The sequence below is a fragment of the Emydura macquarii genome, unplaced genomic scaffold, assembly GCF_026122565.2.
Source record: "Emydura macquarii macquarii isolate MOO-44397 ecotype Brisbane River unplaced genomic scaffold, CSIRO-AGI_Emac_v2 contig_1876, whole genome shotgun sequence".
NCBI lineage: Eukaryota > Metazoa > Chordata > Testudines > Chelidae > Emydura > Emydura macquarii.
Window position 1 is genome coordinate 2,336,507 of NW_027132013.1, and position 60,948 is coordinate 2,397,454.

A 60,948-nucleotide genomic window follows, 5' to 3' on the forward strand; every position below is an offset into this window, starting at 1 on the left:
AATCCTTGGGAAAGGAGGCAAAAAGGAATTAACAATGTTAAATCACTAATAGAAAAGGGGAGTAGCATTTTAAACCAGATTAGGGGGGCTGTAGTTAGTCCATTTGACTGGTTGAAAGGGAAGGAGCAAAAGAACACATTTATCTAAAATCATGCAACACAAACCAAAGAAAGTAACTTCTCTCCAAATGATGCTGGAGGTATAGACAGAACTTGCTGACAACTAAGAGATGGAGTGGTAATGTGAAATGAAGACGTTCAAAACTATTTACAAAAATCCAGTATATAGGGAAAAAATCCACTTATTTTATTAGCATGGTAAATTAGGATAATGAACACAATGTGTATCCTGATGAAAATAAGATGCACAGAGCACTTGATCAACAAATGATCAGTAACGGGATCCTGAATTCATAATAGTCACATGAGATAGAGATACATAGGATGCTCCATATTCCTGCAGCCATATGAACATATGGTAGGTAATGCATGTGAATATTTGCACATCTTTAAACTGAATAGTTATTCTATCCACTCCCTCACCAATTCCATAAGACAGAAACCAGGTTACAGAACAGGCTTCATCTTCTGTCCCTCTAGATCATCATCATTTATCACAACACAATACATATTCCAAATACATTTAGAGTGTGATTGATTATATTAACTTCAAAACCTTATTACTAGAAAGAGGATGAAATGTTTACTATCCAACAAGACTACAGGTTTAACAATGGCCTTTAAATCATTACAGAGCTAACTCCAGAACAAAGAGTACCCAATTTTTTAAGTTAACTATCCAGCTCAAAACTGACATGTAGTCAGATCACACCTGGGAGCACCCACATTAAATTCATCACAGCTGATCTATCTACACACAAGGGGAAACATCCCATTTTTGCTCATAATTTGCCTCCTAAAACAGCCAGTTGAACATGCTCACAGCCTATTAGTGTCAAGGATCATGTTTCATGATGACCTTGAAAATGTGATTCAAGGTTTTTTTGGCAGTGAATATGTTTTAACTTCCTCTGGTGCCGATTCATTACAAACAACACCTATCAAAATGTAAGCCAAGAAATACTGAAACCTGGGAGAAAGAAAATCAATTCTCAGAAAAGAAGTTCAAATGAAAAAACAACAAAACTTCAGTGCTCAACAAAAGGCTTTCTACCAACATTTTTAGGATGACAGGAAACTACTAGTTGACAACAAATTGTGTTAACACAGGTTGTAAACTTACAATCTAGCACTTTCCTTTTGAAAGACATTGACCTTCACATTTTAACAGCACCTATTTAATGAACAATATTTTTATACAATACTCTTCACAGATATATTTCTGACAGGCTAAATAATATATCATAACACATAATTTACACAGTAATTTTAATGGACAAAGTACAGGAGTTTCTAACAAGCAAAGAGTAAGTTTAAATGCTTTATATAAAAGCAAAAATCTTATAGTTCCTTTACAAGTAGAAATAGTTGCTATACGTCATTGGGAGGCATTTCTAGAACTTGTAATTCAGAAGGTCTCATCTCCCAAGTACATGTCGTGGCTCCTGCTCCTAATGATAAAGACAGGAGAAAATTCTCTCCCTGACATCAATAACTGGAAACTCCCGCTTTCCATAAAATGCTCACACAACCTCTGCATTCTCTAAATAAAGTATCTCTAGGAGAACTGGACAGCTCAGAGAACACAGAGAAGTCTACCTCTAACACACTGCCTTGAATGTGCACCAGGTCTGTAGTCACCAAGAGATGTTAGCATCTCACACCCGTTTGGTAGCCTATGAGAAAGGAGTTTGGTATTCTAAGTTGACTTCATAATGGGCTTCACCTCAATTCCTGTAAAAATCATGGAGCAGGTCCTCAAGGAATCCATTTTAAGACACTTGGAAGAGAGGAAGGTGATCAGGAACAGTCAACATGGATTCACCAAGGGCAAGGCATGCCTGACCAACCTGATTGCCTTCTACGAGCCACTGGCTCTGTGGATGTTGGGAAAGCAGTGGACGGGATATACCTTGACTTTAGCAAAGCTTTTGATACAGTCTCCCACAGTATTTTTATCAGCAAGTTAAAGAATTATGGGTTCAATGAATGGACTATAAAATGGATAGAGAGCTGGTTCAACGGGAAGTGATCAATGTTCAGGTAGTGATCAATCTAGGTTCAACGGGCTGGTTCAACCCCTTCATTCAAGGGGAAGGAGCTTTGTTTTGTTTTTTGCTGTGTACACAGCTAAGGGGTACTCAGAAGCCCTGAGTATCCAAAATACTTAGCATTCCCATCACCTCTGTGTAAAACTCTAAAGATCATAGTTTTGTAAGATCTGCTAATTCAGAGAGCTTCCTACTTTGAAAAACCACAGATAAAGAAATACAGAGAAAGATTTGTACTAAAGAAGAGAAGGGAAAGTATGTAGATCATCTAATCAGCTGGCATCTTGGGAGAAATGAAAGAGGGACTGGGGAGCACATTTAATACATCAGATCAGTGACAAATAGCTAGGAGCTGTTTAATTTGACCCACAAGTGGTGGTACCAGAGGGGGGGGCGCTTAAAAAGCCAGTGAGAGAAAGAGCAAGTGAGATTCCTGAGAAGCCAAGTAGACTTGCTCTTTTTTCTAGTTCTATCAACATAATGAATGTAAATTTGAGACATTAAGTGAATCATTCTAATTCTCTAAATGTGAGGAGAGTAGGAGCCTACTGCTCAGAGCAGGAGTGCTTCCCCAGAGTTCCTGCCAAGCTGTTCAAGAGCAGCCAATTTTAGTGCTTTATAAACATTTCTGTGGGACTGTAAATATCTGGTTCAGAGGGGAGCACCAATGCACACTGCTGGAATACAGAACCAAAATCAGCAATAACTAGGGCAAACATCTACTTCTTTTGTCCATGTGCCTCTACCTCTCAAATTCTAGAATAGATTTCCTCTCATCCAACATGCAGTGGAATTATCTCACTCATGCCAACACAGTGGATTTTCTAGCAGTAATGGAATTGCTTCAGCAAAATGCAGGCCACTCTGACCTCCATGGATGGAAAGATTAAACACTCCTCTCAGAGATGGACAGGTTTGATGGCAGTGTGATAGAAAAGCCATCTGGAAAGGGAGACGAAAATCTCAGAACTGTGGAGAACGACTAGCCTAAACAAAACCTGTCCCTAAAGAAATCCTCAACAGCTGTGATGCTGTGGAGATGAAATCACAGACAGTGGTGACTCAGGGCTGCCTGGTGGATTGGAAAATTGTGGGATTGCCAACAAGCTACCATATGCACAAGTGAAGAGAAGGGAGGAAGTAGTTAAACACAGCAGCAGAACAGAAGAGCCAAATAATGACATCTGAACTCCAACTTCCTATAGTTCCAGTGACTCCAGTAGCCCTATAGAAATGCTAACTTCTCAGTACACCCCCACCTCCAGAATGGCTGCAAAACTTCTCCTGGGTCTGGCCAACCCTGCAACTGATTTGTTTTAAATTTAACCTTAGCCTTGAATTTCCTGCAGTTTTTGGTGGCTCTTAAAGACTTTACTGGAATGTTGTAGCATTAAGCTACTGTTATGCACCTTCAATATTATTTCCAGCTTTAAAAGTTTTTCCCTGGGAATTTTATATTTCAGATGCGACATACTGTATTTAACATAAAACAAAATCATTATTCTAGTTAAAAGATATTGCAAATATAAGTTTATGAGCCTCTAAAAAGTTATTTATCTCACATTTAAGATCCAAAATATAGAAAAACTATTGCTGCATAGCTACAACTGGGAAAAGCTAAATAAAAAGCCTTGTGAATACCAATTATACTGCTTTTAATTCACAATCTTTAACTTGCAAAAGCCACTTTTTAACTCCCGGAATGGAAAATAATTATTTAAATCTGACAAAGTGACTGCAACTGCAAAAATGTAAGTCAGTTTGTTTCTGAACTGTATATATTTGATGAAAGTATCTATGCCAAACAAACAACTACCATGAACAGACAAAAGGTACAGCTCCTTCTTTCAGTAGATGAAGTGAGGATTGAAGGTATTTTAGATTCATGGTTCAGTCCACTTCAGTAAAGACTGAAACAAGCAAAAATCCTTCACTCCAGCTTTTGATTTAAGATTCATTCTTTGGAAGGGAAAAATGACTTAGTGGTTAAAATACACAGATCTTCCACCTTTGCTCAAGGCCATCCTAACGTCCTGAGCAAAATTAGATTGATGGCCTCTATTTATCAATAGAGTGGCAGTTTCAGCTAAGAGGAGATCCAGGAAGGAATGCATAAAAAGAATTTTTTCCCCTAGGAACAGCAAAAATTTTATGACAGGGATAAGGAAAAGGAGTGCTTATATTGCAGTCTAGATATTTAATCAGTTGATAAGATATAAAATAAGTAAGATGAGGGATTATAGAGAGTTGTGCGTTTGTTTGTTTTTTAAAAACAGCCATGGAAGCAGGACCATAGGAAAAATCACAAATCACCCTATCACAAATTCCACAATCTGAAAGAAAACAATGTTTCTGTTTCTTCTTCAGCAATAAAAATTATAATCTTGTAAAGCAGCCTAGCCAGTAACAGGGAGTGTAGTGTTCTAATACAGACACATATAATGTAACATACAAACCCTTAATTCAGGAAAAACACTGGCAATATAGAATAATTTTGTAGAAGAAGGGAATAATATATTATAATTGAAGGTACATTTCCATTGTTTTCCCAAAAGCAAACCTCTAATAAAGAAGGATGGCTTTGTCATTAAGGCCCTACACGGATACTCAGAAAATCTGGGTTCAATTCCTGGCTCTGCTACAGGTTTCCCAGGGTAAATCTCAATCTTGGTCTTGGTCCCCATCTGTAAAATAAGGGTAATAGGCAAAGGGTGAGAGGAAAAGAAATTCTGTTTTGTCTATTAAATTGTAAACTCCTTGGGGCATGGACTATCTCTTACTATGGATATGTAGAGTGCCTAGCACTATGGAGCCTCAATCTCTGTTGGGTCCTCTAAATACTACCAGAACACAAATACATAATAGTAACAAAAATCCAGCCATCATCTGTGCGCCTTAGTAATTAAATGTCCTAAGTTACACAATGTAATATTGCAACATTATTGTACAAGGAAATCCATATAAAAAACAAGGCAAACACAAGTTTCCCCATATTTTCAAATGCACAACCACATCTTTTTCTAATCCTGGAAAGAGCATTTACATCAATGAAACTTTGTCAAACTGTATCAAGAATCACACAGGCAAAACACTTGAACGTGCACATTATGCAATGTTTGTTCCCACTCTCTGCTGTGATACTCTGTGCAAAGGTGACACATTAAATGACCATCCAGGAGTAAGGGAACAACAATTTTTGACACTATTAATCTACTGTTGTTTTCATCTGCAACAATTCATAGTATAATATGAAAACACCGAATGTATTTCACATTTACTAATATTTCTATTCCCTCCCCCCCCCCATAGATATTTGATAATGAGCTTTTGAAATTTAAGTAAAGAACTGGGAATAACCTGCATCACAAAACCCACGATTACAATTAGCATGTGTGTTGGCAGTCTCAGAGAGACTAAAGGCTGAATGAGTATGGATGAACTATCCTCTCTGTTCCAGAGGTGGTACCTCTGAGTCAGCTTGAAGAGCAGCATGGAGAAGTTTGCACTGTCTGATGCACTGGTTCTGTACAATTCAGTCTTCAGGGCTCCAATATCACAAATATTTATGAACTTGGTTAACTTATTCATGTGTTTAAAAGTTAACAGCATGTTTATGCGATTGCAGGATGAGGGCCCCAGCAGAGCTGTCAATCTGGCACTGCTTTCAGTTTAGGGGAATCAATTGTGCCCGGCAACAGAAAGAGCAAGCTTCTCAGAACACAGAATAATCCTGCTTTATACTTTTGTTAACATACGTAGCTAGAAGCTCCAAACATCAAAGAAAGTATTGATGAAGAGCACTCCTGAAAACACCAGAATGCTTCAGAGCAAGCTCCAAACCACTCTGAGACAGAGTGGCATCAGCAGGACCAGGGGAGAACTTGGCCCTGACCACTTAAAAAGAAAATAAATAACTGAAATAACATTCTGTCTTGAATGGCATATATTGAGAATTTCCAGTTCTACACAAAATTCCCTAAGTGAGAGTGTTAACCTACACTTTTAAAAGCATGGCCAATTTAAATGTAATTCTTCTGACAAGCTTACAGGATTCATCATGCAAACTTTTATATACAAGATAGGGACTATTCACATGAGTAAGGAGTGTGCACAAGAGTTTGCAGGGTCAGGCTCTTAACCCCTTAACCTCTCAACCACTGTGTTTGTGCCCAAGCTTAGATACTAAATTCCAGTGTATCACCTTTGTTACTTTTATAATGGTTGCATGTACTGTTTTAGGGCTGATCTTGCTCTGTTTGAAGTCAGTTGCAAAATTCTAATCAATTATCCTGCAAGGTGCTTAGCACCCTCAAGGCATGTTGAAGTCAGGGGAAAGTGAGGGTATGTCTACACTACAATGTAAGCCCTAGGTTAGCGGAACTTGAGATGGGAGTACCTGGACTTGTCAACCTAAGGCTTGAGCATCTACATTCATTTGTAACCCTAGGTTAGGAACTGTTGAACCCTTGGTCCCTCTAGGGCTCCAGTGTCTACACTACATTATGTGGGCCTGAGTCCAACCACCCATAGCACAGACTTTCTACTGCCCTCCCTAAATGTGGCCGCTTTAGCTCTTTGTTTGTGGTGCAGTGTAGGAAAACCTGAATCTCTCTCAAGCTTGACTGTCCAGAGGACAAATCAAATCAATCCATGGGCTTGTGGGATACTTTTGGCAGACTCCCAGAGCATGAATACAGTGGGGCTGCCTCTATACTGGGTCTCAGCTTGACTCAGGTTCAGACCATGTACCCTGTGATGTCCTGAGACCCTGGGTCAGTACACTGTGTGTGTTCATGGTGGGTGGGGGGGCTTGAGCCAGAATTCAAACCCTGGGTTTACATTGAAGTATACACATACCTTGAGAGTCTGCAAATCCTCATTTCTCTATTGTGTGAGAGATCTTTTTAAGAGACTCAGCAGTAAATTCTAAAAATATTTTAGGTAGAGGAAGGTTTTTTGGAGTATTTGTCTGAGGCTGAGTTTTCTCATTAAAAAAGAAAATTCAATCCTTCTGCTTGGATTGTATGTGACTGGAACATGTGTATGTACATGACTGGAAATAATATTTGCTTCTTTCCCAAGAAAAGTAAGACAGATTTTGGACTGAGTAGATATTGTATTGATATAAGTATTTCATTCTCTTTGCAATTACTTTTAAAATAAGTAGGCAGCTAATTAGAGGAGAAATATTCAGATTCTCCAGAGACACTTGAATGGAGAAGTAGCAAGCTATGGTTCTTAACTTTAAAAAACTCAGTTTCCCCCCATATTGGGAACAGATGGTGAAAATAATAGTTTGGCAAGGTCTGCCAAGGGCTAGAAATGTATCTGCTATGGTAGATTACATGCTTTAAACCAAACTGATATGTGAAACATACAAATATTTATAGATGAGTAGGTTTTATATACTCCATCATTAATTTTATATAAAACACACATCACACACCCCTCTACCTTTTCAAAGGAAACACCATTTTAAACTTTATTTTTCATCTTCACAGATTCACCTACTTGCAACAAACGTGTATTCCAGTGTGCAATTAAATGTATTTATTTTAATGTACAGATAGCCAGCCATATGTTGCGTTTGTGTAACTTCTCTTGTGATCCAGTTCTGTCTCCACTTTGCACTCAGTCTTCCTGTTAAGCTTAATGGGAGTTCTAAAGGTGCAGAAGCTCTGGAGTTAGACCCTTAGCATGAACTTAAATGGGTAAGGACAATGATGTTCTACAGTTCTACGCAATACCCTATTTCTACTTATTTGTAACTTGATTTCTCAGCCAATACATCTCTAATTCAGCAAAAGCACATTACAATATACAAACTGCGAATGAGGAATGTACTGGCTTTGTGTGTTTATGATAGAGTGAGGTCATTATTCAATGGTTGATCTACATAAAGCACATATAACTTACCTACAAATCTATGTTGAGTCTAGGTGTATCAAATTGACTCTCTGCACAACATTTTCAATTTGAAGTGATTTTTTTATTCAAGTGAAAAAATGCCAGACATTTTTTGAAGCATCACCCAGCTCTAGTTAAAACCACAATTTTACAATTTGTACCTGGAAATGAACTGGAAGCCACACAGTTTATGCAATATAGCTGCAATATATTATTCTTGTAATAAGTGAATAATCAGCTGAAGTTTACTGGTGCACACTAAAATTCAATCTGGAGGTGACATGCATGTCCAAATCCACATCCAAAAGAAATGACTTCAACCTCCTGGACTGAAACATGTAGGAAAACCAGTACCCTTCATCATTTCTTCTGTCTGAATGCTCGGAAACAGACATATCAAACCACACCTTTAAATGGTGGACCATGATTACAAAAGGAAGACAAGTTCACACCAAGAAGGAACACATACCATCTCTGTCATTTCCTTTGTTGTTTTCACTGGGGGAAACAACATCTCCTCTGACTTGTCCAAATTGAACATCAGCTAGTTCTTATCCAAACCCTGATCTCAGTCATCCACTGAGAAAGTCAAGCAATACCACCAATGGGCACAGATGAAATGGAGACCTAGAGCCAACTGTCATGAGCACACTGACACTGCAATTCATACTCCTCTAATTAGCTCCCCCAACAACCCATATGCTCCTTGAACAAGAGATGGGACAGCGCAAAACCCTGCAGCACCTCACAGGAAGAGACCCTTGAAAAAGAATAACCGTTGCCTAATACTATCCACTGTGTATTCTCAGAGAGGCAAACAGCCACCCAGCTGCTACTCCAACTAACTCTGCCTCTGATTACAGTGGTGTCAGCCACACCTGTGAATGAGAAATTTCGGCCCAAAGGAAACTGCCAAGAAAAATTAACAAAATACACAAACAGCAGCCCAGTCTGAGAATGCTTTGTCAAACTTAACTACAGTATTGCTACCACAGTGCCGAAAAATTCTAACAGGAACTTCTGCTCTTGACCATGTAGCTACAGATGGGTCCTACACATGAGCTCTAATGCAGATTGAGACTCAACATCTCTGTGTGCTGCACCACAAACCCTGGATCTGAACACCTCTGACCTTGAAGGTTTGAAATCTGAACTCTCCCAAATCATGAGTATTCCAGTTCTGGTTTTGTATCTACCCCAAAAATGGGAAGTGTTCAGGTTGTGAACAAAAGACCCAGTCCAGGGTTATGGTTTGGCCCATCTCAATTTACAGTATTTATATTTAGAGAAGTTAATGATTTTCCTTTCCCCCTTTCCATTACCAACATATATAACCTTTTACAAAATGCATTTTTAGACATGTATGTGTGTATATATATTTAAATTATCATCAGCTGGACAACATGCACTTTTGTAGTGCCTTATCTTGCAGTTGAAGTTCATAAGTGACAATGTAAAGACTTTCCTCATTTTAAAATCAGAGAGATTTCTCCATCAAGGCTGTATGCAGGGTTAGTTACCTGTCACATAGTGCAAACAGAAGACACTTACCATGCACTTTAGAAACTCACAATTTCTCTCTTATTCATTCAATTTGTGTATTACAACGCTACAATTATCTAACTGTCTTAATGAACCATTTTTAAGGCTTTTTTACTACAGTCTGACATCAGAAACAGATAAGATCATGTTTGGAAGTACTGTGGTCTAGAGCAGGTTGAAAATGTAATTTCAAATGTATTTGTGAAAACTTTCATAGCAGTTTTCATTCTACAAGTTTTGAAACAATTTTTATTAAAAAATTTGAGCTCTTCCCCCCACACACATTTTCCTCCCACCCTTTCATTTCCTATTTTCTTGTTTTCCACTAAAAAAGGAGGAGAGAGGAAAATAGTTGGAATGAAGAAAAAAAAGCACAAAAATGAAAGAAAACAAAAAATGTTCCCTTTGTTTTTTGTAGAAAAACTGAAAACTTTTCTGAAAATTTGGGGGGGGAGGGAGGGGGAGTGGCGGCGGCGCAAGACGACGACTAGACGAAATGTCTTGCAGCCAGAAAGAACAGCACCATCATCAGGAAAAAGCAGGTCTACGTGACGGGGACTCCGTCCTGAGAAGAACAGACAGGCCTGTAACCAGAGCTGATCCGGAGAACAGAAGGGTGTGCTATCTGCCGAGTGCTACAATATGGGATGTGGACCTGAGGCTGAAGAGGATCCTAACAGGAGCAGGAAAGAATCCACTGATTGTCCTTCATGTGGGTATAAATGATATAGCTAGATTCTCACTGGAACCTATCAAAGGAGACTATGCCAGGCTGGAGAAGACTCTTAAGGAAATGGAGGCTCAGGTGATCTTCAGTGGGATTCTGCCTGTCCCTAGAGGACGACAACAAAGGTCTTAGAAGATTCTGATGATCAACAGATGGCTCAGGCAGTGGTGCTATAATGAGGGCTTTGGGATGTATTGTCACTGGGCGGCATTCATGGACAGAGGACTGTTCTCTTGGGATGAACTTCACCTGAGTAGGAAGGGAAAGGCACTTCTAGAATGGAGGCTGGCACACCTGATTAAGAGAGCTTTAAATTAGTGAGTTGGGGGAGATGGTTGGAAGATGCCCAAGTAATCTCTACGCCTGATTAAGGATAATCTAGGCATTGCCGAATATCTAAATAAATACTTTGTCTCCGTTTTTAATGAGGCTAATGATGAGCTTGGGGATAGTGGAAGGGTGGCTAATGGGAATGAAGATATGAAGATAGAAATTACGACATTCAAGGTAGAAGCCAAACTCAAACAGATTAATGGGAATAAATCCGGGGGGGGGGGGGGGGGGGGGGAGGAGAGAGGTGGAGAGGGGTGGGGAGACACAGAATCTCCATCCAAGAATATTAAAGGAATTAGCACATGAAACTGCAAGCCCATTAGCAAGGGTTTTTAATGAATTTGTAAACTCAGGGGCTCTACCGTATGACTGGAGAATTGCTAACATAGTTCCTATTTTTAAGAAAGGGATAAAAAGTGATCTGGGTAACTACAGGCCTGTTAGTTTGACTTCAGTAGTATGCAAGGTCTTGGAAAACATTTTGAAAAAGAAAGTAGTTAAGGACATCGAGGTTAATGGTAATTGGGATAAAATACAACATGGCTTTACAAAAGGTAGATCGTGCCAGACCAACCTGATCTCCTTTTTTGAAAAGATAGCAGATTTTTTTAGACAAAGGGAATGCAGTGGATCTAATTTACCTAGATTTCAGTAAGGCATTTGATACAGTTCCACATGGGGAATTAATTAGTTAAATTGGAAAAGATGGGGATTAATATGAAAATTGAAAGGTGGATAAAGAACTGGTTAAAGGGGAGACAACAATGGGTCACACTGAAAGGTGAACTGTCAAGCTGAAGGAAGGTTACTAGTGGAGTTCCTCAGGGATCGGTCTTGCATTTCCAGTAGAGATAGGGAGGTGTTAGTACCATTACATAAGGCACTGGTGAGACCTCATCCGGAATACTGTGTGCATTTCCGGTCCCCCATGTTAAGAAAGATGAATTCAAACTAGAACAGGTGCAGAGAAGGGCTACTAGGATGATCCATGGAATGGAAAACCTGCCTTATGAGAGGAGACTCAAAGAGCTAGGTTTGTTTAGCCTAACCAAAAGAAGGTTGAGGGGAAATATATGATATATATATATATATATATAGCTATAGGCACTTCAAAATTCTAGGCTACATAGGTCCTAAAAAGGGCTGGATTAAACCAAACTAGGGCCCTCGGCACACCAGGATATAGGGGACCCAATGGCCCTGCCCCTATTTTGAAAGGAAGATACCCATTAAGATGCATGGGTCAGTTCACACCTATCAGAACTTGTTTCAGGTTGACTGAAGACTCAGTTGGACATTACTACGATTGCACTCAGGTCACATTTTCAAGCTTTTCTCCACCACCACAACGGCTAGAGACTTAGCTTTCATTAAAAAGTAAAAAGTGAAATTCTGATGTAATCACATGATGCCAGGAGAGGTGAGCCTCTAGTGCCTGTACCTTAATCTGACCCTGAGTCCTACCATTTGGTCCTTCACAGAACTCTCATACGATCTCTAACAGAAGGGAATCTTTATTAGACGTCACAAAAGAGGAAGAGCTTCCAATAACCTGAACCAAAGTGTTACTGTTGGAATATAGGAAAAGATGCTCAGACACTAAGGTGATTGGAATCAGAAGAACATGAGTTAGATGGATAGTCGTTTAACAAAAGTTTTTCAGACCCTTATGTTAAGTAACATGAAGGGCACATTATCTCCATAAGGGCACCTCTCCTTGGCTGCCCACAGCCCCAGCTATTGGCTCTAAGACTATGTTCACATGGCTCTAAGAGTCAGAAGTAGACATTGCTACTCCACCAAAAATAGTAGAAGAGGCCCATGGACAATGTAGGGGAGGGTAGTGTCAAAGTTATATACTGGGAGTCCATTGTGAAAGTGGAACCCCTCCACAGTGTGCAGTCAGGGACAGTCACCAATGTTGCATCTGTTTAGGACTGGCATTTAAGAGCACCCACCAGGCAAGCATGAAATCATCCCTATTTATTGTAAATTGTCATGATGCCTTTTCACAGTAGTCTCACTAAAATATTTAAAAATTAAACATAGCACAGTGCAGATTGCTCAAAAGGAATCCTCTAAGAGGATGATGCAAAGAAGTTTTTCTCCTAGTATGAACAGTCTCTGCTGAAGGAGTAACCTGAATGCTCAACATAGTATTAAACAGCAGGCTTTGGATAGTTCTTTTTCCAATATCAGCATCCCTTTTCTTCCAATCCTCTTTCAAAGCAATTGAAAATTACTGTGAAAAATAGTTATTGTAACATTTCTGTAAAGGGAGATCCACTCTCCAACATTAGCAGCTCTCTATCAGATTAGCTATCTTCACAGTGTATTAGTTGGATTTCAGATTGCATTAATATTCATTGAATGGCACTAAGGATGTGTTAGCCACCTGAGTGTTGTATTCAAAGCAATGTAATAACATTGGAGAAAAGTGCTTGTATAATATTATATTCGGGGCAGTTTTGGTTTCCCAGCTCACTTTCAGCTCTGTTTCTGTGCCTTAGAGCATTCATTTCTAAAATGACTCTCTGAACGTATTCCTTATGGAAATGGGTGCATCATTTTGTGATTGATAATCACAGGAGTTGTCATGTTACACTGCACTTGGATCCTTGCCCCTCTAAGCTTCAATTGCACAACAGTGTACAGTCATTTGCAAAATGATCTTGGAAATGCAACATAGAAACAAATACTTTCTGGCTAATGCTGATTCCCCCCGCCTCCCCCCAATTATTTGCATACAAGCTTGACTTCAACAAGCAGGGTTGGGTGAATAAAACATGCTCAAGAAGGTGAAGCCAGGTTACTGCAAGTCAGAGGCCAAAAATGTGTAAATATATTTAGAAAACTAAAATGGAGAAGATCCTTCCAGTGTAACTTGGAGGGGCTGAGGAGAAATACTGGAGTGTCTTTAAAAAAAAAAACAAAAAAAAAAAACACAACCCTATATCAACAGTTTTTATCACCACAATGGTATCACAGCAAACAGCAATGCTGAAATTTCTATTAACTTTCTACACACATTTTGCTTGCAATGCACATCAAAGATTCATGGCTTTCATACCTTGTCATCATGTGTCTGTGGCTGAACTGATAAGACATAGATGGACATATTTTGAGAAACAAGAAAACAGGAGAACAACAAGGCAGTTGTTCTCTGGAGTAACACATTGTGCGGGAAATAATACAAAGATTTTAGGACAGAAAAAAAAGACATTTTTAATTGTACCAAAACCTGTCTTCTTGTGTGCATACATAATTAACAGACCCCCAAATACGCTATGTTAAAACAGTTATTTTAAAGGATATGTATCTAAAATGCCATAACTAACAAACAACTATGGGGAAAATGTCAAGTACAAGGATGGTTAGATTGTGACAGTAGAGGCAGAAAAATATGTGATGTATGCAACTCTTCATTGTGCCATTGGACTAGTCATTATAAATAGAAAGTAAACACATGATGGAATAATATGATCTAAAAGTTTTGGCTGGGGAGGAAGCATGATTGTATGATTAAAGCCTTGGGACTGGGAGTTAGAGGACCTGGTTTCAGTTCCTGGTGCTGCCACAGACTACCTGTGTGAAGTTAGGCAAGTCACTAAATCTCTCTGTGCCAGGGAAAGATTGGGATAACATTTCCCTTCAACATAGGTGCATTTGGAGGATAAATGTATAAATGTTTGTGAGGCACTCAGATATTACAAAGATGGACAGCATAAGTACCAATAAAACATTTTTTACTTGCCAATGGATTCTATATGTATGTACAAAAAAACAATTTTAGAAATATTTGAGAAGGTTTAAGAGATGATTAGTATTCTTTACAATATCCCTCTGCCTTTAAAACCAAGCTGATGAGGCAAACTGTACAAGACTCAGGGAAAACAAAAGATTTTTTTTTCATTTTTAACAACAACTAAGTTATGCATAACAGATTTCCCATACTAGTTGTGGAGATTTCAAAAGTCTAGTATTATGGGTTTGGCAAAGCTAAAAGCAACTGCCATTAGACTCTTCCCTTTCTAATTGTCAATATCTCCCTATTCTGATTTCAAGTTATAATTCTGTCACTGGTTCAGAATTAAATAGTTGCACCTCAGCCCAATGTGTTTTTTGTTTTGTTTTGTTTTAATTTAAAGAGATTGTAAAGAAACTTGCATCTATTGGATGATAGGGCAAGAAGCTAATATTTCTCAAGTTTTTGTTTATAATTGGCAGCTATTTGAATCATTTCATAAATTAGCAATGTTCAAATAAGCCCTGGAACAGAGAGATTAGAGTGTGAAGTTGTACTGATCAAGGTGCATGATAAATACAGTAATATATGGTTATTACCACCTCATATGTGATATGCATTTCTACATACTTTTTGTTATTATAAACATACTTTGTCATATGCGCATCATGTTAAAAATACACTTCACATTAAATATAGCACTCTTGATCTTCAAAGAGTGGATCAATGCATGCTGAGTCCTGTAATCTCCAGAAGCTGCAGGTCTCTGTACAGACAAGAGCAGCCAAAATTTGCTTCACTACATGCAAATCGGATGTGCCCATTAGAATCTGAGAAAGCTGCTGATGCAGAAATTATTTGAGCAAAGTTTGGGCCTCCAATGTAAGAGGTAGAAACATATGAAAAAGGCACAATAGAAAAGCTTCCCATTCCAGGAAATCTAAAACTTTCTCAAACTTGTTCTGCCTGCCTGTCACCACCCATCCTCAACTACTATTCAAAGTTCCCAGTTCTGCTCCCCCTACTGTCAGTGGAACTATTGCAATGGCCATCAATAGGAGTGGAATCAGACACACTGAGTGGACCTGCACTGAAGTGGGATATTTTAAGGAACAAAATATTTCACATCTGATTGTACTTTACTAATGCAGCAAGTAAAGTTAAGTTTGTAGTTTAGATGGGGGAGAGGAGGAAGGAAAAGGGTTGATCTATAACTCTTAAAATTGTCTATCTTGTGTAGCAGAGACAGTTTTGGTAGGTAGAGGTGGACTTGTAACTCAACTCGTGAGCATGTGTTACAGAACCTCTTCTGCGGCTGATCTGCAGAGGATATAAATTTATTACCTCTCCAGCTAGGGAGCCTTAGCTCAAGCTGTAGCAGTTCATGGTTTTAGCTCTGGAGGTCCCTTGTTTAGTCCCCACTATGTCAACCAAGATGGATGCTGTCACAGAGGTGGAGTCAAAGCTCTCTCGCTTGGGCTGTAATAAACTAATATGCTCTGCAGATCAGATGCAGAGGGGGGGACCTGCAATCCATGCTCACCAGTGGGTTACACAGATGTGCAGAATGCAGAACCAGTTTCTGGAAGAAGAAACAGAGTTGGTTACAGACAAAAGAAGTACTTCTAACTTCTTAGTACAGTGGTAACCAAACTGTGAGGCATGTCCCCTAGGAATGTTTGTGAGGGCATGGCAGGGCCTGGACCAGCCCTTATGGGGGGCAGGGAGGGAGCACCACCCAGCCCCATGTTGCCGCCTACTCTGCTCCAGCTCTCCCAGCCACAGCTGCTCCCCCAGCCACGGCTCCTGGGGAGGCGTGACTGAAAATGTTTGGGGACCACTGCCTTAGGAGCTCTGTCCCAGGCAAAAACAGTAGCTCTACTGCTAAGAGCACCAACATTATAATATACACAGAAAAAAATGAAAGTAAACATTATTCCAATATGCCAGAGAAGTTGATGGATATTTGTAATAACCAATTTAATGGAAAGAGGCAAGGGAACTGTAAATTCAGACAGCTGTGGAGTGTCGGGAAGGCTAGACACACCAAGCTATTAAAGGGAGAGATGTAGCCTCTTCAGTGAACTGGAAAGCTATAGCAAGAGCCTTCTGCTGGAATGGAAGGCGTGTAAATATGCTAATTAAACTACCCTATTTTCTAGCACAATTAGGTTTAAAGCACACAGATTCTTCATCCTATTTTACAGTTTCTTTGAGCAAAAACAGAAGGAAAGAGGACAAGGAAGACAGGTTTATGGTTCGTAGTAAAGGTTCGAAGCAGAAATTTCTAAACATTGAGGCCCAGAGCCTTAAAAGGAATTTAGGCACCGAAACACTCACTGATTTCAATCTAACATTTAAATAACTCAGACTCTGGGCCTGAGTGAGTTTCACGCTTGTGCAGAGGGCCAGCTGAAGGCCAATGCAACATTGCCCAGTTATATCCCACAGCCAGATTTATAGAAGGGCTGAGCACCCACCAACCAACTGAAATCATGGTTGCCCAACATCTCTTAAAATTACGCCCAAGCATTGCCTGGTGCATTAAGTGGTGCACAGGCCTTGTGTTTAGTCTCTGCATAAGGGTGAATTTCACCCAAAGTGAACATATCCCTGATAAAGAATGTTTCATGCTACCAAACCTTGACGAAACCCCAAGAGGGGTTTCCTAACAGTAAGTACTACTTAGAGCTCACGCTGCCCTTTTCATTTGTAGATCCCAACAGGCTTTTATAGACTCTTCTGGATGACGCTCATCAAAAATATTTGAAATTTGCACATTTCAATGCAATTTCTCAATCATTTTTGACATGTTTGCTAAACCCTTGCCCCATTTTTCAACCAGTCATGGAGCTGGCTGGAAAAATTCAATATTCAGCAACAGAAGTAGATGAACTTTTCATGAAAATCATATACCATTTTTTCCAACCAGCACCACTGACAATAAATCAAGGAACAAATTAAGAGCTTTCTTATGCAAAGCCTCAAATGAGGAAACCTATCTTTCTTTGCAATGTATTAACAGACAAGGGTTCGCTTTTGTTAGCCTGCAAATTCTTTGATTTATGTGGTAACACCCACTAAAGCAAAAAAGCAGTGTCATTTAGAAATATTATGATGACAGGAAGAAGAAAGGCTTCAGAAGAGTTCTGATTAGTATGGTGTTTATTTCCATTACTGGCAGCATGTAACAAAACCCAAGATGGGGTGATGTGAATGAACAGAGAATTGCAGTCCCAGTTTGATTAATATCATCCACTGGAATTGTACCTGAATCTATAGCCTAGGAGGGCATAGCACAGCTGATTTATTACGTCCATCATCTTTTCCATCTCACTTTTCACTGGAAATCCTTAGCATGCATCCTACAGCTGGAATGAAGAGAACATGCCCCAGCCCTAGAATGCGTTAAAACCTTTTAGAATATCTCAACTTCAGTAAATCTTCAAAGCAGGCTCAAACACTTGGGAGAAAGCAATGAGGTGTAACGTGCCCCGCCCCCAATTTTACTCATCTGTTGTCCGGTTCACCCCATTTACACTTTTACAATTCAATCCTTTTAATTAGAGCTGGTCATGAATTTTGAGACAAATATTTTGTCGGTGAAAAATTAATTTGAGAAGCGAAAACTTTTTCAGAGACAGAAAAACAAATTTCCCACTAAGTCTAACTTTTAACCCCCTTTCCAATTCCACCTTTACAGTTTACAAATAAGATTCTTTTCTTTTCTGCACTCCTAACTTCTATACCCTAAGTGTGCACATGCACAAACATCCAATTAGTGTACCTTAGTGTATTCGCATGCATAACTTAGGTGCAAGTAAATGTATATGCATTACTATGAGTTTGCCTAACTTTGAAATTCTGATCCTGTGTTTTTATCCAAAAATGAATAGAATTGATTAAAAAGGCACCACGGGCCTAATCCAAACCCCACTGAAGTCAATTACTTTGGATCAAGTCCTATATTAGTAGTGATTATACAAGTCATTTCAATTGCATACCCAAATGACAGATGACATCTCATCAAGCACTCCTTCAGCATGCAAAACTTATTCATTCCAATGGGAATTCCATGAAGACAATGAGTGCAGGATTGGGCCCTTGCAAATATTTTGTAACAGTTCAATATACAAAGTAACCAGAAAAAAAAAAAAACCCCAAGAAAAACACCAGTTACATATGTAGGGCATTAGGTGTATAAATACACTACTAATATACACACAGCTGTTATTTAAATCACAAAACAACTGCAGACTCTGCATTCATAAACTGCACAGATGTATCAGCACTAAAAACCTTCGGATCCTAGAGGGCAAAAAGATTTAAAGGAAATTATTGTGCAAAGCAGCACATGAGCAAATATGAAATTATTTTCAGCAGCATCGCATGCAGGATGTGGAAATCCATCATGTATGGGGGTTCACCCACAACTTGATGCTAGAAGATTCTCTTGCATCCTGGATACCGAATCTCAGCACAATAAATACATCTACTCAAATTAACTAGCCTTTTCATTACTCAAAGAAAGAAGTTTGCTTTGTTTGGAAAGGTTAGAGATTTGGGACCAGACTGTTCTCAGTAACACCAACATAAAATTGAGCATCACCTGAAGTAAATGGAATTACACTGAATTTACACCAATGTAACAATAGAACCTGGCACTTAATTTAACATCTGGCCTGCAGTCAGATGTCTAGATAAAGTCAGTGCTGAGTGCTTTCTCTGTCAATGTGCAACACAGGGGAGGCAAGAGTGGGGGAGCCCTACATTGGTAATTATGGACAATTTTGCATACAGTTGACACATTTTTGTGCACAATAACCATCTTTGTTTTTGCAAGCACACAGATATTTTTATAGTTTTGTGGTTCCTGAATATGAAAAAATGATGCACCAGATCTCTCTCACACAAAGAGAAGAACCATTACCATTTTCTCCCCCACAGTAAGCATTTTTATTTTGAAAACAGTTTAAACCATTTTTCTACATTATGGGACAGATCCTCAGCTGGTGTTACTAGTCATCACGCCATTGACTTCCATGGAACTATGAGAATTTACGCCAGCTAAGGTTCTGCCCCATTAACTATTTAGAATCCTATTGTACAAAGTTATTCACAATTTTGCTTTTGTATAGGCCACTCTGAAGACGGCAATCTGTCAAAGAATTAAATTGTGTCCCCAATTAAACATTCTTTTCCCCATAATTTTGAAATTGATATTTGATGAAGTGTGAAAATGTGCACAATACATTATCATAATCAACAATGTGAGAGGTTGCAAAGACAACTACTCACCATTACAGAAACTGGGAAGTTGGCCAGCAAAAACAAAACAAAAAACAATCAATAGGTATTAAATTATCGTCAATCGTTATGAATAGTTGTTGGCTACCAAGGTTCAGTGACCAAACATCTGACATACTATCTTATTCTGCCACATAAACCCTTCTAAAATCAAGGGCTTTCGTAACTAATAAGTTCTCAATTAAATGTGACATTTGTTGCGAAGTGCAATTCACCATGTGCTAATACTGTAGCTGCATAATAGTTAAGACAGACTCTTAGAAAGTTATCCAAATTTGATTCTTAAATGCATAGGAACAGGTTTATCCTCCAGGCAGCAAGGGATGAATCTAACCCACTGAGCCCAATCACGAGGGTATTTGCATGTGATCTGCAAAACAAAAATATCTACACACAGTGCAAGAAACAAACTGGTCTTCATCCAGTCATTAAATAGTAACCACAAGTAATTCTGTATTGATTATTTAGAATCTAGGAATAGAAATAAGTATGGTCAGTGATCCACACTTAGGAGTAGAAATTGGGAGTCTTTGGCTCCAAAGCCTAACAAGTTGCAGAGCTATTTGTGGCCTTTATCTCTTTACTTTCCCTCTCTGCCTTGATTTTCCAGCTGTAAAATGGGGATAACACTTTTCTACCTTACAGGGGTATTGTGAAGTTTCAATAGTTAAAAGCTTGCAAAGCATTTAAGAACATAAGAATGACCATAGCGGGTCAGACCAATGGTCCATCTAGCCTTGTATCCTGCCTTCTGACACAGTGGCCAATGCCAGGTACTTCAGAGGGAATGAACAGAAGAGGCAATCATCAAGTGATCCATCCACTGTTGTCCACTCCCAGCTTCCGGCAGTCAGAGGCTAGGGATACCCAGATCGTGGGGTTGTATTCCTAACTATTCCGGCTAATAGCCACTGATAGACCTGTTCTCCATGAACTTATCTAATTCTTTCTTGAACCCCATTATAGTTTTGGCCTCCACAATATCCACTGGCAATGAGTTCCACAGGTGTGCATTCTGTGAAGAAATACTTCCTTTTGTTTTAAACCTGCTGCCCATTAATTTAATTGACTGACCCCTGGTTCTTATGATATGTGATGAATTCACTAACACTTCCTTATTCACTTTCTCTTTACCATTCACAGTTTTATAGATCTCTATCATATCCCTTCTTACTCATCTCTTTTCCAAGATGAGAAGTCCCAGCCTTTTTAATCTCTCCTCATATGGAAGCTGTTCCACACCCCTAAATCATTTTTGTTGCCCTTCTCTGTAGCTTTTAAAATTCCAATACATATTTTTTGACATGGGGTGACAAGAACTGCACGTAGTATTCAAGGTGTGGGCATACTATGGATTTATATAGTGTTTATATATTACTGTCCTATCTAACCCTTTCCTAATGGTTCCTAACATTGTTAGCTTTTCTGAATGCCGCTGCACATTGAGTGGATGTTTTCAGAGAACTAGCCACAATGACTCCAAAAATCTCTTTCTTGAATGATAACAGCTAATTTAGAACCCATCATTTTATATGTACCATTGGGATTATGTTTTCCAATGTGCATTACTTTGTATTTATCAACATTGAATTTCATCTGCCATTTTGTTGCCTAGTCACCCAGTTGTGAGATCCCTTTGTAACTCTTTGCAGTCAGCTTTGGACTTAACTATCTTGAGTAGTTTTGTAATTTTCTAGAGTCTGCAAACTTGCCACCTGACTGTTCACTCATTTTTCCAGATCACTTATGAATATGTTGAACAACACTAGTCCCAGTACAGATCCTTGGGGGACACCACTATTTACCTCGCTCCATTCTGAGAGCTGATAATTTCTTCTTACCCTTTGTTTTCTGTCTTTTAACCAGTTACTGGTCTATGGGAGGGCCTTCTCTCTTATCTCATCACTGTTTACTTTGCTTAAGAAGCTTTGGTGAGGGACCTTATCAAAGGTTTTCTGAAAGTCCAAGTACATTAGCCACTGGATCACCCTTGTTCACATGGTTGTTGACACCCTCAAAGGATTCTAATAGGATTGGTGAAGAATGATTTCCCTTAACAAAAGCAATGTTGACTCGTCCAACAAATCGTGTTCATCTGTGTATCTGATAATTCTGTTCTTTATTATATAGTTTCAACCAATTTGCCTGGTACTAAAGTTAGGGTTACTGGCTTGCCAGGTTTGCCTCTGGAGTTTTGATTTTTTTAAAAAATCAATGTCACATTAACTATCCTCCAGTCATCTGGAACAAAAGCGGATTTAAATGATAAATTGCATACCTCAGTTAGTAGTTATGCAATTTCATATCCAAGTTCCTTCAGAACCTTCAGTGAATACCATTTGATACCTATTACTGTTTAATTTATCAATTTATTCCAAAGCCTCCTCTACTAATACCTCAGTCTGGGACAGTTCCTCAGGATTTGTCACAAACAGAATAGCTCAGGTATGGGAATCTCATTGCAGAGGGTATGAAGGAAGACTGACACAAAGAATTCATTTTGCTTCTCCACAATAGCCTTATCTTCCTCGAATACTCCTTTAACACCTCAATTATCCACTAGCCCCACTGATTCTTTGGCAGGCCTCCTGCTTCTGATGTACTTAAATTTTTTGCTACTATTTTTTTAGTATAACTAGTTGCTCTTCAAGTTCTTTTTTGGTCTGCCTAATTACAGTTTACAGTTGACTTGCCAGAGTTTATGCTCCTATCTATTTTCCTCAGTAGGATTTAAATTCCAGTTTATAAAAAGAGGCATTTTTGCCTCTAACCATTTATTTTACTTTTTTGTTGTTTAGCCATGGTGGCACTTTTTTGGTCCTCTTAATTTGAGCTATACATTTAATTTGAGCCTCTATTATGGGTTTTTTTAAAAAGTCCCTCTCCTCCCCCCCAAAAAACCAAAAAAAACAGTTTTAGCAAAGAAACAATGTATGTATTAAACATGGTTTTTAGGAGTACCTAATCCAAAACAAATTAAATGGCAGCAACCCAATCTGTGATGGATTGTTGGTAGTAATTAGTGGGGTGGAAGGAGAGAATGTTAAGCAACAAGGACAAAAATATTGGAACATATTCTCAGCTAATGTAAATCAGCATAGCTTCATTGACTTCAATAGACAATACACAAGATAAGCACCTGACCCACATAAAATATTTTAAACAATCAACAGTACTAGATAACCAAACATAAGATCAACTACAATTGCCATAAACCATCTCAAATTGGAACATATATCCCATTTTACTAAGAATGTACAGGATGACCAGAAATTAATTGCGATAATGTAAAAAGCATATCTAGATTAGTAATCTTAGTTGTTGACAAAAGGTTTCATTAAATTGCCCTGTAGGAATTGATTTGCAATGGGTAATTTTAATGTACGCTAATCTTACAGAAGAAAATTAGTCATTCCAGACTCCCAAAAGAATATAGACACAACATCCGGGCATATGTTAAATTTGCTAAAAACCATATGCAAGCTTTTTAAAAGAAACAATTACATCCTGTTGTAACCTCCAAGGACCACACTAACAGCCTTTGTATTACCCCTTTTAAATAGGCACATCCGTGCCGGTCAACTACAGTAGTACTTGCAGTACAGTAGTATCACAGAGTTACAAACACCTCGGGAATGGACATTGTTCATAACTCAGAACAAAATGTTATGGTTGTTTTTCCGAAGTTTACAACTAAACATTGACTTAATACAGCTTTGAAACTTTACTATCATAGCAGAAGAAAAATGCTGCTTTTAACCCTCTTAATTTAAATGAAACAAGCACAAACAGTTTCCTTACCTTGTCAAATCTTTTATTTAAAAACTTTCCCTTTATCTTTTAGTCATTTATGTTTAACACAGTACTGCACTATGTTTGCTTTTATTTTGGTATTTACTGCTGCCTGACTGCATACTTCTGGCTCCAAATGAGGTGTGTGGTTGACCGGTCAGTTCGTTAACTCTGGCATTTGTAACTCTGAGGTTCTACTGTACATTCAGATGTACTTTTTGCAGCATGGGGTTCTCCTTAAGATATATACAATGAACTACAAAACAGAAAACAAGTGATTTCCCTGAGTCAGCCAACTCCCCGATGTGGAGAAGAATGGTCATATTTTCTTTGCACTTCATCTCAGAAAATTGTTGACTCTAAGATCAAGTTTCCCAGGACTCAACAGATGCACTGTGACCCTACTGAATTACTATAGCAGGCTTTCATAGCTTAACCCCAGAGGTGACTGAAGTTAGGTTAACAGCATTATTATTGTACCTCATGGTACCTGCAAAGTTTTGAGACAAAGGTTATTTCTATTTTTAACCAGCCTAGCAGCCTCGAATCTCGCCACCTAAAACGTTATAAAACACAGAGGCAAAACCTTTAGTGTCTTGGCTAACGACACTTTTCCAGTGTCTCAATTCTATTCCACTGAAGTCCATAGCAGGACTTCCACTAAATTCCATGGAAGCGGGATTGTAACCAAAAGGTCTACAGAAATTGTTCCAACCATTCCAAAAATGTTGAGTTAAAAAAAAAATACATGAAAGAACAACAGTTGATGTTTTGAAGGGATCGGTTAAAATGGGCACCCTCTTCTGGTTGGTGTTCGTGAAAGAGAAAGTAATAATCTTGACAGACAGTCAAAATATCTAAGACCACATACTGGGTGTTGTACACCCATTTTGCACAACATAGCTAGAGAATTTTTTGTAAAGCCAACTTAACTGGCCAGATCACATCGGAAAGGAGGCATGGACTGTTGCCATTCCATCCCCTCAGAGCTGTTTAATGTTGCAACAGTAGAGCAATCCTCAAGCTCTCCTTACTTACACCCAAGGACCATCCTCCCCATAGCAGCTCTAGAACACCAGGAGTGCAAAGATAAGCACTACCCCACTTCTGCACACACTCGACTTGCCCTGTGCTACCCCTCAGCTTTTTCCATTTGATATTCATAATACTCAATTTTTGAAATATTTGCCAAGAAGAAACTGTTATTCAGATAAAAGATACAGCCAAAAGTTCTCTACAACTTTCCATATGCGCTTTCCCACTGACGTGTTGACAGCACCAAAGGATCATTTACTAAATGCTCAGGGTGTTGGGAAGCTGATTTTTATTTCATTTTCAGTTGGTTATTTTCTGGTTTGATGATAGCTCCTGGTTTGTTCTAATACATGTCAAAGTGCTTAGAGCCACCATACATTGCCACCATTTTTCCCTGCTGTTGATATGGTGGGTATTGTTGAACTTGCAATAGGAGTACTCATGAGAAACTGATTAGGCCACATGGGCTGTGTTAAGAGCACTGTATTCCACCTGGAACAGCTGCTGGCATCTCACTCTCACACACAACCCCCTTAAACAGGGGAGGGAGTGGCAGGAAACGCTCCTGGCATTGTTTAAGGTGTTTCTAATTCACCAGTGCATTTGTGGTGTTCACCTTGTACCCATGGCAGGAGGAACTTTAAGTATTTGTAATTTTGTAAAGATCCTCCAGCCCAGGTCTCAAGTCCCAGTCCAATGCTTTATCCACTAGGCCTCATCGCCTTCCCTAACTGAAATTCTTGGGGCATTTCTCAATGTCCTACGTTACATTCTAGTTCAACTAGTTACATTCTGCCAATGTTGGTGAAAAAGCTGCACTTGCAGCAGTGAGTGGCAAGGGAGAAGGGGAACAAAGATGGCTTTGTCATCTTCATGTTCTCCCTGCTTCTGGGGCCTCAGCTCTGCCTTGTTTTACATTGGTGTCTGGCTGCTAAAGGCACAAGGGACTTTGCCAACAACCTGGAATCATGGTGGCACAGGAATGTCCCAAGAATATCCACTTACACGGGGAAATGGCACAAAACTGGTACACTTGCTTTAAGCCACTCAGAGGATCCCCACCTATACAGGAAAAATTCCCAAGTGGTTGTTTAAATTGGCTTTATGGCCTTTTGTGCTCCTGGAAAGGCACAAAGGAGCTGAAGTTATGGCCCACTAACAAGTGGAACTGGATCCTTAAAATTGTTTATTTTATATTTTAGTAAAGCTCTGAAGTTCATGTTTATCAGAACATGTACAGGTCAGGTCAGTTGCCAGAAACTTGACAACCACATTTTAGAAATTCAACACTACAACAGGATAGGAAGGGAGTTATGTTTTGTTTTTTTAAGCTTCTGCACTTCACATACTGTTCCTAAGCTTAATGGCTGTGTTTTCTTTTATTATTTCTGGTCACTGATACCTGAGATTGTCAACTTTAATGAAATGTGTTCATATGAAAAGAAAAGCCTGGTAGCTGTACAACAGTACACTGTGAGCAGGCTAAGCTTCATAAGCTACATAGAGTCAGGTGAATCCCAAGCTAGGATACAGAACTACCAACAAGCAAGTGGGTATGCAAGAAGTGACACTCCATCCTATTAGGATATGCTGATACAATGAGCTGGTATGGCTTTGGAAGGCCCTGTGCTAGTCCACAGGTGCCATCTTGGGCTAACACATAAGCCAGAGGTACTGACCACTTTGCTAACAATAATAATACCTAGTTCGTATATAGCAATCAGCAGATCTGAAAGTGCCTTACAAATGAGGTCAGTATTATTCCCTCCCCACCTTTTACAGATGGCAAAATTGATGCACAGAGAGTTGAAGTCACCCAGCAGACCAGAGCCAGAGCCAGAGCCAGTAATAGAGCCCAGAGTCCCAATCCAATGCTTCATCCACTGGGCCCCATTGCTCCCCTAACTGAAATTCTTGTGGCATTTCTCAATGTCCCATGGTAGATTCTAGCTCAGCCAGTTACATTCTGCCAGTGGTGGAAAAAATGTAGAAAACCTGCACTAACGAAGAAGCCAATGAGCTTATAATGCTACTTTGTCATTCTCTAGAATAGATCCTATGCTTACAAGTGAAGTTTCAGTTTTTGATCAGAACAGCAGCATATTGAACGTGCTACACATATAGAGTAGAATATATTCTAGCATTTTAACATACTATATTGTATTCAGTTAAAAGATCACTTCATCTGACATTGAGAAGTGTGAAGACAGAGTCGTCTAAATAAAATCCCGATCCCCTACTTATGACATCATTTGAGTTTAAAAGAGAAGGCATCTGTGTACTTATTTTTTCATAAAAATTTATGAAGAGGCTTTATTCCAATACATACACACTACAGCTAATCTTCCTTTTGTTTACTCAAGCATCTTTAAAAAAAATTTTGAAAACAGACTACTGCTACTGAGCTTGAGCTCTAGAAATCAGCACATTATTTGAAATTATGCTCATCAGCTCTTGGCAGGCTTAGAACACAAATTTCTTCAAATACAAGTTTTAATCCAACAAACCAAAAACCATGGGAATGCAAATGCCTCAGCCATGTCACAGATGGGTCTACGCAACACATGCGATAGTACAGTACACGATATAAATGTAGGTGCTGCAACAAGGCAACTCACCATAATGACTATTTAGAACCTGAAAAATGGGGGGCTTTCTAATTGAATACTAGTAGTGGTATTTATGATACATTTCCCAGTTACTGGCATGGGAACAGGCAGCCAAATTTACATTTCATCATACAAACACCATTTCACATAATAGACGATTCATGTAAGTCACACCTTTCCAATATTTCTCTTTAATGGAGCTTGTATCAAGTTTGTAACATGATGGTTAAGGACTAAATATTGATAGTGTACATAAAATAATCTAGCTACATGAATCTTGGAAAGAACAAGATGATACAGAGGAGTGTGTCACCATACATGCAGAGCGCATGCATGCATGCACACACCCTTCCTAGTGAGTCCAGTCATGACCTAACTTTCCTTATCTGAAGACTACTTTTTGGTCTCTGTTATCCATTGTGTCCACAGCCTTCATGTTTACAGGGGACAAATTAGGGCCCTGCTACTCTTACCAACTTGTCAAGCTCTTTATTTAACAAAAGCAGCTAATTTTTCCAGCTGTGATAGTGTCGACTTTTGTAGACTACAAGCTGTTCAGGACAGAGACTGTCTTAATATCTGAGTCTTTACTGTGCTGACCACATTTTAGTGCTAAAAAAAGTGAGTAGTAATATAGGAGTTCTATCAGTTCCCAGAAAAAGTGATATGCAGACACAGTGGCTAACACTGTAAGAGCCCGCTCTAAAGCCTATTGAAGTCAATGGGAGTCTAACGTCAAGCATATGCAAACTCCCATTGATTTCCAGGGGACTACTTAAGTAAATACTCTGCTGAATCAGGCCCAAATTCCTATATAGATTAGAAGGAGCTCAGCCCATTTCTGCCTTTAAATATTTGGTTGGTTGGTTGATTGATTCTACAGCCGATGTTATTTGACTAGATGAAAGCTTTCCCAGCAAAACGTTAGTACAGGAGAGAAGTCTGTGTGAAAAGTTCCTCAGAAGTCAGGAATGCAGAATCACCTCCTAGAGTTACTTGCAAAATTAGCATTTAAATCCTTTCCCCCAAAACATTCAGAAGTAGAATCTTCCTAAACCATATGGAAGATGATCACCACAATACTGAATCTGAAGCAGTGTTCACAAATGTGATAGCAAACATATACTTTGAGAGAGGATGCAGCGAAACTGAAGAAACAGGAGACATTTGCATGGCAGATTAACATGAAGATTCATCCAGATAACAGAGGCAACTCCAGCCATCTGTTTAGGTTTTCAAAAAGGTACATTTTTTACCTAAAACATACCCTCTATCTTGGTGAAGATCTGAGAGTTCTTGCTGTCATCACAATAGAGAACTAGGACACTTAAAAGCAGATTTAAATAAATAAGCCTAGAGCAACCTCAATACTTACAGCACTTTGATTTCTAACCCTGTCCACCTGTGAATGAGAGAGAAAATGAATACAATGCTAAAACCCATCGGAGATTCATCAACTTAGTATAGCGTGATATCATGGAAGCAGTTTTTTCCTTAATGCAATTCCTCTTTTAGTGGCAAGGTCTGAAAAAAAATGATTGGCTGCACATACCAGAGTATGCCGTGATCTCCATTGACATACAATAGCATCAAGAGACATCCAAGCATCACATCCTATCAGCAATCCCTGGGAATCACCACCTCAGTACTATGCCATTTTCCTAATGCCACAAACACGGGGGGGGGGGGGGAGGAGGGAGGAGAGAGAAGAGGGAGGAAACACGACCAATTTTATATCTCTTCCCTCACAAATAATGATAAAAAGGAGCTCTGTGCAGGAAATTTAAGTGAAGATCCCCCTCACTGAGTTCCCCCATATTAGAGAATAGGCATTTCTCCTATAGAAAATATGCACTACCCACCCAAACCTGGTCGATTTCCAGAGATCTGAGGTGCTCCAGGGAAATCACAATAAGTTTTATGTCTCTATGGGGGCTTGGTCCTGGTTGCTCCCTTGTCTGCTTTTCTGGTCACAGCCCAACAGTGACCTTTGGGAGACCTGGTTTGCGGGAAAAGTGCAGCAGAAGAAAGGTAGTACAGCCCTTGGTTGTATTATCCTTCCTGACAAAATTCTGCAAGGGCCATGGAGAGGATGGTGTGAACTACAGAGGGTGATGGGGATGGTGCCACTCTGCATGTAGATCTTGAGGAGGGGAATAGGGATAAGTCAGGTCTCTGTTTTCTCTTACTCCAGTGTAAGTCTGCAGCATCTCCACTGAGTTAATTCAGAGTTAGACCAGGTAAACTTGAGCAGCCTTTGGTGTATAAAAGAGGAAGTACCACATTTTATCTGTAATAACTGGTTTATCACAGATTTCTGCAATGTCCTACAGCATAAAAAGATGCATGTTACAAATATGTTTATAAATATCTAAGACATGTACAGCAGTGAGGCTCAAACTGTTTAGTGTCAAAGGTTTAGTGTACAACTGTAATTTGTTTGGATTTATAGGCTACATTAGGAAGTGCCAATCCGATACTCTAGGTGACTTGAGCATATGATAAAAATGCAATCATAATAAATCCAGCCTCCAAATTAGAAGGTAACTTCTCTTTTTGGCAGGCTAACCACCCAGGCCCTAAAAATAAACCCATTCACAAAATATTTATGTTCTCTCCAAACCCCTCCCTTCCCAAAAGGGCCTTGCGGAAAGATGGGCTGTGAAGTGTGCCCTGAAAATAACCAGCATTACAGAAGCTATTCCCCCTCCTCGCCCCCTTTGCAGGAATATCAAATCAGGTGAGGGACACCAAGGATATCAGACAGATTTCAAGGCATAGACACTGTGCGAGTTGGTATTTAGCTAGTGCAATTCATATTGGGCAGCTATCTAAATCTTGATGAATTTAATATTATAATCTATGTTATAGTATGACAATTAGCTTGCAGCCAGAGGCTATCCATTTGCATGATAATGAAAGAATTCTTCCAAAGAGGTGCAAAGGAAATCAACACATAAAAACTCCATTAATGTGTAACATCTGAGCGCCACACTTGAAAGAAAGAGAGAAAAAGAGAAAGATCTTTTTGTTAAATGTAAGTCTGCATTTAGGTAAACATTAGAACAGGAAAGTAAACAAGAAGTTAACAGACAATAGGAATCATCAATAATTAGAGCTCAGTTCTGCAATCCTTACTTACATGAGGAATCCCATTGATTTAAGTGGGACTGATTGCATGAGTAAGGGCTGCAGGACAGGTGAAGGCTTTTAAATTGTGCAGAGAATGTTTTTTTGAAAGGCCCAGCAAACATTTTACTGCACACCAAACAAGGGTGCACTGAACTGGGAAAATATTTTGTATTTCACTTCAAAGATGGCTATAATCAACACAAGCTTCACTGACATGAGAGGAAGGATGGGAGACATTTCGTTACTGGGAAATAACACACTCACATGACATACACATGCATCCAATAATATGTTGTAAAACTAGTAAGTGGAGAAAAGCCTTTACAGCCTTTAGGCTAAGAACAAATAATTTGTTATTATGAGGGCAATACTCCATACCTTGTAACACAAGGTTTGTACCCAACTAGCAGTGCTTTCCCTATCACTAGATGTGTTTATATACATAATTCTTATTTTGTAGTCTCTCTCTTCCCTAGCCTGTGCTTTTGTTCCCAATAGCTAGAATTGGCAGGTTACTAGGGCCTGCTCCAGGAAACCCTTATTTACACAAATGGTCTGACTAACCACAGGATATGCCAGATTAGAATGGGGGACAATCATGGTCAATGCCACAGAGAGAAGTGAACCAACTTCTGACATTAAAGGAATGTGAAGCAGGAGTGAGGTAGCAGGTTTAAGCACTCAGATGAAGAAAGATTATAATCCTCTGCAATGAGGAAACTGGTTGGAGTCTGTGAGGGCACAATACAAGATGAACAACCTGAAGGGTGCCAGGGTTGGCTACTCATAGCATCTTGTTCTTTTTCATAGGAAGGGAAATTAAGATATGTGTCTTTAAAATATTTGGAGAAATACAATCAACAAAACAATAAATAATAGTAGATCTGAGAGAGTTCTAATTAAAAGCACATTAAAAATAAAAAACGTCTGCACATCTGATTCCAATCACAGACCTCTCTTTTTACTATTTAGCCCTAGTCTACACTTGAAATGTCACATCCCTGAACAATGTTGTTAAACACACCTACCTTCCAGTGTAGACAAAGCTAGATCAATGGAAGAATTTTTCCCATCAACCACTCATGGACGTGGGTTGTCACATAAAAACCCCTTCTATTGATGTAGGAAGCTACATCTGTGCCTACCTGTAGAAATCATTGCCACAGACTGAATCTCACAGAATTAAATAGTCACAAAATTATCAAGTCCATCTCCAAATCCAGCCAGGCTATTAATATTCATAACTGTGCAAAATAAAATAAGGATATTCTTCATCACATACAATACAACTGGCTGGGTGTATTATATTATTGCTTGGTTTCTTCCCCCCCCCCCTCCGCCTTCCTCTGAAGTATCAGATATTGATCACTGCCACAGGCAGGATACCAGACCAGACGACCATCAGTCTGATCTGCTATGGCAAATCCTACATTCTTAATCTTCCAAAAGGAGAGAAAGAAGTCCAGCTGCCTACACATTATACAGACATACAGAGCAGAGGAGCTCTTATGGGTGAGCTCATGGTAGAAATTGATTTAAAGCCTGATTGCATGAGATGCTTAGCAACCTCAACTCCCATGACTCCATGGTGCTGAGCGTCCTCCGGACCCTTGCATTCATGCCTAAATTATTTCCATTTCATTTTGTACAGTTTCATTTAAAGCTGCATTTGTATCTCTGCACTGTTCCAGTATTTTCCCAACACATACATTTCCAGTGGCATGCTAAGGTTTTTGGAATCAAACCACTGGGAGAACTTTCCCCTCTCCTCTTATTAAAATCAGTCTAGTCTGAGAAACTATTGCAATTTCTCTCATTCCCTGGACTGCAGTAAAGATAAAGATCCACACTGTACACTCTGCTAAAATTGTGCATTAAGCCATATTAAATAAAAGATATTACAGGAGCTTACATGAAGATATTCAGAGTATTACCGCACGTAATGCCATGTTTCATGCTTATTTAGTTATTTCTTTAAAACTTAAATACAGGAATTAGTCTTTTATTTATGAATTCCTTTCTTTTTCTCTGCAAAACTCATCTGCTATAGGCTTTGAACCACCAGCATATGCAGACAAACTCCAGTGTCACTGATTACCACTGACCTGACTATTAATCCTACTTTGTCTTTTGAATTTTAAAAAAGTACCCAAGTGACTTAGGAGCACAGAACACATTGTAATCAGCTGGAGGTTACTTGGATGCTTTTAAAAATCCTGACCTATCATCTTCTTGGTAAGGGAGGGGAGAAATAATTTCGCTATAATGAAGCCCCCTTCTTATATCCTGAGAGGGGTAGAGGTGAGCCATTCATAAAAGTTTGAATATTAAACCTGAAAAAGAAAAAGCAAGAACATAAAAAGCTCCGTTTACTTTACAGATAATTATTGGAAGAAAAACCTATTGTATTGAGAGCATTCCATTCTGACTTCACTGTAGACAAGACTGAACAATGTAGTTTTCTCAAGCACATCAAATCCTACTTTAACCGCTTTTAATGTGCAAGGCCAGATCCTCTATTTGTATAAATTCGCATAGTCCATTGTATTCCATTAAAGATACAGGATTATACATCAGGTGAGGATTCTAAAGCGAAAACAAATGTTGAAATTTGTCAGCTGCTATAACAGAAACATGGCGTCTTATCGGTCACAACTCATCATAGTGTTATATTCGCAAATATAACATTGTCTGTGAGATTTAAACAGTCATTTTTTCATCCAGGAAAAATTATACAATGTTAAAGCCTGACCCTAAATCATATGCGTAGTCGTCTCTCGTGCAACATAAACTGGGTCCTTAATAAACTAGAAACTCTGTTTTGCAGACTAAATGAGCTTACTTTCCAAAACTGCCATAACAGATTTCTAAATATCCAATTCTGCACTATTGGACGTAATGGGAGTTTTGCTACTGATTTTATTGGGACAGGAACAGGCTGAAACAGAGAATAAAGATAGCACATATACACAACCTGGGTTCTTGAGGCTTGTTTAATGTGATTAGAAAGCCAACCTGTCTCTTGCTGGATTTCTTGCATTTCTATCTGGTCCATTTTCCAGTAGAATCCCAATGAGACGAAGTCTGGTGACACCACACCACATGGCAGTTTTCCGCTCTTGCACAAAAACAACTCTTGTTGCATTCAAAAAGTGGCTACACTTCAGTGCTTGCACACTGGCTCAGCTGTGCAGTATTTGCTAAGTGCTTTGAGATCTCAGCATGAAAGACACTGTATAAACCTGACATTCATCCATCAAACAGATCTAACCACACCTTAAAGCATTACAGCTGTAAGTTAATACCTATGGGAGTATTTATGTTCATGAAACTGGCTTTGATTGATGGTAGGGTTGTGGTAATGTACCTCAGATTCGCTTGATAATACAGACATAACAACCTAGAGGGAGGAAAAAAATAATGCATAAAAACCCCATAGCATATGAAATCAGCCATGCATATCATGAAGAATGTTTAATAAGAACTGGAAAAAAAGCTATGCATCAAATCTATCACGCTATAATAAAAGTAGTATTTCAAGACTGTTTCAATGTAGACTTAAACTGACTAAGGGTTTGTTTACCCCTGCAGTTCTTATATAGTCATTCAATCAAAGTAAGAGGGAGGGAAGGAAAATGTTCTTGTAAGTAAAAATATTAAATGAGTCTGGGTTTTTATTAGACACAATGTGCTTTACCAAAGTAAGCAGCCGATTTCTGAATCAAAGTGGAGCATATATATAAGTAGAAAAAATCTTCAATTTATTTTTCAAGTTTGAATTAAATTGATGCTTAGATGATTAACAGTTGATTAACTTTGTCACCAATCAAGGCCCATTTATTGACAGATAGGAAAAAAGTAAAAGTTTCAGAAAAAACACCCCTTTGCCACCATTGCTAGGTGTATTGAAAACCCTTACTTGCTTACAATATTCTGTATTTGTCAGAGCAAAAAGCTACTAAATCTGAATGAGAAACTTGGGAGCAGGGCAGAAATCAATCCAAGAGACATTCCCCATCATTGATCAATAGTTTTATGTCACAGAAAATTTACTTCTTCCATCTGTACTGGTTAAATGGATTATTATTGAACTAAACAATACTTATCTAACTAGATTACCCCCTCAGTAATTTTCACTTGCTCTATAGTGATTTCCCCAAAGTCCCTTCTTCAGAAAACATCAACTCTGAATTTACTAATGATGAATGGATCTGTAACTGGTATCAAACCAATAAACTGCAAACAAACTTCAAACAAGGCTGTAACTCTGATACTGCTATTCCCAGTGTAAAGCATTTGTTGTTATGATCATAGACAGGACCAAATCCTATTCAATGCTCTCTCAAGTAATTCCCCACTGGCTTCAGTGGGGCTATGCACATGAGTAAAGGCATGGCTCTTAAAGCTGATCCACTTTTACCCCTAAATTGAGGGTTGTATGGGATTTAGTTATGTAGTTCTCACTAAAGCCAATGAAAGTGTTGTGGTTAAATCCAGTGCGACTTTGAACATTATTAGTGTCAATCCAACTGTAATTCTGTCTGGGAAGCTAATAAATTGACAAGTGAAAAGAACCTTCTCCCATCAAACTGAATGGAGACTGGAACAGCAACCAAATTTCTACACCTTTTGAAAGATTAATCCAAAAACAAAAACAAAAAACAGAAGACATCAAACTGAGAATCAGACTAAGCACTCTAAATCAGGTGCCTAGGAATTTGGCTACAAAACAAACAAACAAAAGCAGGTTAACCATTGTGTAAGGATATAAAGACAAATTCAAGTCTAGTCTTCAGTTTTTCTTATTTTGCTTGAGCAATATAGGTCATCCAAAAGCAGCACTTGTAAATACACACACGTTGATACGTTTCCTTTCATTATCTGAAGAATGTTAAAAAGGGATGTCATCTTTTAGTACCGATAGAAATTTAGAGTTTCAAAAACAGGAGAGTAAACAATTTCCCTGATTTAAAATGAGTTTGGCCTTATTTGTTTCTATTCTTGCCTGATTTTAAATGATCAAACCTGTATTGTAGAAGTCTAAGTTTAATACTTCTTCATCAGATACACAATAGTCTAAGCCACATTTTCAAGGATTTTGGATTTACCATACGTGAGAAATTGCATGGGAGATTATTTTTATTCACATCCACAACAGAAAGACTGCATCTCTAGATATTTTCTTTATTCCAGATTCTCTCTCAGTAAACATAAATCTGAGCAAAGTTTTTGCAAATAATCTTTCCTTAGAAAATTCAATAGGAAATGAAATTTAATACTCTATTAAGACTTGTTTTGCAAACAGACGTGAGAGAGAGAGAGATCACCCAAGCGTGAAGAGTCATTAAAATGGATCTTACATATATCATTATAAATTTAATAATCTCCATGACGGCTAGAGTTCAAGTTAAAATGAATGTCAGCTAAGCATGACCAATTGATGTTATCCCAGCTGCCATTTGAGCCTCATTTGGGGTTATATTATATTTTCAGAAGCCCCATATTACATGTGAACTAAAGACCCAGAGCCAAGAGCAGATGGGAGATGTAGGCTTCTATACCTATCAGCAAGGATGGAATCATAACTGCATATTAATTTTGGTGTAACAGAACAATTAGAATATACCTAATGTCACAGGTCCCAAATGTTTCTCCATTAAGGCTTGTATACAGTACAGATGTACATTAAAAAAATATTAACAGCCTCCCAGAAATGGAGTCAATAGAGGGATTTTCTTTCAGCCCTTATTGATTTATTTCAGTCCCAGAATGCTTCCTTGAAAATAGGAGAGGGAGGATCTTGTCAGCTTTACAGCTAATAGATCAATCTGAGTGCATTAAAATCCATTTAGGGCTTCTTCTGAGTTCCTTACATATTGTCTTTTCTGGCTAACAAAAGAGCCACATTTTATCTAGTTTCTGAGCAGTCCTTGGGATGGCTTGATTTCTAACCAAAAAATCCACACAAGAAAAAAAATAAAACTTTTATTCTTCGACAGGCCCAGTAAAATTATATATAGGGTCCTCCCCAAATCAGTTGGCCTTGTTGAAATGTTAAAATAATAGTTGGTCAGTTTTTAGCTCTTATATTTCAGCATAATTAAAAAATTGTATGTTAAGCAATGCTGAAAGAGAGCTCTCCAGAGAAACCAAAATATATAATATTTTCTTTCACCAACCAAATCCACACAGAAAATATAAATTATTTATTACAGCAGACATGTCAAGTTTAACAACTTGCTTGACTTGTATCAAAACAACAACTTGAAAACCCCAGTTGCTCCCAGACTATCAGTTTGCCAGAGATGGTGGCTTTGTTTAGGTGTATTTAATATGCAGTAGCTATTCACTTATTAAATAATGCGGTGCTAGCTTAACACACACACTTCATGAAACACTCCAGTACAAGTTAGGGCATTGCTGGTCAACATTAGTTACATACTATTGTGGCATTTTTTTTTTTAATCAAAATCATGTCAGTTGACTTACATCTATTGTCCATTATAAAAATCATGCTGGTCTCACAATGACAAGCAGGGAACAGAACAGTATTCTTCAGAACCTTTCAGTGAATTCAATGGCCAAATCACAAGAAAGCCTGAAAAGTTATCACCACTTACAAGTAATTTGTAAAAGTAAAATATACAATAAATCAGCCTGACTTTATGAAGCAGGAGTCACCATGTCTCATTTACACTAACAACCACCCTAGGATAACAATCCCTTACTAAAAAGCTTTTTGTCGCCCCCCCCCCCCCCGCCCGCTTTATTTCATTCATTTTATATCCCATCTTTTCTTTTTTCTCCATGCAGAAAGACCTGAGGATCTTTTTCAGTCCTTTACTCCCCAGCAACAAGTCCAGAAAAGTCGGAACTATTTTGTACCCAACAGAGCTCACCCACAGCTAGCTAAACAATGGATACAAAAATTATAAATAGCACTTGACCTCCCTGAATCATGCCCAGCAATTTAAGCACAAAATGCCAATGGTGAAGTCTTGTCACTTACCCTTTTTTGGTCTTCCAGTCCATGCATCACAGGCTTTCTTTTCTGATGTTGGCTAGACTCAGATCCAGGTTCCATTTCCCAGTTAGAAATATTCCTCGAGTCTCCTTAAGCTTTCCCTCAAAATCCACAGTACGAACAAACACCAACAACAAACAAGAGAATTCCTTCAGATCTCTTCCTTGTTTCTTATCACCCTTTCAAAAATTTTGTTTGCCATCGTTGCTCATTATTTTAACAAGCATGCATTCTGAGAACCTAGACATTCTATTTTAGCTCAGATGTAGAATTCCATTGATATGCCTTACAGAGGGATGGCAGAGCTGACTCCATATCCAGTAGTTTGTGCCACATTATTGCTTCATCAGCACCCTTTTCATTGCATTTTTGGCATGGATAATTTATATGTCAATAAAGGTGTAAATGTGCATTTAATCCACCGTGTTGATATTATAAGCATCCCTCTCTTGGACCACCTTTCTCCCATAAATCGCTGTAAACACTTCACAATGATAATTGCCTTTTGCAAATCTTGCAGGTTTTAATTACGTAAAATCATCCATGCAAGGTTGTCATCATCTTCTTCCACACAGTCAATCAAATGCCTAAAAGAAGAAATCATATTTTACCCATGTGATAAATATATAGATACTGATGTTCTTCACTCACACCAGGAGCTGCAAAGTCAAAATTGATGTGTAAAGATTTGCATTTTGTACATCCATAACACTTCATCTGAGCATCTCAAAGTACTTTACAAACATTAATGCCCATTTAATTCCTATGGAGCTTGTTGTATTAAGAATCACTATCTGTTTACGGTATAACTAAGGTGCCCATCACAGTAGTATCTAGGTACTTGACCTTCTGATGTCTAGAAAAACTAACTCTAGACCAAATCCTGCATACTCTTACTCCTGGACCTAAAGCCAGATTCATTATTAGCCTATGGTTCTTTGCACAGGGAGCCTCTTCGCTAGTTTCAATGACAACTTTGTGCCATTCCCACAGAAATCACAGCACAAGGATGTATTCTGGTGTGTGGGCGGGCCGGGGGGCAGTGGGGGGGGGGGTTAGAGGAAGAACAGGTAGATCAGAAGTAGAAAGGAGTGTGGGTGGGGTGATCCTGTGGGACTGGAGAAGGATGAAGGTACAAGACCCATAAGGGCTATGGCACTAGGGGAGTGTAAGTTATTGGGACTAAACCTGCACCTCTGAAGATGAAAAGCATAGAAAACTTCCTTTCTGTTCCTGCACCATTAGGATCAGTGCATACATGAAGTCCCTTGCTAAATCAATAGGCCACTCATGCTAGTGAGAACTGGAGCTGGTAATAAATGTTTGAAGGCTCATGCCCTATCTCACAAAAATATATCTGTGCAGGTCACTGGGTGGCTAAGAAGTTTGGTAAAAGCTTTCACCAACATCACCAGTTTGTATCCATCCCAATAAATCTTGAGTGAGAGCAATAACCAAGTAACAGCTGTTCAGTGATCTGTTTGAAATCAACTTAGTGGTGTCAATCCAGTTCTCAGTGGAAGAGCGTCCACATCACAGAGACCTACACCACAATTAAAACTTGGCAGTCTCAATACATATATCAAGGATTGAACATAGATTAGTGATTGAACTGCACTTAGAGCCCTAGAGATGATCCCTGCACATAAGGGACAAAGGGCATTATGGTGATGCCAACTCTGTTGCGATCCATGGGAATAACAGAGGATTTGGCTCTCCTTCACATAAAACATTACAAATATATCCCTGTCCCAAATGGTAGGGAGTCACTGATCAGCGATGGAAAGGAACGTTATAAAACAAAGTGGAAGGAGTTTTCAGTAGGTAATGGGTGATGCCCATAACTAGAATAGCAATTGAGCCACCAAAGGACACAAGTGGATTCAAACTTCCCTTAAGTTTGGGAGAAAGGTCAGTCTCAGGAAGAAATACTCTGCTCATATGCCACTTCCACAATGTCAAGATAGCAACAGCATGAACTCTAGTCATTAAAATTGCTGTGATGATAAAAAAAGAAAGTCTCCCTTTGTCCTGGAGGAACAGTATGTATTTAGATTGCGCTACAATAATATTAAGTGCTAGAAAAATGTTTCGGTTAGTGGATGTACAAGGTATATGTTTTTATTTTTAAAATTTCAAACCAGAAATCTGCTGGGACATTATGGTCCATTGGACCATAGCTATATGGTGGTGAGGTATCTGATCCTGAAAGGTGCTGAGTACCCATACTTTCCTTTTACTTCAGTGAGAGTTTTTAAGCACTGAATCTCTCTCAGGATCAGGCCCCTAACTTAGGCCCATAAAATAGCCAATAAAATTACTTTGAGATAAAACTTGTTCACCATCTGAAGACTCCAATAGTTTAACACCTTAGCTACTTTAAAATATTACTTTTTTGTACTGTACAAATCAAGTGGATAGTAACACAGACATATCACTTCCCAGCTTAAGTTTTTAGGTAGGGCCAAGATCTGCTGAAGCCTCCGTAACATGGGAAACCAGAGGGAGTGCATTTATTAAATCTGGTCCATAATATGGCAAAAGGCTGAATCCTGCTTCATTTAAGTCAGTGGGAGCCAAGGGGAGATATTTTTGCATTGATTAGGAGCCCCCAGTCATGAACCAAGACCTCACTGTGCTAGGCAGTGTATAAATTCATAACAAGAGATAATGCCTTAAGTTATTGTGGAGCAGGGATTCCAGCTCCCCCACCAAGAAAAAAAAAATCAATAATGATCTATTTTGCATACTACAAAATCTTATTAAATTGACTTGTCTTTTCCTTAATTTGCAGCCCACTGCAAAGTTTCAGCCCTAAATGTATTTGAACATCTGTGTTGTAAGCCTCTGGATCCAGGTAATGGTGTTTTTTCGGCTGGTTGGTTTTTCTGACTGAAAAGGAGCAAAATCGTCTGTTCTAGAGAGTGAGGGCTCCCTCCCCCACTGATCCTGGGAAAAACAATAGCACAAGCAATGCAAGTGAAACCTCAGACACTCACTACACCAGTGTTCCTTCATACTATTTTGAAGGGACCACCTCTAGGCATGAGTGATTAGCTCATTTTCTATGGCCTTTTCAGTCATTGTTCTCTATTGAAACTGCACGCAGAAGAGTGCATATTAATACAATTGTGGTTTATGTGTTTATACTCAATCACTAGGAAATCCTCTGAGACCACCAAACTCATTTCATATAGAAGTAGTGAGGACTCTCTAACTTCAGCTCTGACCTGCAGACCCTTCTTGATCTGTGGCAGCACTCCTATTGTTATCAATGGGAGTTGTACATGTAACCTGGAGCCTGTACACCACCTTTAATCTCAACAATAGCAGTACATGCCAGAAATACTTTTACAAATATCCTTAAGTCAGAGCACTGCAAACTTTTCTTCCTCCAATGATTTCACTGTGATGTGGCACACGAGTCTGCATCAGTCACATCATGTTATACCATGCTGTGAGAGCATGACATAACCAGTGCAAGTAAGGACAGCTTCTCCCTGTATGAAAGGTCCTCTGAACCATAAAAAGCACAGTCTCTCTCAAAAATTCTTTATATTCCAATTTTTAGTTTTTAACTATCTCAGCACCAGCTCAGATGGAATCCCTGAGACCATATGCCAATTTCACTGCCATTCATATTTCTTCTGGACATATAGTGAACGCCCTTAAGGTCATGTTTCCAACCCTTTGTGCTGATGTTAATTTATATAAAGCTGCACTAAAAAAAATGCTTGTTACGATTGTTTTCCTTTAAAAAAATATTAATGCAAGAAAACAGAAATCCTGGTGCTTAAAGAAAATTTAAACAAAAGGGTTCACTATCCAAAACGTTCCAAATCATTGGTGGTTCAGTTTCACTTCCCCCTTCCCTCCTAACAAAAGCTATGGAGATTTCCACTCCCCTATCACAACCCGGCTCTAATCCCAAAGCTGTAAAATGTTAATTTAGCTGGCGGAAGGCTGGTATAAAAACAGAAAGACAAATAAATACCTTTTAAACCAGAGTCTGTTATGATAAAGTGGAGTTAATTTTCAGTTATTAAAAAAAACATGATTTTTTTACTCATATCACAGAACAGTCAACAATTTTAAAGCTAATATAATGCCACATCACTGAATATTACTATTTAATAACACTTAGAGGCCTCAGTTAGGATTGGGACCCCATTGTGCTGTAAACAGATACGGAGACATGACCACTACTTTTAAGAGATTACAACCTGAAGCCCCAGTCCCACAAAGATTTACCCATATGCTTAATTTTAAGCACCTTGATTTGTCTGAATGGTCTTCAATAAGACAATTTTTGCAGGATTGGGATCAAAGGCCCCATCCTCCAACTGGATCTGTGCAGGTGGGCCACTGTGCTCCTGCATAGCCCATTGACTTCAATGGGGCTTGCACACAGGCACAGGAGGTCATACCTGAGGATGTAGTTGCAGGATGTGGGCCTACAACCAAATAATAATAAACAATATGTTAGTAATTGTTTCCCCCAAGCAAAATATAAACATCCCCCTTTACTTAAAAACAAATAACCTGGCAAGTTACAGTAGCTTACAATGTCCAAACATACCCTAATTCCTTTGTAAAAACCAAAATATAACAATGGGTTGCCTTCCTAAAGTAGCCTTGAAGAGAAAAAAATTGTGCAAAGTTACCTTCTGTCATTAATATACCATAAAATAAAGGGGGAACCTTTTGTTTGTATTTGGATGCTTCTCTCCAGCAGATATTGTTTTCTGATGGCAAACATTAACATTGCATGATCTTAACAAATAATTATAATTCTCTCCAGTGCAAAACAATCCTAAATAAGAAAAAGGAACCCTGTCTCTCAAAGACTATCCAAGCCATCTGCTCCTTCCAATACTCTCTTTACAAAATAAATACTCAACAGCAACTCCACCCAAAAAAAAACCCAGAACAAAAAAAAATCCCCTTTTTAACTTTATTTTAAAGGTGCTTTCTTTACAAATGTGCAACTAATATAGAAAGCAGCAGCAGCAGCAACAGCACAGGAATGGCTACAAATGAGAAATAAAAAAGTCAGACCTGTTTAATCTTCCAGCAGAAGTTAAAGCTTCAGAAGCATTAATGCATCAGCCTTTCAAATGATCTAATTAACACTCATTACCAATATAGCATTTGTAATTAGTCTTCTTGTACCAACAGGGGAAAGCAAAGAGAAGCTGCTCTCCCCACCTTTGGCTTTGAGGAGCAAGAGAACAGCAAGGCAAGGGGAATCCAAGAAACGACAGATCTGCTAAGTGCCTGGGATGGAGACGCAGCCAGGCTGCTACTGTTCCGCTCTCAGTTTAGCGGCTCCTGTCCTGATCTACAGCGCATAAGAAGCCCCTTCTCTCGCTGCACCGGCTGGCTGGGGAATCGGCTGCAACCTCCTACTCTCCGTCAAGCCCCACTCCGTGCACCCAAGCTGAGTGGCTGCTGTTGCCCTTTTCATTCAAGGATCAGCCCAGCTGCTGGGGGCGAGGGGCGGTGTCTTCTCCCCCCACACTCCGGGTAGGTCCAAGTGACCGACTCAGACCCCTTCGCGCGGTAGGTCCCCCTAGCGCCTCCTGAGCAAGGGGCAGGGAGGAGCAGACGCTAGTCTGGGAGTGGAGAAGCGGCGGGAAGCAGGGGAGCCCTCCCCACAACCTCGTCTTCTGCAAGGAGCAGATTTCCCCATGGCACTTCCTCACAGGAGGTGTGGGGGCCGGCTCCCCTCTGCTCCGCCTGGGAGAGATCGCGGGGCAGATTTCGTCCCCCATGATCCTTACGGACGGGGCACCTGGGGGGGGGGTTCCCCTTTGATCCCTTTCGCGGGGAGGGGGGGAGGGAGGGGCAGGGATTTCCTCTCTGATCCTTTTATGGAGGAAGCGTAGGGGAAGGGCGGGTAGGTCCCCTCTGCCCCAGCTGGCAGGAGGGGGACAGGCGGCTCAGATTCTCCCCCCGCCCCCGCGCATCTTCGGGCAAGGGACTCACCCCTGCAAGCCGTGGGTCTCCCCCCGCCCCCCTGCAGCGGCTCTCCCCGCCCCGCTACCGTCCCTACAAAAAAAAAAAAAAACTTTAGCATCCTTCTCCAAGCCAGGGAGACTCCCCCTGCAGCGGGAGCGGCTCCGCGATCCCGGTCCCTCGGGGTACCTGCTGCTGTGGAGGAGCTGCCCGCACCGCTTTCGGCTCCGTGGGGAAAGCTGGGGGGGGGGACGCAGCCCCCTGGGGTGAGGGGCAACGGAGCGGGGGGAAGAGGCGAGGTGGGGGGGGGGGCTGCTCGCTGCTACTGCTACTCACTCGCGTTACCTTGGCAACCGCCTCCCTCCCCCGCCAGCCAACCCCTGGGTGTTCACGTGGGGCGCAGCGGCCAATAGAAGGGGGGGGGCTTGGTGCACCCCCGTGACTGCGGAAGAGGCGCTTTCAAGTCGGGAGGGAGGCGCGGGGCGGCGGGGACAGGGCAGCCAAAGCGCGGGGATGGAACCGCTGGTGTAGCCGGGGGGAAGGGGGGTCGCGCGCGCGCGAGGCGGAGAAGCTGCTGCTGCCGCTGCGACTTTCCCTAAGTGGAAGAACTTGTCCCTGCCCCGCCGCAGGACTCCGCGCTGACCTTCTGCCTGCCCCAGGGTGCAGCTGCCCGCGCCGCCGCCCTCAGCGCGGACGGAATATTAAGCCCCGAAGGGCCCCCCCCCCCCCCGCCCTTTCCCCCGATTGCAAGGCAGCAGAAGTTCCGGGCTATACCTTGCCAGCAAAGCCAGCAAAGCCAGCAGCACCCTCCCTCCGCTGGGGTCCACCACTGGCCCCCTGGGGTGCAATGAGGCGCCGCCCCCCCCCCACACACACCACCCAGCACTGGCCCCCCTGTGCATTGAGGCGCTGCCCCGACTCACCCACCCAACACTGGCCCCCGAGTGCAGTGAGGCGTCGCCCCCCCCAGCACTGGACCCCGTATGCAGTGAGGCGCCGCACCCCCCCCCCCCCTCCACACACACACACCACCCAGCAGCGGCCCCCGTGTGCAATGAGGCGCTGGGGACTCGGCTCAGTTCCCAGCCACAAAAATCTGTCAGCACCATTGGGCCCCTTGCTAATATCCTCACCAGAGAGTCCAACTGTTAAACAGGCAGGGGGACAACTTCCCTGCACTCCTGGAGCAAGGCGCATTGGCCAGCAGCAGGGAAGCTTGCAAGGAGTCTGCTCATGTTACCCGTTACCTGGATAGAGGCCAGGCCCTTGCCCTGTCACTGGAACACTTTTTGCTAGCATCCCATGGAACCTGGAATTTTTAAAAAATTGAGTGAGAACGTTCTAATAGTTAGAGCTGGGAGGGATTAGGAAGAGCCTGCACCTGTAGGTTCAATACCCAATTTGGTCACAAAGCATCACTTAAAACTGCATGCCTCGCTTTCATCACCTGTACAGTGGGACTGATCACCTACTTCCCAGGGCTGTTGTGTGACTTACTTCATCAAAATATTTGTAAAGTGCTGTAGACAGGTGCTAGCTCTGCAGGCTCCCAGACCCTCTAGTTCTTTGCACTGATGTATACTCAGGCCAGAATACTTACAATAAATTCTCCACTTGTGGGGATCTTCATTAATCTTTCCCAAATACAGCTTCTTTTAGCCTGGCAAGGTCAACTTTTTCTCTGTTCAGGAGTCCCATAACATTCCTTTGCTTTGTTCTGCTTGTTCTTCTCCTTAGCACAAGAGACCCACAGCCCTCCTTGTCACATTAGCTATATAGCCTCATGCCACCTTCTCCCACTCCCAGATGGCCGTTTTTTACTTAGGCTATGTCTACATTGACAGCGGCAAAGTCGCTGCCATCAGATCAACTTCTCTGGATCAACTAAGCGGTCAGTGAAGACCCGCTCAGTCGATCCAGAAATCGACATATTAAGACCACTTTCTCAAGTGGTGTAGTGCTGCATCAACAGGAACGCGGTTCCCATTGACGCAGTGCAGTGAAGACGGCACACAGAACAGAAGCAGAGAAGTCGATGGGAGTTACGCAAGGTTTTTACATAACTCCGGTCGACTGCCGCCGAATCTCCAAGGTAAGTGTAGACAAGCCAATAGTCCTTATCAGAGGTCCCACACCTATTTTGTGGAGTGTCTCTCATTGCAGAGCCTAGGCCCAGAGATACTTAAACCTTTTCTCAGGGTTTTAAGTCACACTTATCCCTTATAGCAAGGATGGATCATACAACCTTCTCAGTGGCCAATAGGGGAACCCAGGCCCAATCTCTACACTAGATTCCAGTCCAGGGACCCTAGGTCAAGCAGCCCAGGTGTTCTTGGTCAAAATATCTTGCTACTACCTCCCTGGACTCCTTCCTAGGATAGCCTTTCTTAGAGCCTTTTACCTAGCTCCTTCCTAGGCTCTTTATAACAAGCAATACCACTCAGGAGCTCTGACTCCTACCTCTGTATCAGAGTCAACCAGAGGAGCTTACTTCACTCCTGTCTTCCAGATATCTTTCCTCTGTGGACCGCCTCCTTATCCTATAGGTATTTTCCTACTGGTCTCAGCAACTACAGAGTTCTTACATTTCTTCCTACAGTGCCTTTCTGTTCCAAACTTCCTCTCTTCATAACCACTCCAGGACTCCTCCCCAGCTGGACTTTATCTTTAATTAGGCCTGGCCCACCCTCCAGGTGCAGATAATTGGATTAATTGGCCTCTCAGACCCACATTAACCTTTTCACTCCCTATGTGGGGTGGGCACCCTCTCACATACAGTCTTTTCAGACCATAGAATTCTGGCAGTGTCTTTTAAAATTACCAGAAAAAAATAGCCATCTTATATCGTGATTTTGCCAAAGAAGCTTATGTCCCCAACTCTTCATGGTAAGTGCTCCTGGAGCCCAGGATGAAATTTCCTGTTGAGGATCAACACTCTTTCTCCTTTATGAAACTTCATTTGTAAGTCTTCTCAGCAACCATTACTGGTGGGATAGAGTATGTCCACATTGCACTAAAACAGTGGTTCTCACCCTTTTTTCAATTTGCGGATCCCCCTAAAAATTTCAAATGGACCCCTCTGGAAATTTTGAATGGAGGTGTGGACCCCTTTGGAAATCTATTGTCTGTAGATATAGTTGAATTCTGTTCAGTCAATTTTCAGTCTAAGTCTTTTGCGGACCCCTTAGACATAGTCCGCATTTCCACCACAGATTGAGAACCAGTGCACTAAAACATCACTTGAGTCCCGGGCTCAGTAGCTCCTCCCCTTAGGCTGGGGGAGGGGGTTTTAGCCACAGGTGGGCTTGTGCCCACCCATGTCCGGGTACCAAATAGACTGCGTTAAAACACTCATTGCTGGTCCACGTCAGATGGCTCAGGCTTGGTCTCAGGTTCCGAGGGTATTTGGCTTTGCGCTAGAATCTGTGCTGTGGGATCCTCCCACCTTGAAGGGAGCCAGAGCCAGAGTTTCTACACTGCAATTGTAGAACCAACTGCAGTGTAGAATTGTAGTCCAACAGCCCAAGTAAGCTAATGCGGGGCAGCCATGGTGTTTTAGTGCACTGTAGCCATACCCACATTGCTTCTGATGGAAGCTGGCATTTCTGTCACTTCATATTTCATATTTGACTCATCATATTCAAGGGGTGATTCAGGTGCAGTTCAGGCAAGACCAAAAGGCTGAGAAACTAAGCTGAGTGTTTTTTGTCCTGCCTGAAGTGGGAATGAGATGCCATCTTTGTACAGAAAGAGATACTTAATTATATATTATTCAGTAACAACCTTCCCGCTGATGCGTTTTTGGTTGTAGAAAATAAATCTCTCTTAAAATATTTGAAGGAAAAAATAAAAAGTTTCTAATATAGTCTAGTCCCTGATAAAGGAAAATTCCACTTCAGCAAGACTACTCCAAAGGTCCTTCTTATTTATTTTTCTGAGCAGCTGTATTTTGCCTACTGCTTGCTTCTCTGGAGCACTGATTTCTGAGGATTTTTTCCTGCAAATTCTTCAAAGTGATGGATTTTCACTTTGAAAGAATGTTTGACTGTAGAGAATGGCAAAAGTATAATGTATTTTATTTTTATGTGTGTGATGTTTTGCTCTTTGAAAAGATAGCTGTACTGCCACCTTCTTTGTTAATTTGCATGCCAAGAGCCTGAACATTTGCATTTTTGCATTCATGTTCCTCAATTTAAAGGAAAACCAAAGTGATATTCTCATATTTCCAGTTAAAAGTGGCCTGCAGTTATGTGTGCTGAATGTTTCTCTCTAACCTGGCTAAGTGGACATTCAGTACATTAGTAAATAAAAACATGCCTTTTTTCCTTTGATTCAGTAAAGGTTACAGTAGTTCCAAAACCCCCAAATATACAGGCACCACACAGTCCCTTGCTGAGGAGTTTACAGTCTACATGGATGATGACAAAAAAGGGGCATTATAGTTTCCATTTTACAAATGGGAAACTGAGGCACAGACAGACTAAGAAGCAGAATCAGGAGTTGAACCCAGATTTCCTGAGTCTTATGCCTTAACTACAGGCCCATCCATCCTCTTGTTGGTTCCTAGTCTGCTGGCATGCTCCAATCTAGAGAAGAAGAAAATCATGAGTCATGGAGTAGGGATTCTCAGAAGCAGAAAGATGATGATCAGGGAGCACAGCTGCTTGCTTAAATCTGGAGTAACTCCATTGACTTCCTTGGCCGTCAACATAATATGGTAAGTAGCTTTGCTAGTGTGGATGGGCCTAAGGTTAATATTCTATAATGATTATTTTGGGAAGTGAATTATGAGAACAATGTGTGATATTCTTTACCTTATAATTAGTAACAAAATAACAAAAATCAACACTTCCTGTGTTAAAAATATTTTTGCACATGCTAATCAAAGCATTCTCATTGCAAACAGTGACAATTCAAATAAAAAAGCCACTGTCTAAAATGTCTAAAAATCAACTATAAAACTCAAATATTTGGTTCAAGATATAGGAATTTAATATCTTCCTATAACAGACTAATAACAGGGATGATAAACGATGATAACTAGAAAGTTAAAAGATAACAAAATGGTTTTCAGTAGTAATAAGTCAAATCCTGCAGTACTTATTAAGAGCTTGAACATGGGAGATGCTGAACATCCACGTCTCCCATTGATTTTAATGGGTTTTGGGAGTTGCGCAGTGTCTTCAGTCCCTATGCTGGCAAAATTTCAGTTAATGTCAGAGGGGCAAACCTGCAGTGGTACTAAGCAACTGCAATTCCCATCAGTTTTGATGAGGATTGCAGATGCTCAACCAGTGCTCAGCGTGATGTATTGAGAAATGTTTTATAATTTTAAGTTCTCACTCTAAGTTGTAAAGGGTTTTCTGGTTCTGCTTGCAGCTTATGGGGCTCTAAAGAGAGGTTTGTGATCAGGGTCCTGTCTGCAAAGAGCCAGCCTGGAGCAAGGTAGGTTGGATTGAGTTGTGTTTCTGTTTTAGGAAGCAGCCTGCTTTGTCCTTCTGTTTTGGTGGTTTTGGTGGTTGTGTTAGGATTCTGGATTCTAAGAAATAAAGCACTGTTACATTGCAGCCTTCCCGAAAGAGTATTTTTGAATCTTTTTCTTAACTTTTCTGCTGTGAGCCTTACATTCAGTACTATGAGATAGCCCAATTATTTGCCTGACTCTAGGCATGGGTACACTTCCCTCATCTATTAATGAGGAACAATAGCACAGGGTTGAGACACTGGAGATGAAGGCTCAGTTTCTGGGTCTGTCAGAGTCTTTCAATGTGATCTTGGATAAATCACTTAATGTCTCTGTGGGTATACAGCCATTCCCTATCTGTAAAATGGAGATAATACTCCCTGTGCCTTTCTTGTCAATTTTGATTTTAAGTTCCCTTTGAAGCAAGGCCAGTCTCTTACTATGTGTTTGTACAGCACCTAGCACAATAGACCTCTGATCTTAGTAAGATCTTCCATGCACTAATGGAATACAAATAATTCTCAACACTACTCCATATAATACTCTTAGTAACAACTGCAGGATCTGGCCCAATGCACATTTTAGTTATCACAACAATGCAACACAGTATAAATTCACAATGAACCGCATTCTCTGTAGCAAATTTATTCAAATATTGTTTCATCCATGAGTCAGTCCATTGTTTTGTGATCTTGTAAAATCCTTCAATGTCCATAGTAAAGTTCAGTTTTTAATGAAGTGCAAAACATCCCTGAGGTTTCACAATTTCAAAATGTTATTCACATAAACAGAATCCAGAAAATAAATAACATATTAACCCCTTTGCGGTAAATATAACGTGGGTGTTGTCTTACATTTTTCAGTTTGCTGGTGCTGTCTGTATATAGCACCAGGGTCACAAGACTAATCATCCCTCAGGGGAAGGCGGTATAAAGATTAGACAGTCTCATGATGTCTTTGAATGAGTGAGACCCACAAGAAATCTCCTTTGCATTTTACAAAACACACACATAGCAATAAAAACAATGAGAGTCCTGTAGTACCGTAAAGACTAACAAATTTCTGTGGGCATAAGCTTTTGTGGGCTGCAACCCACTTCATCAGATGCATGAAATGGAAATCACAGATAGGAGGTATATATATACACCCAAGGGTAAGAAACATAACAATTGAGAGGGCAAGTGCTTTAGCATAACATTGTTATGTTTCTTAACCCTTGGATGTATATATATACCTCCTATCTGTGATTTCCATTTCATGCATCTGATGAAGTGGGTTGCTGCCCATGAAAGCTTATGCCCACAGAAATTTGTTAGTCTTTAAAGTGCTACAGGACTCTCGTTATTTTTGCTGTATACAGACTAACATAGCTATCCCTTTGGAACTTTTCACACGTAGCAATGATTTAGCAAGGGCACAAAGACTAACCCAAACATTATCATGCCAAATTCTGCTCTAGTTAAATCAGCATAAATCCAGAGTAATCCTATGGGTAACCACTGCTATGGATGGGGCTATAAGTACGTACATCAAACAGATCAGATAGACTTCAGAGAGGAGGATTGCTCTTGTTATTAAGAAACCAGCCTGAGGAGCTCTAAGTTGAATTCCTGGTTCTGCCACAGAGTCTTTTGAGTCATTAACCTCTCTGTAAAATAGGGATAATATTTCCTTTCTCTCCACCTTTTGCCTACTTTAATTACAAGCTTTTCAGGGCAGGAACTGTATTTTACTATGAATCTGTATAGCATCTAGCACAACAGGGCCCCTAGGTGCTACTGTAATGCAAATAATAAATCATTGTAATTACTCTGGATTGACACTCATCTAATCAAAGGCAGAATCTAACCCAAAATAAAGTCAGATATGCTGGGGAGGGGGTTAAAATGGAAATAAAATGAACATATAAATAAAAATTTAATGCCGTGTAACACTGTCTGCATGATTACCATTCAGTATTTTAATTTGAGACCAAACACAAAATAAATTATTTTGCCTTAATTAGAAAACAAAATCACTAGCAGATACATGCAATCCACAATGTAAAGAACTTTAATCATTTAACTTTAGACACTTCAGCCTTGATCTCCATATTTTGCAAGTCAACATTTCCTGAGGGGTTTTTATAGACTTTCAGGGCAATCTCAGAGTTCATTTGTCCACATGTCTGCTCCAGGGCCTATGTAAAATGTCCTGTTACAAGTCTGTGGTAGCTGCAATGGTAGGGATATTTAAAGAACAGGAAACGGGGACATTAAACTACAGTAGTAGGGCATTCATTAATTTTCCTGGCTGTAACCCATCAAGTTGTATTTTCATATCAGCTATGACATAAGGCAATGAATTCCTAAAAATGTCTTCCTTCATATTCCTGCTATATTCTTCTGAGAGACATGTACATTAAAATAAATTGCTGTGTTTTGACTGGAATATATTCTTAGCAATCTATTGATTCTGAAATATAATTTTAGCACTATTTCCTTTGAAGGATTAACTCTTTACACCACTAGCAGGTCTCTTCATTAATCAGACATTGCGAGTTATTGTACTTTTCTGGTTTTAATCCTTTTTTGTATTTTTTCCTTAATTTTTTGCCTGAGTTTAGTGTGGAAGTTCTGTCAGCTGATTTGACTTGCCTGGAGAATGAAGTCCACTGTTATTCAGCAAACAGTAATAATGCAGATAGCTCAAGTGCAAGATGCTCCACCAATCTGCCATGACCTGGAAGGACTGTCCCTAAGAGTAAGAAGAAAGTTCAAACTCCAGTGCAAATCTAAATGATTGAAGAGAATTGTCCTGAAGAATTGAGCTCACCAAACTCCCATGAGAAGGTAGCAACCTTCGCATCTCCTTTAAGAATTCCTATTGCTGGGGCAGTCCTCAGCTACTGTAAATTTCACAGAAGTCAATGGAACTATGACAATTTACATCTGCTGAGTATCTGTTTCTTGGTGCCTTATCCTAAGGGTGTAAATATTCAGAAACAACCCACTTGAAGATCTGCACTTATTAGTAAATAACCTCTTTCTTCTTCAGGGTGATCTCTGCATATTCCCACTCTTGGAATAAGTCCCCCTTAGTGCTGCTAGCTTTATCCATAGCTTGCATCTATCTGGGCAAGCATCTCAGAGAAGCACTATTATTATAGTAAGTCACCTTTTGTCTGTGTTAACAAGGGGTGGCAGAAACAGAGAGGGGTTGGGGAAGGTGAGCACCCCCACTGTTAGGCTCATTTAGCCGTTTTGGGGTTTTTTCATATTGGTTTTCCTCCTTGTTGCCCTGTTGGTGCTCTTTTGCTACCCCTTTCCTCTGATTGGGCAAGCTTAGGAAAGATCTGTCCAGTAGGAATAATGGCACGAACTTTAGAAGGAAAGCCGAAAGTGTCATATGACCTCGGGGGAAATCTGCGTAGTGATAGAAAAGGTATTTAAGGGCTCTACACAGTATACGACATGCTGTCTGCCTTAGTGGTAGCCTGTGCTTGCATTCGGTTCCAGCAGAGAAGATCAGAAGAAGAAAATCAGATAATACCTGTTCCTGACACTTACCTCGTTCCTTTAGTTCTCGCTGTCATCCTTGTCCTCGCTGTGGTTCCTGTCATCAGTCTCCTGGTGGCTTTTATCCTGTTGGTCTTGTAGTCCTGTTTGGTTCCTGATTTTGGTTTGGCTCTTATAGTTTCTGTGGAAGAGTGGTGAAGTAGACTGTTTACTTCTTGCCTTTATAACCCACATCTTGTTAGGCTGGGGTATAGACTTTATGACTTTTGCGGTGTTAGCCACCAAGTTTTCTGATAAATAAACCCTTGTTTGTTTATACATTAATTATCTCTAGTGTATTACTAATTAAGTGATTACCCAAAGGTGCTAGATACTTTTTCAAGGGATAGAACCTGGGGAGAAGGTCCTTTATAAAGATTGCATCCCCTCTTTGGTAAAGAATTTTGGTAACACCACATTGGAAATATCGTGGGGGCTCTTTCCCCATGTAAACTCAGGCACTCTTGGGGAGCAGGTATGAAAGCGGGACTCAAAGGGGCTGGAGAGGCCACTCCCTGGGCTTGGGATCAGGCTGGGAAACAGGGAGCAGGTCCCAGAAGGGCTGGAATTGGCCCAGGAGCAGGTAGTACCCTCCTTTCCAGCCTAGAGCCCCCTTCCAAGTCTCAGGACCTACCTTCACTCCCCTTCTATCCCTCTCTCCTCCATTCACAGGTAGCTTCCACTATGGCCCCCGTGCTAACCAGTGCTTAATGTGGTCTGAAAAGAAGTGGGAGGGGGCATTGTCTATTGTTGACTACAGAAATGAAAGCAACATCACACCTGCCTATCCTCGGCCCCACCAGTTCTGCCCCCACCCAGCCTCACTTCTGCTCCTTCTCCTGCTCCTGGCATTCTTCAGGCCCAAGACGGCTGTAACAGGGTTCCTTCTCTTTTCCCTTCCCAGGGCAGGCATTTCAGGGATGGAGCAGAGAGGAGCAGAGGAGACATCCCGTTGCCCACAGGACGGGAGGGAGCCACCCTGGACTCATTCTGCTCACTCCTCCCCATCTGTGAGACTAGTGTGGGCTCCTGAAGGGAGGGAGGAGAGCTCTGCTTTCTTCTTGCAGAAGCCCTGATCGGCTGTTTACAGCCTGATTGGCAATAGAGAAAGCAGCCGATCACCGGATGTTTTCCACATGTACAAACTTCAATTACCTAGCTTGAGCTGTAAAATATTTATTTGCCAGGTCTGCAACCCCTTTGGCCCAGCATGCTTTCAGCACTGGTGCTGTCTTGCACTGCATTTGAATGACTGTACAAACAATTTAATAGGTCATTGCCTGAGCCATCCTGCTCCCCCTCCCTTTTTAATTGCTGCAAATACTCTTAGGGTATCAGAATCTGGCCCTTTATCTTTACTTTACAGTAAGTAGCACCTTGTGCTACAAACAGTCCAACTGACTTAATTGGGGTTATTTTCCGAGTAAGAGGGTATCAGAATCTGGCCCTTTGTCTAGATGGTTCGAAATAAACTAACTTTCCCTACCTTTGCCATGTTGATTCTATCCCTGTTTTGTCAGGAGCACTAGAAAATATTGACTGGTCATCTATACTCCCAAGCTTTCCCCTATATTCCTTTTAGCGCCCTCAGCATATTTACATTATCCTCTGAATTATAACCCTGAGCCTCCAAATGCTGGCTGTCTCACAACAATCTAACTGAAAACAAGATCCTTTCAAAGTCTGTCAAAGGGAGTGGGACATACTAGACCACAGTCTGGGCTAACTCCAGGAGTTAGACTGGGACTGGTTATCAAACCAGAATCTCATGCTTGGTAGTGCAGAGGGCTGTCAGTCTATCATTTAAGTAGAATTAAATGCTATAAAATATTTTTTATTATTTTAAGCAATGGAAAACTGATTGACTTGAATTAATGAAAGCAAGCCTCTGATATGTTGTATATCTAATGGCATTCAATGGGTCTAAGGAGTCTGTTGAGGCAAGAGGTAGAATATTACAAGGGCAGGTGGAATAATGGATTCATATTTTAATAAGTATCTTCAAGACACATTTTTCTAATTCTCCTCTTTTAGCCAAACTGAATCTGTCTTACAAATTAGTTGTTCAGCCTGTAGCACCCTAAAGGAGTCTTGGATAGACACAATGATGCTTAATGAAGCCAAATACTGCAAGAATAAGCAGTAACAAATAATTTTGTTTATTTGACATTGGTATACAAGCCAGTAAAACCTTATTAAGTTTGTTTGGTTGGCTAAACTTACTTTCAAGAGGGTCCTAGGAAACTGAAAATCAACATATGCAATTATACATTACAACACAACACTCATTCATATTAACACTTCTAGTTAATCAGTGATTAAATCTCCTTTGAGAGAAAAGTGGTGTTATAATAAGTCTTGGTCTAAATATCTAGTGGCAACCAATTTAAGAATTCCAGTGCTCTAACTATACATCAGCACATGCACACCTAGTTTTGTCTCCTAAGAGAAACTTTCAGTGCTCAATCTTCAAGATTTGGGCATCCATCTTAGGTGTCCACATTTATATTTGGGTTTCTCATAGTCACATGCCTAAAACAGATATCTGCATGATTAAGTGCCATTTCAATATTCAAATACAGGATTCAGGTGGCTAACTTCCACAACTATTGGTGCACTTAGCCTCTAGATCTCTGCATCAAATGGACAGGATTCTCTACTGACTTGTGTCAGATGAAACAGAAGGGCAGGATAACTGGCCCATCAATGGCATCAAAGACCAGTTCTGAAACCAATCTAATGTGGCCTGAAGAGTTCATGTTACCCTATAGAGTGATAGTGAGGAAGACTAAGGAATCCTTCTCTGCCACTGTCACCTCTGTAAAGACATAACCAGCAGATTTGTCCTAGATGGTAGGCAATCCAGTCAACATGGACTACTTTTACTTAGCTCCCTATTGAAGTATTTCCCAGTAGGAGGCACTCTTGTCCTGTTTACCAGAAAAAAAATTGATCTACTGCAGGGCACATGGCCAGTTTGCAGACATAAGACCAGCACCAGAGGGAAAATAGTTCCATGCTCCCTGAATGAAGTCAGGCCTTTCTTGCTGGTTCAGAAGCCGCTAGGGATGACTCTTCCTCTTGCAGCCGAAGAAAGCCAAGGTGGCAACATCTCGGCCTACTGCTGTAGGGAAATCATTAATGCCTCGCTGAGGGGAACAAGGTTCCATATCATTTGAATAATGTTTAAAATAGATTAAAACAGAAGTGGGAGTTCTTACCTCAATAACCAAGGAGAAGAGGGAGTTGTGGAGGAGCACTGTTTACCTGAAATGTGGGGGAGCTATACTGCCCCCTCACTCCCTCTTAGTGTAACCCCTGCACTTAAATGCAGTAATCCATTTTCTTGAACAAAGGCTGTCACATGAAATCAACAGTCTAATTTTTTAATACTGTCTTCTCTCTAATCTTCCTGATGTGGAAAAGGTTACTGGGAAGATGCAGGTGATGAACTCCTGCCCTACCAGGTACCACAGGGAACAGTTGGCGCTTGCAATGGCAGAGAGTGAGGCCTAGACCTTCGGTACACCAGGACATATTAAATTTCTCTTACACAAGGGATTTGCTCTGGGTTAAAATTCAAAAGCAATTGACCAATAGTTTTAAACCCTTTCTAAATCTGCAACTGTATTCAAAGCATATTACAAGCATTATTCAATCAGTTTATCTTGAGGAAGATTTTCAAAGATCCTGTAGTATGTAGTCCTTAATAATGAAAAGCTCCCTTTAACTTCAAATGAAATTAAAAGATTTCCCCCAAGTAAGGACTGCAGGATCTGACCTATGGTTTTAGTTATGACGTTAGTGCACCTGTATGTATATTCATAATATACAAGCAGCGAGAGAGAGAGATTTCCCCTCTTCCTTTGAAACTATTTGCTGTCCTCATTTCAATATGTGTGTAGTTCATGTATTGCTCAGTGTCTGGATACAAGGCTCCCTGGCAAACATCTCATACATTTTAAAAATATTATTCATACACATTGGACAATTTGGCATAATACAGTTCACAACCTGGATGTAACCTAATTTAAGAACCACTGTTTCCCATTATAACCCATTATAAGCATAGATCAGTTCAAGTCTCTCAACATTGGAAGCAGCACAGCAAGTCTACCATACCTTATGAAAACTCAAGTAGATTTAGCCAAAAATATCATTTTGAGTGAAGAAACAGAGAAATAATGCAGAGAAGCCTAAGAACATGCTGGACAGTTATTTACATTAATTGTACTAATATATAAAAAAGATTATTTAAAATAGGCTGTAGCAAAAGGTTGCAATCTGTACATTATCAAAGGGAAAAATTACTCAAAATAGTTAAGTCTAATGCAGACTGTGAAGAGTTACAAAGGGATCTCACAAAACTGGGTGACTGGGTAACAAAATGGTAAATTAAATTCAGTGTTGATAAATGCAAAGTAATGCGCATTGGAAAATGATGCAGTCCAAATTATCTGTTACCACTCAAGATAGAGACCTGGGAGTCATCGTGAAAAGGGGGAGGATTCTAGAGCCCAGGCTCCAGCCAAAGCCCAACATCTATACCACAATTAAACAGCCCTATAACCGGAGCCCAAGTCAGCTGTCACAGGCCAGCTGTGTGTTTAACTGCAGTGTAGACATTGCCTCTGGAGTTCCCTTTGGGTTTCTGCCTCTTCAATGTGCAAGGGAGTGCACACAATGTGCACAGTACAGTGCTCTCACACACATAGGACCAGTCAGCTACACTGGCCAGAACACTGGGCCATTGGAAATAGAGCCAAATCTCTGCCCACTCTCCATCCCTTCTCACAACAAAAGCATATTAGAAGTTATTGGAAACTGGCCCAGCAAGCCAGTGAGAAGTAAATCACAGGTTTAAAAGAAAGGGCTTGATGTGGGTATAATTTACAGTAATGCAAATCTGAACTGACCCCATTGAAATCAATGGATTTACAATATCGTTAGTCAGAACAAAATCAAACCCAAAGTTTCTGTGCAGCAGTTATTATGGAGAAAGGGAGGGGTTTTGACACTCAGTGACAGCTTTCGGAAGAGCAGCAAATTTACAGACAGACATGAAAATTAGAAAAGTGCATAGTTCACATGACAAATTCAAATGTGTGTGTGTTTCTTTAATCACTTATTTGTAGCTGTAGTGCCAAATTCTGTAGTAGTTACATAAGTGAGTAATCCCACCACAACCTGAATAAAATGAATTGGATTCAGCCTACGAGGTGCAGAGATAGGTATTTGGGATATAGAAGTACATGCAACATTTTCCCAATGATAAAAATGGTCTTTTAGAATGCATGCAAGGTTTTTTGATGCAGGCACTCAGGAATTCAATGAGTTGAGCAGGTGTTCTGTGACACCTCAGATCTTGTCTTTTTACTTGTGCTTCATTGGTCACAGATGCACTGTACTCTTTATGCATATTTGTACTTCTCTAAGCTGTATAAAACTCACAAACAGAACCCAAAGAGAAGGTGCTTCATATCTCTGAGGTAGCATATGTGCTGCAACCATGTAATGAGAGATCTCTCTTGATGCATAGTTTTCATTCAATAGAAGAGTCTACAGTCACGTAAAGTGCATGTAATTTCTTGGCTCAGAAGTTCCTGTTGTCCTGGGGCATCAGGAAACCAATGCAATTTGAATCTTTTTTCACATTTTAAAATGATTATTCATAGTTTAAACAGAGCTAGAAACGAAGAGCTATCTGATTACACAATGAACTAGGTTCACTTCAAACATAAAAAATGTGTACTTTACGAATAGAACCTCATTTCACACTTTCTCTATATAGCAAATATGAAGAGCTGAATTACTAAGTATGTATATCGCCCCTCATTTCCAATTATGGTAATCAAGTTTCAAGATAAACAGATAAAAAGAATTCTCTGTAATAAGACACTACCCCAACATCCAAATATAGGAGCTCCTGGATAGCTGTGGCTAATTACTGGTTCAAATGAGCTCTATTTAACTTCCTTTCCTTTGAATTCTCCTACCTCACTTCCTGCCACATGCCTCTTATTCTTCAGTCAGAAGGGCAAGCAGACATGTGGGAAGCAGTTGTGTAGCAAAACAAGCAGCATCCTCAGCCTGAAACCATAGTAGGTCCCAAGGTCGTAGTGCAAAACCTTCAAATATAGGCAACTAGACTTAGGCACTTAAATCCCTATTGAATGATGCCCATAAGAGCTGAAAGTGCTTGGCACCTCTGGAAATCAGACCACTTGTTTCAGTGCCTAAATGTGGATTTAGGTATCTAACTTTAAGTGCTCACATTTGAAAATGGTAGCCTAATTTCTTCAGACTTTAAAAAATAATTAAATAGAACAGAGAAAATCATGATGGTTTAATTTCTAACATCTAATTTTCATTTTGTTTCTTCTGTAGGTTAACATCAATGGAAAAACCTTCTGGCTACCATTCTGATGTAATCACACCAGAGTACAGCTCCTATTCATTGAGCTGGATCAGGCACATGCATGCCCAGTGCTAATGAGTGCATATCCATATGTAGACCTCTGCTGCAAGAAAGAGTGCCTTATATTCAGACACCTGCTTTGCTTTTTCAAATGGAGGAAATAAATGTCAATCCAAAGAAGGGCTGAGTTCCCACCACTCCCATTGATCTAATTGGGAGTTGCAAGTGCTCAGCACTCCTAGGTTCAGGTTCTATAAAGCAGAGAAGAAAACAAAGCAGGTGCTTAATTTATAGCACCATTTCTTTGAACAAGAGAAAATGAATTTGAGCCTGCTGTCATTTAAGTCAGTTGCAAAACTACCATTAACATGAAAATTCAGTCATTGTTATACTGTGAAAATCTGCAATGACCACCCACCACAACTCATCAGCAGGGTTAGAACCTGTGATCTTCAGCTTCAAAGGACAGATGACCAGTTGAGCTAAAGTACTAATTTCCAGGGAGTAGCAAAAAACCAACCCAAAACGACCCCTCTTGTATTCTATGTAGTCCAGCCACTAATGGCAACATCCCACATTCAGCCTCGGAGGAGGAAGTGCATTTTATATGTTTAAGTTCACAAAAATTCAAATCTCCGGATAAGCCACCAATTTGTAACAATCCCCACACATCATCATCAAATATTGATTTCAGACCTTAAACTCCAAAGTACAGGCTTCTGGTCAGTTGAGTTAAAGGGGTAACTCCATCCCACATGGTGGGGGGGGAGGAGAGGAGAGGAAAGGGTACACTTTACCAGGGCCCTGAGGCCCTGGGGGGCCCAGCCAAGGCTGCAACCCCTATTACCATGAGGAAAAAATTGAGGCTAAATTGTAGCTCATGCCTGAGGATATTTATAAAATCTTATTCCCTGTATCTATGTATCTATTGTCCAGATTTTGTGAGATTTGCAGAAGCCAGTCAGAAGCAGAGTTAGAGCAGTCTCAAGCAGCATTCTGAACAGAGCGTTGTTGGGCCTGCTGGCCCAGCCTAGGCCCTTCTCTAGAATAGAGAGTGTGTGCTTGTGCAGTCAAACTAGGACTTGTAGTCTGAGACTGAGAAACAGAGAGATTTGTGCTCCTCTCTGTGACATGGTCTATCATATCAAGATCAAGAGCTACCAGTCCCAGAGTTCCTTGTGCATAGGCAGGAGGGAGGGACAGCTGGTGGGAGGGGCAAAGCAAAGCACCATAGGACAGTGGGAGTCAGTGCTGCTGCTTCTTCTGGTAGGATTTGCAGGCTCAAAATATATGTGTCTAATTCACTCACAGTCACACACACACCCCATACTGCCATGTTTGGTGGTAGCTCTAAATACGAATCAGGCATCCAGGAACGTAAGGAGGTAAAAGAAAGGGAACTAAAGCTAAAGGATACCAATCTATCCTCTAGTTTTTCAAATCAGACAAGGCCTTTCTGCAGTCAAGCAATATACTAACAGGAAGCAGATAAACAAAATCAAGATGAAAATAATTTCAACATAGAGACTGTGACTGTGGCACTAGCAATTGACAACAAAGAAAAGCTGCCAGAATATGCATCATGTGACTCCAATCTAATGCTTGAAGATAGTCAGGTAGCATCATCATTAGCACCACCACATTCAGAAAGTTTACGAGAAGCAGAAGAAAGTAGTGCTACACTATCTGATTCTTGTTTTTTCAGAGATCTGGGTCTTGTGGCCTGAAAACATAACAGAACAATTTTTTGATGGATAGAATCTATCTGGTGTCCTGACTTTTGAAGAAATGCGGAAGGTAGCAAAGTCAATGCCAACAGAGGTTGATGGGCATAATTTTCCTGAATTTCTTCTCAAATGTAAGACTTCCAACAAGAGAGAAAAGATACCAAGAGACTGGCTTGTTTGGAGTGCTACCAACCAAGCACTGTATTGTTTTCCATGTCAGCTGTTTCCTGAAGGGAGGCTTAAACAACGCAGTCTGCTGGCAAAAAATGAAGGGTATTCCCCAATTGTGAAAAAATGGCATAAACTATATTCTAAATTCCCTGAACATGAAAAGAGCAACATAAAACTTGCTACTGCCAGTGGAAACAATTACAGTAGTCACTGTCAGGTGGACATGAAGTGGACAGTGAGATTCAAAAACAAATATTAACAGAAGCTACAAGATGGAAAGAAATATTGGGAAGACTGTTGGATGTTACCTTATTTCTTGCTTCACAAGGTTTAGCATTCCAAGGAGATAAC

The 60,948-nt window shown here is 40.2% G+C and overlaps 1 long non-coding RNA gene across 1 annotated transcript; it reads right to left on the reverse strand.

Annotated features, from left to right (window-relative positions):
* Window positions 1–32,730: 32,730 nt before the first annotated feature.
* On the reverse strand, window positions 32,731–45,864 carry LOC137159728 (uncharacterized). The gene is made up of 3 exons (XR_010921720.1): window positions 45,742–45,864; window positions 37,309–37,910; window positions 32,731–33,699 (listed from the first exon to the last, which is right to left on the reverse strand). It is a non-coding gene; the product is annotated as an uncharacterized lncRNA (long non-coding RNA).
* Between the last annotated feature and the right edge of the window lie 15,084 nt (window positions 45,865–60,948).